Below are 70000 nucleotides of genomic sequence, written 5' to 3'. Positions count from 1 at the left end.
CTTACTTGCCCATCTATCTACCTACTTACTTGCCTACCTACCTACCTACCTATTTATGCTTTCGCCTACCTACCAATGCTTCTTCTTACAGTCATATCTACCTACCCTGCAAAGTACCTACCTGTACTTACTGTGTCCTTTCCTATGTTCATTGTTTTGCCCTCTCTCTCTCTCTCTCTCTCTCTCTCTCTCTCTCTCACGGCTGGGGAAGACGCCTAACATTTCAAGGTTAACTGTGTGTTGTGGGAATATCTGAAAGGAAGTTTATGGAGAGAGAGAGAGAGAGAGAGAGAGAGAGAGAGAGAGAGAGAGAGAGAGAGAGAGAGAGAGAGCGAGAGAGCATAAACAATGGATGAATAGGCCGACAAACAGATAATAGATAGATACAGATATACATACATACACAGATGGATGGATGGATAGATGAACGAATGGATGCATGGACAAAAAGATGAATGAATGGAAAGGCAGATGGATGGATGGATGGATGGATGGATGGGATGGGATGGGATGGGATGGATGGATGGATGGATGGATAGGATGGGATGGGATGGATGGATGGATGGATGGATGGATGGATGGATGGGATGGGATGGATGGATGGATAAATGCACGGACAGGTGGATGCACAAATGGACAGTTAGACAGGTGGATGGATGCACAGATGGCTGAATGGATGGATGGATGGAAAACACAAACAGACAGACAGATAAAGGGATGGATAGATGGATAACTGGATGGATGGACTAATAAATCACTTACTCACCAGAAACAGAGCTGCGAGGAGATGAAGAAAGTGGTCTGGGAAGGAAAGACGAATTGACTCTTTTCTTGTTTTAACTGTTATTCCTTCCTCCCTTCTTCTTCTCTCTTCTTTTTCTTCCACTCTTCTTCTTCTCTCTTCTTTTTCTTCCACGCTTCTTCTCTCTTCGTTCTCATCCTCTCTTCTTCTTCTCTCTTCCCGTCTTCTTCTTCTCTCTTCTTCCTCTTCCTCATTGTTCCGTAATTTCGTATCCCCTGCTCTTCTTGGCATTCTTTCTTCTCTTGTCTCTCCTTTCTTTGTCTTCACACTAATTAAGGTATATATTTTCCTTTCTTCTGTTGTCCTTTTTATCATTCCTATTCTTCTCTCATCGTTTTCTGCATCTTCTTCGCTTTCTGTTTTTACTTTTCCTTCTTTCATTGTTGTTCTCCCTTCTCTTCTCTCTCCTTTCATCGCCTCTACTGTACTTCCTGTAATTCTTTTCTTTCTCTCTTCATCATCGTCTTTTCTCGTCTTTCCCTCTTCTCCCTTTTCCTCATTTTCATTTTCTTCGTTTATTCCCATATGATCTTCCTTTTTCACAGTCTCCTCTTCTGTTAGTCTGTTTTCTTTATTTTCTTCTTTCCTTTCCTCCTCTATCTTATTTGCATTTTCCTCTTTTCCTTTCCCATTTCCTTCTGTTCTCTTTCTGTGTCTTATACCAAATTTTACATCTGCTCTTCTTCTTTGACTTATCATATCAGTTATTTGATCTGTTTCTTTAATTCCCCTTTCTTTTCTCTCGTTTTTCTCACTTCCTACGTCCCTCTTCTCTTCTCCTTTTTCTCCTTTTGTCAATTCCCGCATTCTTGACTTTATACTTCGTCCTTAATCATCGCTTATTTTCCTTTTCTTTCTTTCTTTTTTAAACTTTTACTTCTGATTCTCCTGTGTCTCTGTTTCTTTTTTGCTCCGTTTTATCATATTACTTTCTTCGCTCTATACCACTTTTGCCTCGAATTCTTCCGTCCTCCAATTCTTTTCTCCACGTTTTCTCTTTCCTACTTTATTTACCCTTCTCTCCTCTTTCCCTCCTTCCTCCTCTTTCTTCCCTTTGTTCTGCCCTCCTCTCTGTTTCCTCCTCCTCTTCTTCGTTCCCCTTATTTTTAGGGTTTCAGTGTCTGTTCCTTCCTGCTCTAATTGCCCTTCTCTCTATCCCTCTTTCTCCCTCCTTCTTCTTCTATCATCTCTTTGTTCTTCCCTCCTCCTCTCTGTACCCTTCCCCTTCTTTCCTTGTTCCACTTGTTATAATAGTTCCAGTGTCGGTCACATGCGGTCTAGAGGTCGTGAGATACTACTGGTGACGCTCGTGAGAACTAATCTGCGCCCTTGTTTCTGTGAGAGGCACTGGTTTCTATGACTGGCACTTGTTCTGTGGGCTTCTCAAGGACACAATATGGTCGAGGAATTTAAAACATAATTAATAAGACACTTTAGGAATGTGCTGAGCCGTTCTGATGGCTTCACTAAAGGACGTATGACGATTTGTATGTGTCAAAGAACGCAGTACTGTGGGCATCCTTATCTCTGTAATGGACTCTCTTTTCTGTGGTATCCCCTTCTTTCTATGGCACCTCTTTATTTCCGTGATCCTCATTTCTATGGCACCTCCTTCTTTCTGTAGCACACCTTTGATCTGTAAGAGCTCCTTGTTCCTGTGACAGACCCTTGTTTCTGCGGAGCGATCCTTGTTTCCAGGACTTTTTCAGGGACACTGCATGACCCTGGAGCAAAATACACTGTAGTAAGCATAGGGAGCCTTCAAGAGATGCTGGGCAATTTTGGACATTTTAAGCACTTTTGAATACCACAGGACATAATTTCATACTAACAGAAGGCGTCAGACACTAAGTTTTACAACACTAAATAAGTTGTACAACAGTTTAGGTCACTGTCAGAGGTGCCTGATAATTTGGGACACTTTAGAATAAGGTATATCGTATGTCATTTTCAGGTGTTGAACAAAGACACTCTGGATGGTGTGGGAAATTTTCAAATTATAGAAAACAAGGTCACACCCAAAAGGTACACAATGATGAAGGATACCGCGGGAAAACTGAATAAGGTAGAATTTATAAACAGTAAGACCACTGGACGCAAGACATATGTTCGAGTTCCTGGACACGTATTAGAGCCCTAGAACACGTGTTAGAGCGCCAAGACACGACAGAACAAGTGTCTGAGTTCTGTGACACGTGGCAAAACCCAACACATGTGGTGAATCCCGAGCACAAGACAGAACACGTAAGAACACCAACACACGTGGTATTCCGAGTCATGCATAAGGTATAGTATGGCACGTGTTATAAATCCCCACGACAAGTGTTTAAATCCCAACTTTTAAATCCCCAGAGCGCGTGTTTAAATCCCACAATACACGCCTAAACCCCCGAGACATGCTTTTAAATCCTCAGAACGAGTTAAATCCCACAACACGTGTTCAAATCCCCAGGACACATATTCAGATCCTCACAATATGTTTAAATCCCCACAAACACGTGTCTAAATCCCATAACACGTATCTAAATCCTCAGAACACGTTAAATTCCTACAGAACGTGTTTAAATCTCCAGAACTTATTAAATCCCGCAACACGTGTTTACATCACAAAGACACGACAGGACACGTTTACCAAGCCAGAGACCAAAACAAACTGACACAGACGCTAGCATGGGACGAGGGGGAAGAGGGAGGAGAGGGGAAGTAGAGAAGGAAGGGGGGGTAAAGAAGGGGGCCCGAGGGGTAGGGGAGGGGAGGGGTGCAGGGGGGTGAGAGGGGAGGGGAGGGGTGCAGGGGGGTGAGAGGGGAGAGTAATGAGTTGGAGGGAGGGGGGAAGGAGAGAGGTGAAAGGTGAGGGGAAGGAGGGGGTGTGATAATGAGTGGGGGGTAAGGGAGAGCTGGGGAAGGAGGAGATAAAGGGAGGGGGGTGGAAAGGAAGGGTGGGAAGGACGTGGGAAGGAGATTAGAGAGGAAGGGGTGGAGAGGGGGTGATTAGGATAGGGGAAAATATATGTGAGAAGTTACAGAGATTTACAGACTACACAGGGTTTACGATTCCTACTAGGTGGGGGAAGGGGGGGAAGGGGAAGCAATTAGGATAGAGGAAAATCTAAGAGGGAAAGAACATAGACATACAGACCACACTACTTTATGGTTCTCACTGGATGGGGAATGGGGGGAAGAGGGCACGATTAAGGTGGAGGTGGTATATTTAGGAAGTTACATAGATAGGAAAGCAGGAGGGAATGAGAATAATGGTGAATGGGGGAGACAGAAGAGAGGAGATAGGGAGAATAGGGGGAGATTAGAAAGAATGGGGAGGTGAATAGGGGAGAAAAGAGCAATAAAAGCAAATAGGAACACGGAGAGGAAAGGGAAGAGGAAATGAAGAGAAATGATGTAAAGAAAGGCTACGAAAGACGATGAATGAGATGGGTGTGAGTGATAGGGAGGGAAATTAAGAGGTGTGTGTGTGTGTGTGTGTGTGTGTGTGTGTGTGTGTGAAAGAGAGAGAGAGAGAGAGAGAGAGAGAGAGAGAGAGAGAGAGAGAGAGAGAGAGACTGAAGTGAAGGGGAAACTTGAGAAAATAAGTGTAGGTGGAGTAAAAGAGGGGAAAGGTTGCAGAAAGGAGGGGTGAGAGGTTAGGTCAGAAAGTGAGGGGTGGGGGTGGGAATGGGGTTGTGTTTTGAGGCGAGAGGTGAGGTGGGGAGAGGCGGGGTGAAGGGGTGTTGGGGTGTGAGATGGTGTTGAGAGGTTACAGAGAGAGAGAGAGCGAGAGAGAGAGAGAGCGAGAGAGAGAGAGAGAGAGAGAAAGAAAGAGAGAGGTAAGGGGGTGGGAAGCAGGGAGTTAACGAAGACCAAGGGATGAAAGAGTTACGGTGGAGGGGAGGGGGGTCAGGGAGAGATGAGGGCGGTGCCGGACTTGTAATGGGGGGGGGTGAGGGTCTAGGTCACGTTGGGCAAGGTCTTCCAAGGGGGGGGGAGTGAGAGGGGGAAGGAGAAGGGGTCAAAAAAGGAAGAGATGAAGGTACAAAGAGAAGGAAGATGTGATGGAGAGAGAGAGAGAGAGAGAGAGAGAGAGAGAGAGAGAGAGAGGAAAAAAAAAGGAAGAGATGGAGGTACAAAGAGAAGGAAGATGTGATGGAGAGAGAGAGAGAGAGAGAGAGAGAGAGAGAGAGAGAGAGAGAGAGAGAGAGAAAGAAAGAGAGAGAGCAAAAAAAAGGAAGAGATGGAGGTAAAAAGAAAAGAATAAGGCGAGAGAAATGTGAAGAAGAGGATGGGAGAGAGACAAAGAGAAAGAGAACTGGCAGAGGGGGCAAGGGGAGCGGAAATGGGGTCAAAAAAGGAAGGGGAAAAAACGATGAAGATGGGGAATGGAGAGGAAGGGGAAGAACATGGAAGAGTGAGGAAAGATGGGGAATGGGGAGAAAGGTGGAGGAGATGGAAGAGTGAGGAAAGATGGGGAATGGGGAGAAAGGTGAGGGAAATGGAAGAGTGAGGAAAGATGGGGAATGGAGAGAAAGAAAGGTGAAGGAGATGGAAGAGTGAGGAAAGATAGGGAATGGAGAGAAAGGTGGAGATGGAGGAGTGAGGAAAGATGGGGAATGGAGAGGAAGGGGACAGAGATGGGAGAGTGAGGAAAGATGGGGAATGGAGAGAAAGGTGAGGGTAATGGAAGGAAGAAGCAAGGAGATGAGGAATGGAGAGGAAGATGAGGGGGAAGATGGGAAACAGAAGGAGGAAGATGGTAAATGGAGAGGAAGGTGCAAGAGAAGATGAAGCAGGGAGGAATGAAGATGAGAGAGGAAGGTGAAGAAGATAGGAGGGATGAGGAGGAGGATGGGGAATGGAGAGGAATATGAAGAAGATGGCGCAGGAAGGAATGAAGATGGTGAATGGAGGGAGGAAGGTGAAGAAGATGGAAAGGAGGATGATGATGATGGGGAATGGAATGTAAGGGGAAGAAAATGGGAGAGAGGGGAGGCGGAGGTTGGGGAATGAAGAGAAGGATATGAAGATGATGGGAGAGGAAGCGAGGAGGAGGAGGAAAGGGAATAAAAAGGGGAAGGAGGAGGAGGAGGAGGTGAGGAAACATGAAAAAGAGGGGAAAGGGGTTAAAGAAAGAAAAAAAGATGAGGTCAAGGCAGGAAGGAGGGAACGAGGAGGTGAAGAGAGAGAGAGAGAGAGAGAGAGAGAGAGAGAGAGAGAGAGAGAGAGAGAGACAGAGACAGAGATAGATAGATAGATAGAGAGAGAGAGAGAGAGAGAGAGAGAGAAACACAAACTGTAGAGAATACACCTGAGCTCTCTCTCTCTCTCCATGATACAGACTCATAATCCTCGTGAGAAACTTGAGATCAGTTCCCTGTTTCTCATCTCCTCCCCCTCGTTTCTCCCCTCCTCCTTCTCCTCACTTTTTCTCCTTCCTACTTCTTGTTTCCTCCCTCCCCGTTGATATGATCATTCTCTCTCTCTCTCTCTCTCTCTCTCTCTCTCTTTAATATAGGGAATGATTAAAAACGGAAAAAAAATATGAATGGCTTTTCAGTAATTCATACAGTATACTTCCCTTCATAATAAAGGAATAGGTACCGAAAGATTTTTTTCTCTCGTTCCCACACCGACTCGTGTAGCCATCCATAAAGGAATGTGTAGTTTTTATCAGCAATTTCTATGCCTCCCTATACGACACAGGGGACAAAGGAATGTGTGTGTGTGTGTGTGTGTGTGTGTGTGTGTGTGTGTGTGTGTGTGTGTGTGACCTCGCGATGGCCACGGTCCGGGGTTTGATTCCAGCATTATGACTGCCTGACCTTTACCTACGCACACCTCTGTAAACACAACGACGCTTCACTACCCCCGCACTCACACACCCTCAGCCTCACTCTCACACCCTTGCCTCCCACACACACTACCTTCCACACTCACACCCTCACTCCTAACTTTCCGTCTGTTCTTATTCCCTTGCCACATTTCCTACCTTCCTCCTTCTCACTCACAGTCACTCTCTACCTTCCTTCCTGATTCTCACTCACCTGCCTCACTCACACTCGCACTCACCTCTCACATTGCCTACCTTCCTTCCTCACTAACCTTCAACTGCTTCACTACCCTCACTCTCACACTCATCCTCTGTCTTTCACTTCATTTTCACCCACCTTCCTTACTCAATCACTCAAAATCACCTACCTCACCCCCTTCCTTCTCATTCGCCTCTCACTACCTTCCTCCTTTTCACTCACATTCACCTGCCTCAATCACACTTACTATCCTCTTCAGTAACACTCATCTGCCTTACTCACACTCGCTTAACCACACACACGTCCTTCCTTTTTCACACTTAGCTGCTTCACTACCCTCACACACACACATATTCCCCTCCATCACTCCTCCCTCCCTTCCTCACTCTCACGCCCTCCCTCTCTGTCAGGGTCACGGTAGTTTAAATATTGCTACAATGGCAGAGTATGCGTAGAGATTTACTAGTCTGCATCCCTGAACAGTGTCGAAAACTAGAATGCATCTGGAAATGTTGGGTGGGAGAGAGACACGGGTTAGAGCCTGAATTCCATATATTCTCTGAAGTTTCGGGCCACACAGAACCCATCTTCTGAGCAACTGTGTTCTGTGTAGCTCGAAATGTTAGAGAGAAAAAAAAAATCAAGCTCTAACCTGTGTCTCTCTCCTACACAGCATTTCCACTTACCACAGAGCTTGAAGCCTATATCTGGCCCTCCCTCCCCCCCTAAAAAAAAAAAAAATCCTATATAAAACTGGGGTGAAGGTGTAAAGTTGTGCGGGTGTGATAGGCGTGAGAGAGATACGGGTTTGAGTCTGATTTTTTTTCCCCCCCAAACGTTTCTGGCTGCATAGAACCCATCTGGGTATGGGTTCTGAATATGGGTTCTGTGTAGCAAAAGTTAAAGAAAATAAAGACTTCAAGCTCTAACCTGTGTCCTTCTCTCACCCAAAATTACCACTTGTCGCAATGGATCGTCTACATTATGTGGGAGCGCAAGGGCGTCCAGAATTAAAAGGAAAAAAAAAAAGAAAAGAAAAAAAGAAGGGAGGCTTCCACTATGTAAACATCCTCGACCCCAAGGCTGAGAACGGAAGTGGGCGTAGGAGTAATCTCTTCACAATGGCTGTACCATTTTGTTATTTTTTTATTTATTTTAGTCTCTCTCTCTTTCTCTCCCCCCCCCCACACGGCATCTTTCTATTTGTTTATCTATCTGCAGTATCTATGTCTAACCTCTCAACACCACCTCACACCTCGAACACCTCTTCAGGTATAAAGTATTGCAGGGTATTTTGCTAATGGCTGTGCCTGAATAACAAAATTGCTTTGGAGTCGTATTCGTAGTAACGTCGGATATTTCGTAATACCTCCTTCGGAAGTGATTTATTCTGCTACTACACACCAGTATCCTCTTGAATGTTCATGCAAACCATGTCGATATTAAAACGATATAAATAAAATGCAAAGACTGCCAAGGAGGAATATGCAATATGAATCGCAAAGGAATAGGTGATACGGAGCCTCCCATGCAATTAGTATAATACGGGACTACAACAGTTGATTCGTAAAATAGTACAGATCAATACAAAATGTGGAGTTTCTTCTTTCATACGTATTTTTGCTGTTATTCGTAAATGATAGTCACGGTGCAAAGCTTAATTTCTCCCCTATCAAGACCACTGTAGAAGGCAATACTCTGTTCACTTTAACCAGGTGTAAAGCCACCTCTCCATCTCAAATGCTGAGCTATAACCAGAATATAATGCGAGTAACAAAGCAGTGCTAAAATATGCATGCCGTAGTACTATCTTATTCTGTGAGTGATACATGAAATAGGCTGTAAAAGAACGAAAATCTGAGCCAAATTAAATACAGTGTAGTTATCGTATTGAAGAGATTAAGTAAAAGCAAGACCCAGCTGTGTTTAAGTGCTCACATATACCGTACTGTACATTAGCAGCTGGCCACTGGTGCACCAAATTAAGAAATGCTTAAACCGCTTGAATCCCGTGACGTATTTTATTGCATTATTCTAGCAAATCTTCTGACGATTTTATTTATTACTGGGGAGATGTTATTGGTAAAACACTCACACGGGCGCGGCAACTCCACTTGTCTTCCTACATTCTCACATTCTAGAGAAAAGTAACTTTAGTTGTGCATGGAACTCGATAACTTTGTTGACTTTAAACTACAAGACGTATACAGAACAAATTTTTACCTGTTTTAGGGTATTTAAGGAAGCTGCCTGAACGACCGCGGCAGCTTGTTTGTTGATCCCACCAATCTAACCTAACTTAACGTAACTGAAAGTTCACCCTCAACATCCCCTATGATTTTAATCACTTAGGATTTCCATTATAACAAAAGATGTTAACCCCAAATTCCTATCAGACCAAAACTTCTCTAACCTATCCTAATCAATCTGTGAAAGACCCATTTGAAGTGGGAATTTAGGAGACCTGCCCCCGTGTGATAAAGCATTGATGATCTTTTTCATAGGGAAGGAGTCCGAAGAATCGTATTCTCTAATCCCCGGTCCCCCGGTCGAAAAAGCTCCTATAAACTGAATATAAGCGTACAGAAGTAACAACAGTGAGATTAAGAAATCGTCAGATGACTGAGCTGGATAATGAAGAGCAGGCCATAAATTAAAGAAAAGCTCTGACCTCGCTCGTGAATGTTTTTCTTCTCGTATTTCTTCGTTGTCTTCTCGCCACCTGAAGGATGTCATCTAAGCGCCAGAAGAGTTGTATACCACTCACTCCGTTTATCACAGCACCTACCTAACAAACTTTCCCTCCAAAAATAATCGCCTGGCAGCGTTCGAATGTAAACAAAAATGACTAATTATTGGTGCACCAACGGCTTTATTGCCTTTGACAATAATTTACTTTTCTTTAATTTTGTGACGTATGTTACTGGTTTATTCGTACCACCAAACCCATGTTACCCTGGTTAGCGGGAAACCTCATGAAAACAGTGGTAGTTTAAATGAGGCTGTGATAACATCACATTTCAAATATTTCATCACCCAATCCTTTATTGCCCCATTAAAGGCATAGGAATCCAGGATTAGGCTATTATGTCTATTTACGGGGAGTGACCAGTCGCCCAATTCCGAGGACTCTAATGTAATAAACCCCTTAACCCACTAGACTATATCACCGTCTGTCCACATGGATATATGGTTACCACCAATGATTTCCTGACTATAAAAAACCATATGGCTTGTCAGTGTAGTCACCTGATACTGCACTACATCGAGTGAGTGAGTAGTTAGCACCCCACCTACCTCCATCCATCAAGCCCTTCCAGTGAAAGGAAAAAAAATATTATTCTATCTATCTATTGCCTGTGGCCACAAACAAATCGCCTACGTTGTCACCCAATCCCCATCATTTCACTGCTCTGCTCGCAGCTCACACATCCCTCATATCATCCACTCCATCCCTCCATCTCATCCTCACCCTACCCCTCCCTCACTCTCATTAGTCTCTCACTCTCCATCCTCTCCACATGGCCATACCACCTCAATGTACTTCTAACACTTTCTATCACATTCACATTCACACATACTTAAAAAAAAAAAAAAAAAAAAAAAAAGGCACCTCTAGGAGATTCAAACCCATGCACACACAGCAATGGCACCACTCCGACTCCTGTGTTCTTTCACTAGACCACTAAGGTATTATTTCATTAGTGGATATTCTGGAAGTTGCCTCTAATGCAAATACAATACTCTAGTTGGCTTGTTCCTGCTTGACGGAACTGTGTTGCTCTTACAAAATAAGTAATAATTTGTGCTAGCATGAAATTCAGCAAGTCTTAGTTTTGAGGTTGGAAAGAATCTTTTTTTACTGGTCAAATTGACCCCTCATCCTGACTACACTTGGTCATCACCTTACGTTAAAGGGGTTGCAGATTTTAGAGATCAAATTTGCTTTTACCACCTTGCTAATTACATAACATCTTTCCAAGCTCTAATCTTTCAGGCTGAATTGAAAATCCCACTCCTGTAAAGGTTATAAAATCAAATAATAGTAAATCTATCAGGCTTAACTGAAAAGCCCACTCCCGTAAAGGTTATAAAATCAAATAATAATAAATTATTTTATTTACAAATGTTGGAAAAGTGCTGCAGAGAAGACCTTGAGGGGAACCAAACAAGGAGACAGTCAAAGGTTCCCCAACTGATCTTCCTTGGCAGGCAACAAAGTTGTAGGAAAAAGTAATAAATTCTGGTCATTTCTGCATCACTGCATTTTCTTGCTTTGCATTCAATCCTGGTTGCTGATTAATTCCATAATAGGTACAAATTTTCTACTTTAGCCTGTGACAAACTGTATGTATTATAGCAGCCACCTTGCATACAGATGGCAAGGGCAAGCAGCTTCATTATACATATCACTATATTATGCTATACCATTAAACCTTTGCTGTTTCTTAATACATGCTACTTTGCAGACCTAATACACTTCTCTCAATAAATCCCTGCTGTCTCTGCATATTATCCAATACGGTACACTTCTGGGAGGCTGAAGATAATTACAGAACTTAATGCCCTTCACCATGGCCCATACTCTTGTCAGTTAAGGAAGCTCCCTAACACCTCTTCTGAAGCAATTTATTTTGTCTATTACACCTTGCTGCCCTCTTTTATGTTACTTAAACACCAAGCTCTGCATGAATAACATACAAAACTATAGTACCCAACTGCATCCAAAATAAATCACTAAGGAAGAGGTGTTAGGGAGCTTCCTTAACCAGCAAGAAAGCAGGCCTATGATGTCTCTAACTTCTGCTCCTGCTATCTTCAAACAATTTTATTTGGCATAGAAGAGACTTTCTAGTAGTCATTTCAGCCTTCTGCAACCTTTCCACTAAAGAGGCCTCTCTTAAACATAATAAGTCTAGTTAAAGCAATAACAAAATGATGATGTCACTGTAGTGCTGGAATTAATAACTGTGCAGCATTTTTAATCAAAAGCTTTGAGAGACTGGAATTGGCACCTTGAGAGTATATGTAGAAAAGAGAAAAGTGATGGTAATCGAGAGAGAAGGAGTATCTTACTTCATTTTTATTATCATCCAGAACTCTTTTCCCACCTATGAAGGGGGTGAGGTAGAGTCCAGAGATTATGAAATCTGGCCGAAGGAGAAATTAACCTTCATCAAACCCAAAGGAAGAATAGAATCTTAGGCAAAAAAAATCAATTTTCACAGCATTTCTTCCTACCTTCCACCATGACTGACTCGTAAAAATTGTAATATTACACGATTCAGTTACAGGCAGTCCTCATTACAGGTCCAATATGCATTCCAAAATCTACTACATATGTTCTGGTCATGTCTTACAGATCAAAATGGGTACCTGATCAGCAGAGCTATCTCTCTGTATCAAAGGTAATAATGTGGAAGATATCTGGAGTACGGGGTGGAAAGTTCATGTGGATATTGTGTTGATGTAATGTTTGAGAATAAGGTCATAAGGGAACCTTGACTGGCTGTGAACATGTTAGAATACTATGAAAGGACATTCTACAATACCCTAATCAATGTCAGCCATCATATGAGACTGAACTCGGTCACAAGGATTGCTAGATGTGAATACCACTGGTCCAAATGCTGGAAGATCTAATTAAAGTCAGTATTATGGTAATGGAATTTCAAAACGTAATTTTCTGTCAAAATGATGACTTATAATGAGGACCTGCTATATTAATCAAATCAAGGTCTTTGTCTTTTGTTCCTGCTCCCCCTAAAATGGGAGGATGAAATATTTCTGACTCAACAACAGTCTGTCATTCCTTAAACTGTACTCAACTTAGATTTTTTTTTTTTTTTCAAAGGGTCTTAATGTGTCACCTCAATATTTACAAACACTGGCACTCCCACTTCACTTGGCAGGTCACATGATTTCCACCAAATACTGATATATGTATATATAGTATAACTGGAACATATTTATGTTTGGCTGGCAGAATCCATCACATAAAAATCAGATATGACAAGCAGATTCTATCAGCCAAACATTTACATAAAACAGGAGTGGAATTAAATGCCTGCCAACTTACAATTATACAAGAAATTTATGAAATTATGAAATTGAGCTATACAAAACAAAATACAAGAATGTATCCTGAATAAGCATACAAGGCAAAAATTACAATCTGATTCCATAAAGCCTCAAATTTTACATAATTCATTACTACGGTATGCTTCCCACCTCCATCATCAATTATGTGAATGAGGAACAATGCTATATTTTAAAAGAGTGCAGCAAAAGGAGAATGGCCATGAAACAAGAGTGTAGTGTTATGTCTGACTCACAACAATTTTTTTTACTGCTGTGCACTCTGTAACAGATTAATTTACTGCAATATTTGGTAGATTTTTGTTCCCTAGATAACACCACTGAAAGCCAATGGTATCCAAATGGTAAACATATCCAAATGTACAAATCACAGTAGGATTACAGATAAATTACCAGTATTTTACACTGTGGTGGTTTGGACATGTGGAGAGAATGGAGAATGAAAGACTAACTAAGAGGGTGTATGTAGGTGAGGTGGAGGGAGGGAGAGGGAGGGGTAGACCGAGGATGAGGTGGAAGGATGGAATTGAGAGGTATACGAGGGAGGGGGGAGTGAGTTGGGGGGAGGGTAGTCAAATGGTGGGTGACAGAGCGACTTGGAGGCGTTTTGTCTGCGGCCACCCTTTGCGGGATTAGGGCGTCAGGCTAAACTGTAGACAGATGGATAGATTAGCATTATTCATAACCAGTGTCATATTAATTTCATGGGATTCTGAATGTGCTGCACTATCAGTGTAGCTCAGGAGAGGCCATACTTGTGTGTTATACATCACAGTTTCACTATACATTTCACTTCATCTCCATTCATCCAGATGAGCTATGATAAGAAATAAATATTTTAGTCAATGTGACTTGAGCTGATCTAACGAACTGAATGGTATATTTAGCAACTGTATCACACTAAGCCGGAATCTTATTTTTTTTTAATAGCATTAAGTTTGGTTGGTAATATCAGAGCATCATACACTTACTGAACTGCTGGTGGGAGATTATCTTGAATGCTGTTGTTATTGGGTTTACCTGTGAGTTCCCACGGCCATTAACTACTAAAATCTGATGATGTATTTTAAATTATTCATGCTACCCTTGAACAACTTTATTTAACTGCAGGGGTTAATGAATGCTAATTCTAACCCTCCAAGTCTGAAAACTCTCCTATGGCGAATAAAGTTCTCCACAGATAGTATCAATAAATTAGAAAACACACCCTCTGACTGAATGGATTAACCCACTCAGCCTGAAAATATCTATTTCATTTTATTCCTACCATTTCCTGATAACTTTATTCACTTTAAAGACTGATTTCTTGAACTGGGGGGGTTAGACACAGCCTTAGTCAATTACTTTTGTAAAAGAGGCCTTTCCTAAGTTGAATAAAAACTATATTGGTTAGATGCATAAACTAAACAGAGTGTCATCCAGATTCACATAGGTAATTCTTCCAATCTGATGATATGTTTTATAGTTTTATTCATACTACCTCCCAACAATTATATAAAGATTTAGAGAGACTTTTCATATTGGAGAGATTAGATGTGGCCTTCTCAGTATGAGAAGGCTTTCCTACAATGAATAAAATTGCCTGAAGGTGGCAAGAATAAAGGAGAAAAATACATCATTGGATGGAAGGGGCTAAGACAATCACACGGTGTCGTGGTTACCTGTCCTTAACGTCGCCGGAGGAAAGATGATGCCCAAGAACTAGTGAAGGATCGTGTTTGCCTTTCCTCCTCCACCCTCTGACTCAGCTCCTGCTCTTGCTCCTGGGCCTTGCGCTGGTTCTCACGGAAGGCAGCCAGGGGGTTGTCAAAGGTGCGGTAGTAGTCTATAACCTCACGTACATCAGAAACCTCAGACTCTGCAATGGCTACAAAAATGATCATAAATGAATGAACTCTTTCAAGTACAGTATTAATCAAACACATCACACACACAAGAAACTTCATATTCAGCAATGGGTGCAAAAAACTGTAAACTGCTTACGGTAACCCCTTCAGACCCAAGACATCCTGCTTGTCTGGGATGCGTGAATAATATAAAGCAATCAATTTCAAAAGTACCAGCCGTATGGAATATACAATGTAAATATACAGCTACTCACTGCGTAACATGAAGCCAAGTTCCATTAGTGACTGATCATTCATGTTTCCATCCCATCGCTTCACCTTGAGGTGGTTACGAGGGGACGACACAGCATCACTATCCCAGTCAACACAAATCACCTGAAAACATGATTATATCAAGTACAATAAAATCTCCAATATGATGTGCAACAATGCTACCTTCACACTCCATTAATTTTACAGAATTTTCCACATGTGCAGTACTGCACAATTACATGGGTAATACTGAAACTGGCTACTATACTCAGCTTAAGCTTAATGTATATTCTGAACTGCCTGGCAAAGTACACACCTTAGATTATCTATAATCACTGAATCCTTTATCTACAGTAACGCTGTAATAATACACCATATGACCTGTTGACTTTAACTGCCCAAATCTGCAATACCGTACATTATCAAGTTTCTACTCTTCTCAAAATGGGCCTAATGGAGCATGTCAGCTAAAAAAACACAACCAACTAAATCCACATTTCCTCTCATTTCCACTGCCCTGTATCCTTCAAGAAACTCCTCCAACAGGGGATGACAGTGAAAGACCCTCCAGGATGGAGATCTTGTTCCCACATATCATTCTACTTCTTTCAGTCACATCTCCCTAACCAAAGGAATGTTTCAATCTCTTCATCCACATCTCACACAGTCATCCTCTTTCAATAGTACCCTCAGTGTCAACTTCAGCTATGAGGTAGACAGCTTCCCCTGCCCACCCACCCTCCCTTATGTCACTGATGATTCAGTCTGGATTTGGTGGCCCAACCTCAAGCCCTTATGCCTCACAGGGACTAATACAGAATTGATTGTTACCATCTCACTTTCCTAACCATCTACATTCATCTTTAAAAATAAAAGTACTAATACCTGGTGATCTCGCTCTCTCTTTTTTTTTGTCCAACTCTGGGCATAGACTCCACAGCCTGCTCTCAAGCCCAGTAGTCCTCCTACATACCATACACCTCTCTACATGTCACCACTTCAGCGCCAACACCCACCATCCATATTGAATACATGCTAGAGCTGTCTCATACAGGATTGGTTCTTACCTAATTGTTCTTACCTAATTGTATCTTTACAGGAATGAGTCAAGCTCGTACTGTCCCGTGTCTTAAACCATATTTATCGTACATATCCTAAAATTTGTGAATTGTTTTGGCACACACTATTTCATTCGGTAGTGCATTCCATTGATCAATTGCTCTGTTTGGGAAACTGAATTTCCTTACGTCTTTATCAACTCTCTTCTTTTGCAGTTTTTTGCAGTGTCCTCTTGCTGATGCTTCTCCATATGTTAAGTAATCATTTATGTCTATTTTCTCCTTTCCTGATATGCACTTATATAGCATTATCATGTCACCTCTTTTCCTTCTCTCCTGTAAAGTTGGTAGATTCAGTTTATTTAGTCTTTCTTCGTAGCTTAGGTCCCTTAAGCTTGGTATCCATCTTGTAGCGGCCCTTTGAACTTTTTCAATCTTGTCTATATGCTTTTTGAGATGAGGACTCCAGACTACTGATGCATATTCCAGGGTTGGTCTAATGAATGATGTTATTATCCTTCTTAGCATGTCTTCATTTATGTATGTGAATGCTATTCTCATATTTGCAAGCAGTGTATACATGTTCCGTACCTTCTCGCTGATGTGGTCAGCCGGAGATAGTCTGTTATTGATAATCACACCTAGGTCTTTCTCTCTTTCTGATGTGTATAGGGTTTTATTTCCTAACTTATAATCCCAATCAGGTCTTTTTCCACTTTTACCAAACTTGATTACATGACACTTGTCCACATTGAATTCCATTTGCCATGTACTACTGCAGGTATTTTTATGACGGTGTCTGGCAATAGATAGATAGATAGATAGATAGATTTTTATGACATGTCAGCGGGTCTTCTGGTAAATGGGTAAAGTCTGATTTAATGAAATTCAAATCCTTAAACTGTTCCCTGCCCCAGCAGGGATTTGAACCTGGGTCTGGTAGGATTGCAGGCCACCTCTCTACCGACTGAGCCACCGCCTCCTCCAAGGCATTCCAACCTTGGTGTGGTACATGAGGGCTGATATCCAAGGGGTAGTTATGATCTACTGCTCATATAATGACATACGGAACAAAGAGACTGGTTACCCTCATCTTATATGTTAGGAATGAGTATTCTAGCCCCAGGCCCCTAAGCCTCTGATGGGGCTTTTGTGAACTGGCTGGGGGCTAAAGAGGACAGGCTCATACAGAGAGAAATAGATATACCGTATATATATATATATGGTACAATAAATGCATTACACAATTAACTCACTTTACTCAAATCGCGATTCAAGCAGCTAAGATCCTTGATGTGCTTTCCATTGACATAGCGTGTGGAATCCTTGAACAGACGATACCAAACATAGCCATTGGGGTCCAGATGGTCGATCAGGGGGAAGGCTGTCTGCAGGAAAACAGGAAGTGGTTCTGTACTATGATGGCTAAGCCTGCTATACCTCTCCTAACCTCTTTCAGCTCAGTTCATGGTCAAGTGTGGTCAGACTGAAGGGTTGATTTGACATACTCAAAATATAATACAATTTAGTCCTACAGGTTGAAATATCAACTGTGATTGTTTCTTACCTCTTCAACCCACCTTAACTGAATATGAGCTGAGGTTTGGGAGTTGGGGGGGGGGGAGAAAAAAAAAAAAAAATGGGGGTTCACAAGCCTACACAATACTTAACATATATCTGTACTATAACACAACTGTATTAAATTCTGATGGCTTTGTCTTACTTCATGTATATTAAGGATTAATTTACATCTGAAAACACTATAACTTACAAATCCTCCTTCATTGGTATATATGACAATCTCAAACAGTGGTGGAGCACAGTGATGAAGCAGGAATTCCACACCTGGCCGCTTCTTGAATCTCCACCCTGTCTCGTACTGTGGACAAATAGTACCATAAAGAAAAATCATTATATGCCACTTTTTTTTTTTTTTTTAAACATTACTTTCTTCTACTTCATAGTAAATAAGAGAAAAAGAGCCTGTTCAAGTCCTACTGCAGCCTATAAAGTTGATATCCCAGTTTTCCATTATACATAGTACAGTATTTATTGATTGGAAAAAGTTGTGATACTATGAAACACATCAACTATGATGCCTTAAATACTTCATTAAGATTTTTTTTTTTTCTCCTAGGCTAAGAGAGGATTTTTAGATTGAAGGGGGTTTGATATAGCCTTTGTTTATACCTTCACTACTAGGATGCACTTGTAAATTTAATAAGACTATCTTGATGGAAAAAAAAAAATCCTGTTTAGATGGTTAAAATATCTATCTATCTATCTATCTATTGCCAGACGCCTCAATCCCGTTTGGGGTGGCCACAAACAAATTGCCTCCAAGTCGCCCTGTCCCCTGCCATTTCACTGCCCTGCTCCCAACTCACATCCCCCTCGCTCATATACCTCTCCACCCCATCCCTCCATCTCATCCTCAGCCTCCCCCTCCCTCTTCCCCCCTCCACCTCACTCACATACACTCTCTTCGTCAGTCTTTCACCCTCCATCCTCTCCACATGGCCAAACCACCTCAGTGTGTTCCTCATAACGCTTCCTATCACATCCACATCAAAACCACAACGCTCCTTTATATCCTCATTCGTCAGCCTGTCTCTCCATGTGACTCCACAGGCTCCTCTTAAATAACTCATTGAAATGGTTAAAATATGCACTGTATTAATCCACATTCAAATTTCACTCCTGCTACTGCCAGATGATTTAACTCAAGAAACCTGTCTTACTGAAGTGGTTTATAAAGACTATGTTACAGTTTATGTAATCCTTCCAGTTCAAAAGTTTCTTCTAACTCCTAGGGTGAATAAAATAATCCAGAGATAACATGATAATAATCAAAACATATCCTCAGGCTACTGGGGCTATACTCTTTTCACTTTAATCTGTGCCTTGCCACAGCAAGGCACTGTCAACTACGAGGGAATGTCGGTTCACTGCATGGGATGATCCTGCAGGGGTGGTTGCTTGCCTGTGGTTGATGGGTCTGCTTAGCCAGACAGACTGGGGTTGATCCACAACAACAACTTTACCCTGGCTCTGATGTGTCATTCTTCCAACCTGAATTCTCAGCTGTTACACAAGATTAATTATCTATCTATCTGTCCATTGCTATACGCCTTAATCCCGTAAGGGGTGGCCACAAACAAATCGCCTCCATATCACTCTGTCCTCCGCCATTTCACTGCCCTGTTCCCAGCTCACACTCCCTTCTCTCATATACTTCTCCACTTCATCCCTCCATCTCAACCTTGGATGAGATGAAGAAACGTTGCTATAACGAAAAATGCTGAACAGTGTTAGCACTGTCTGATTTTGCCCCTGAGTAATTTGAAATAACCTACAAGTGGACTAAAGTCACTGTAAAGTTAAAAAGAATGAAATATAGTACAGTAGTAAGAAAGAGGGAGGTGTGAACTAGAGGGCGGACAGCCTGGCAGTGGCAAACACAGTGACTTGGAGGCACTTTGTTTGTAGCCACTCCCTTCATGAGTAAGGCATTTTGCTATAAAAAGACATTCCGACAGGGGAGAAAAAAAAAAAAAAAAAAAAAAAGGCAGACACACAGACAGACAAAATAAGGATGTACGAACCGTCCATTCAGGGTGCACCAGGACATCCCTCAGTTCCAGTACTAAGGTGTATGGGGGCTGAATGTATGGCTCCTGCAAGGGTTCTGGCAACAGCTTCTCTCTTGATGGCTCCTGGATCATTTTGTTCATGTCGCTCATTCCCTGTACTGTGCGGTACAGGTACTGCTGTACAATGCCCAGGTCAGAGTACTCATCACGTACAGGGTTGCCGTGTAGGTCCAAGGTAGGTGACCCTGAAGCCAAGATGAATCAAATACTATATCCAGGTATGTCAGACAATATGGGAATTGCTCATTACAAGCTGCCTTTCTTGACTTCCTTTTTTACTATTCTGTAATATTGACTATTAAACTGCACTGCTACCAATGAAATTTATTTGCTAGCTTTCCTCAATTCAAAGCACCAATCATATGAAAAACTTTTATTTCACAACTCATCCTTAATTCATCAAAAAGTCTTGTCTATACCGAAAAACCTGCTGGCTGATGTCATTCTTATTTCTAATGGAGTCTGTTCTTTCGTTCCATACTCCTAACCATGGCATTTGATTATGAGGATTGCTATTTACAGGAATCATACACCCAAAATATCTGAAAATGGAAGTCCATTGTGGTGGAACTTTTCTTTTATACTGGTCATAAAAACAATTATACCTAGTGTTTGTGTTAAGGCCCTTGAGTTGGATGTGGTCCATGTAGGTTTTGAGCCAAGGAATGGTTGGAATAGACTGTTCATATATAATACCATTGAGAGGTAAGCAACTTCATACTAATGCCTCGCTTATCTAGCCTATCACAGACTGAGTACCATAACCTTTTGCTGCGCCATTTTGCTCCTAAAGGAGACAAAACAAGATGAGGCAATAGAGATATACAATTGTGCATTTCCTCTCACCCAACCAAGATCCCTAATTTCTTTTGGCTAAGTTAATAGCCAGGTGAAAGGTAAATAGACTAGGCTAGCTCAATTTAATTCACCAAGGAGCTCACTTCAACTGTCAAGTAATCACTACATGGTCTGTATATAGTCATTGGTCTTCAAATTGTAGGAGTGGCCAGTTCCGTCAGATTAAAATGTTAACTCTGGTCTACACTCACCCCACGTCCACACCAGAAAACCACCCATGCCCGTGATCATAACGCCAAACGCTATGAAAGAGTACTTAAGTGTCCTGTATGTTTTCTCTTTCTCTTTTCTACGCTTCTCACCACTCTGTTCACTTTGTTCCTCATCCTCTGCCCTTTTATCCTTCGAGTCTGCCTGAACTTTGGCTGATAATAATTCGTCCGCCAAGCCCAGTCCCGGTGATTTGTCGGGTCCCAGATTTTTCGTTGAGTATTTGTACGTGGCTAACCATTTTGTCCCACTAGTTGCTTTCAATATGTTTCTACACTGTTTATAGGTTATACTAGAGAATGTCCTTTGTAAAACACAAGCGTCTGTGATAGAAAACAGCGATTTCCTAAGTAATCTCGTGCACAGGAATGAAGCCATGTTGAGACTGCCGCATGTAAACAACAAACAAGTGAATGACGTGTTGCACAAAGAAGTATAGGGACAACCGTCGTGTGATGGCACTGATATACCAAGCTGTTCCACTGCCCATTTATACAATCGACCCTAACATCCCGCCCACCCCTATCCCACGAAAGGAAGATGGTGTACTAGAGGAAGCGAAACGTCAGCCTTCAGTCCACCGGGTTCACGTTCCATTTGGCTCATATTAGACGAGTTTAGCTACTGTTACAAAGAAGTCCCTGTATAGTATCTTGATTCTCTTCAGCAGAATAAAAATCGTTTGGAAAAAAAAAAAAAAAAAAATGGGAGGCGTTAAGGTGACTGTCCTTTTCTTCACACCATTAAGATGCGCAAAATATAAATCATCTGATAATTGTTATAGTGCTTCCATGTTAACTTGGTTCTGATATTCCTTTTGCGGCTTATTTCACACGTCATACTGTACAGTACCTCAGTGGCAGAGACGACGGTCCCAGTTACATCCTGTCCATAGCACTTCTACGTGAACAGCGTCTTATATTTTTAGTTACCAGCTCGGTATTTATGAAGATGGCAATTTTAGACCAAGTCTGTGTAGAATGATCACAGTATCCTTCAACCCTTACCAAGGTTTATTATCCCTCGCTCTTAGTAACATGCAATATACTTCACGCCAAGAATCCTAGGTCTATAATAGTTTCCCTCAGCTCTAACCCAGATGAGCCTGGTTCTGCAACTACTACTATTACAGCTACAAGACCCTGCACTCATAGGGATACATGTCTTCTCAGTGTCCACTCTTAAGAAAATATGAGGTGGGACACTTGTAGACAGAACAACAAGCGCAGTTTTAGGAGAGGGAGAGTGTAGATGTTACTCATTTTAGGATGTACTGTATAACATAGAATGTATTTAAAAAAAGTATGCTACCTTTATGGATCTGGAGAAAGCTTATGACAGTAGGCAGATGAGGAATGTGGAAGGTGCAGATAATATATTATGGAGTTGATGGGGATTTTGTTGAATGTCAGAATGTGCTCAACAGCAGGGTCTAAATTGGTTAAGGTCATGCATGTGGATGCAAGAGCAGCAGTGCATGTGGAAAAAGAGCTTATGTGGCTTTTTTATTCCATTGCTGGAGTGAAATGCATTGTTTGAGAGAGAGAGAGAGAGAGAGAGAGAGAGAGAGAGAGAGAGAGAGAGAGAATTATAGAAGAAATTCTGCAATAGGTAGGGCAGTGGATATTGGAGTCTTTAGTGAGAGAGGGCAGGGTTGGAATTTGCCCGTACTATAGTACTCATCTGCTCAAAATACTGTTACGTGAAAATGAGTGGGAGTTGCAAGGCTGGTGTGAGAGTCTGAAAGCACCTACCACACACAAAATTTAAAATAACTGCAGCAAGGTGTTTGAGAGAGTGAAACCAAGGAATGCAATGTGAAGTTGAATGATCAGGAAATGGAGAACATGAGTGCCTTTAAATAGTTTGATGAGCATGGAAGTTAAGAGGATAAATTGTAAGAAAGGAAAGTTGCAGGTACACCAAGGGCAATGACAAGGACCTGGAAACAGCATGGAAATAAGGAAGTCATCATCATCATCATCATCATCCGGACCTCCTTTCCCATCCCAGGGCAGGGTGAGGAGTAGCAATGTCCAGACAGCCCAGATTTGCCCAATCCAATGGGCCACACTTCCATTCACATGGCCATGCAAATCTGCCCATTTGGCTGGGGCCCTGAGAAGGGATTGGACCCTCCGAGGCTCTCTGAAACGACTTCCATGATTAGGTAATTTTGGACAGGGGAATCTGGGGGACACTTAACCCTGCCAGAAACCCCCATTATACGGTTACTACCCACTGTAGCAAATGGTTTCCTGGGTACAGGAAACCATTTGGCTTGTCACTCAGTGTAAAGCTCATATGGCATCACTCTACATTGAGTGGATGATGGGTGCCCCCATTCACCACGACAATCTCACATTAATGTATAAAAGTTAAGCTTGGCTTTTGTTGGAAGGATGCAATCAAGAGTGAGGATCTGAAAGGGGCATGTAGAATTACATGGATAGACAGACAGACTGACAAATGACGAATTTCAAAGTGTTTTTTGGAGTTATGAACAAAATGGAATGTGTTAGAATTATCCTGAGATGGTTTGGCCATGTGAATATGGAAAAATGATAGTTTAGTTAGGAGTAGCTTGTACTGTACTTGCAATCACAGGCTCATCTGGAACATAAACCCAATAGAACTACAGGCCAAAGTTTCTCTCATCCTGCAATCTACCATCCTCCTTCTGGGTGACAGGGAGGGAACAGAGGGACATTTCCATAACTACGCAACAGATCCACCTTCATATCAGTGCCACTACATGAAGGCATCCCTCTCCAGCAACAGTAATATCATTCGGCAGTAGGTTACCCAGAATAAACTCTGATGGAAACCAGAATAAAACCTTCAGTGTTGCAGCCATCCTTTAAGGATTCACTGAGATTTTAACTCCTGAAATCAAGTTTTGAACATCAGCTGAATAAAATTTGGGAGGTAACTAGAGACCCAATGCTCCAATAGGGGTACTGATCAGAAAAATTCTCTTAGATGAATAAAACCTGCCGGGAGATGGTAAAACAAAATGTTATAACATCTCACTCATCTTTTTGAAGTTCCTGTTCACTTATGAAAAATATTATCTTTTCTACACAACTTACCTACATAAATAATTACCAGCCTCTAAAATGCACTGAACACATTAAACATTATATCTTGAGGATAATCAAGTATTACAGCAAACAGTTTGCTTTATTTCCTAGTTTTGTAAGTTTTGCTATGGTCAATATGACCAAAATACGGTTATCTTCCTTTACTGAATAATCTACAAGTTGGTCCAGACTCGGGTCTAGTGGGACACCATGTAACAGCTTCGCTCACTGCCTGGCTGAACAGACAGCACACTGGTGTCAGCTTAATTCTTAAAAAGTGAGCATATCTGCACATGCACACTATTATGATACTACTTAAAAATTTGTTCCACCTCAAATCATTTACACAATTGATACTTATATTACAACTACAGTTCTACACAGATCATACAAAAGAGGTCAGGTTTCACATTATGACAGTAATAAGTGTCTTGTTCCTGACAATAATAATTGCTGTAATGTACTATCATATATTCTGGTACCGTCTCAAGCATGGTAGCCATTCCAGTATGGTTTGAGAGGTCAGCCATGTCTCAGTCAATATCTGGTGGCCAATCACCTGTCATTCACATTTAATTTACTCCTCACTACCAGTACTTTGCTACCAATATGTCCTGTCACCACTGTCATCACGTCAGAGAAATGCCACTTGGGATAATTTTCCGTCAGTGAAGTTCCCAGCGGAATGCTAGAGAATTTCTTCAATGTCCATGTGTTTACCAACAGAAGCAGGCCATCTGGCTGAAGCCATTCTGACCATGGCACACGAAAACTTCCCAAAAATGTGCAGCGTAACATTCCTGCTCCTCTGACTGTATGGTTCTAGACAGTGTGTGAGGTAACAGAGGCTGCCTTTGCATCATCTTCTGTTTTAGACTTCTTGTTGGCATCTGAAGCAGCATCATCATGGGTCTGAGCACGGGAGGTAGCCACACGCCACTCTAGTGAGTTGTACAGCAGGTCCACATCTTTAGGGCTCCCCTGTAGACACAAAATACTGTATTATTAAATATGAATACTGCACCTCTCCAACTCTGATCTAGTTATTTATATACCTACAGCCAGTCAAGTTAATCCTGGAAGGGGTGGCCACAAACAAATTACCTCCATGTCCCCCTGTCCTCTGCCATCTGGCTACCTTCCCTTCAACTCACACAACTATCATTTTCCTCTCCGTCTCATCTTCAATTTCCCGCTTTACCTCATCTTTCCACCTTAACTCTGCTGCCTCTATAAATGAACTGTATGGCATACATTACAATTACACTGCAACATGTTGCAGTTGGCATTTCAACCCCTACAACATGAATACCAAATTGTGGTTGTATGAAATTCAATGAGCCTTTGTTATGAGGTAGAAATTAGTCTTCTTTGTTACTTAAGTTAATTCTACAATCTGACTACACCTAGCCTATAACTAAGCCAAAAGAGGTAGGCTGATCTTCGTCAATTTAAAATAAACATGCTATGGACGGCATATGCACATACATACCATTGCAAGGAATATCTTTGGTTGTCCATCAGCGTCAAGGGCTGTGAATCTGACACTCTTGCTGCTAGCTCGCTCCACAGACATCTCAGCCCATACCTGAAACACAACACATCATTTAACCTTTTCTGCCCATGTCATCTTTTTCATTTTATTTGGCTCTCTCTTGAATTTTGTTTTTCTCTTGGAAGGAGCAGTTTGCGGGCTCGTGGCCTTTGGTTCCTTCTTCTGGGGGGGGGGGGGGACTCCTGACAATATTACTCAGCTTAAACCATCAGTATTACAGTAAAACCTTGACATAACGGACTTCAATAGACCGGAATTCGCTTTTATTGGAATCGAGGAGCTACCGGACTAAATTCCTATATACTGTACTGTATCGGAAAAAATCCGATAAAGCCAGAAGCAGTCTGGACTGCCTGACCACTTCAGCTTTGTTCACAACAATATGATAAATGAAAGACATGTTTATCAATGTACAGTACAGTATTATTATATATATTATACCATTTGATTATTGTAGTGATGGTATAATACTGTACAGTACAGTACTGCAGTGCTAGTGAAAACAGTTTAAAAACCATTGGTGAGATCCAGACTAATGTCTGTTATATCGGAAAAAGTCCGGATTAGGAGGGGGACGTCCGGATGTTGCTTTTATTGGAATTTCACTTTTTTGGGAATGGCTTTGGCCCCAATTAGTCCGTTATAGTGAGGTCTTACTGTAAGTCTTTTTATTTCATTCTAGCCATCTCCAATATTAAACAGCTTATAGAAGACTTTCAAATTAAAAATACAGCCTTATTTCTTCACATCTTGAGATCCCTCCTAAGTTAAATAAAGCTGTCTGGGTAGAACAAATAAACTATGGAAAGATGTCATCACACTGATGGGAATAAGATAGAATTTTTGAATGGGGGGGGGGTTCAAAAGCCTTACCATAATAAACCCAATCAAGGCTAAAGGCCTTTCATAAGCTGAAAAATTTTGTGTGGTAGCAGCTAGGATGAAATATAAAGGATGTCAAAAAGATTCAAGGAGTTAAAAATGTGGCCCCCCAAGATGCTTATTTCCATAATGTGACGAACACTCTCAAGAGGGCTCCTGGTCATGAAAGCTATAATTATTTGCCGGTAAGCTAAGTAAGCACTGCTCGAAGACCTCCCAATCAGCAGCATCATAAATCCTACAAATGCTGCTTCACAAGTGGGTCCAGAGTTTCATTAGAGCAACAGAACAAGTTATTGAGATATGATAATGGCTGGAGCAGCCCTTGAAATATTACAGAACAAGTGGAATAATTAGTTGTAAGAAAAAGGTCAAGTATGATGGCACTCCTACACAGTCTGGAATAGGTATATGGGTCTGTGCAAGCTGCACATATCCTGAAGGGGAGATAATATGTAGGCTTGTTCACCAGGTGGATCAGTAAATGAAAAGGAGGATCAAAGAGCTGTGGTGAACATTATAATATAGAACACAGATTTCTGAGTAAGAAGAAATAACAAGACATACCTTTGTATTCAGCATGACAGTAAGGGTGCCTTGTGTGCGTATGACAAGCCGTGAACGTATTTCTTGACCAGCATCCCAATCATTAAGACGCAGGATTCCACGCCCCCGCTCCTGCCACCACCCACTCACCCAAGCATACAGTTTGCAGTTCATCTGGAATGTAGAGAGGGTTTATAGCCTGAGGGTAATGTTGGTAAAGGTAGATCTTATGTGGTACGGAAGGAGAGGGTGGTACAATGCTATATACTGGTGATAAGAGAAGGAATAGAAGTGTTTCATAAAGAGAGGCACATTAAGATCACGTAGCTTAGAGACAGTTCTGTCATCTCTTGTTCTGGTGTTCCCAGGAGGGAACAAGGCACTTGAGATGAATAATGATGATGATCAGACAGAAGTGAGGAGAGAGGGAGGGGCAGAGATGAGAACAAGTGGAGAAAGGGGGGAGGAAGGTAGAGAGGGTAAGTGGGGTACAAAGAGACTACAAGGGAGAGGCAGTGGTGAGGTTGAAAAGTTGTTTTGAACTTTAAAAATAAGCACATTCTGTGCTTTTAGTCTCTAAATCATACCACAAGTAAAGTAGTGCATCACCTTCACATTAAGTGAGAAGTAACCATTATCCTTATGCTGCTTCACATTTCAGCTAATCTCTACAGCTTCTTAATGCTGAAAGTTCTCTAGGAAACTTAAGGAATTATTCATTATCATCACCACCCGAACCTCCTTTCCCACCCTAGGACGGGGTGAGGAGTAGCAGTGTCCAGACAGGCAAAGTTTGCCCAATTCAATGGGCCACACTTCCATTCACTCATCATTCAAGCCCAATTATTATTTGATAATTCTATCTGGCACTTACATGTAGTTTAGCTCCTACTCTAACTTGGTTAAGCTGTCAGTCCACAGAAAATATTAGTTGTACCATACCCATTGTCAATATGTAACTCCTTATGAAGAAGCATGGTGTCACTTGATTTGATCTGATTATGGTATATGACTTTATTTAAATGAGTGAAACTTCCTTCCATATTCACAATGATAAGTTTCTCTTTCAAATGATCACTTTCTAAATATGATTACATTCCATTTTTTCTTACTGACTGACTCTAACACCCTAAATGAGAGAGGTCTTTTCTAAGCTGAATAAAACTGTCTGGCACCTGGCCAAATAATTAAAAATTAAAGAAGTTTATGGAGACTGTTTCAAATCATCACCATCATGATTTTGGATCACTCCAAATAATTTATATATTGGAATATCACTCCTCTAGAGCACTGAATAAATGTTGTGCACTGACCTGCAAGACATTGGATTCATTCTCTTCCCCTGTGATTACTTCCACCTCGTCAAACTTCCGCTTCTGACTCTTTTCCTTCTCTGCAATCTCTCGGGAAGACTCTTCCAGGCTCTGTCCACCTCGCCAACCATCCCTGTCTTGTGTCTGTTGCAAAATTCAACAGTTCTTGTTTGTAAAAAAAATTATTATGGTTGAATATCACATTAATAAAGTAGTCCCTAACCATCTGTGGGTGTTAAGGGAGACAAACACCAGAATAGTAAACCCTGTGAAAATATCAATCTATCTAAAAGAGCCTAAAAATCCCTATGTAGTGCCCCCAAACATCACCAGATGCTACAAGCTATTTGTTTTAAATGTATTTTCAGATTATTTATTAGAAAGAAAGATGAAATCATCCCAAAATACACCTAAAACAAGTGTCTTTTGATATGGTTTACTAACCTGTGAATAAATGAAACTGGCAATCAAGAATCTGTGAATAGTAGGAGACAACTGTATGCAACAGAAAACAAACTGCTAAATAAATTATGTGATTTGCAAAAGATGTGGAGTGAGGAAGTCTATTAATAATGGGGCAAAATGTAAAGGTGGGGGTGTATGTTATGCAGTGCTTTACCTCAGTTCTAACCTCTGTAACTTATACCCCTGTGCCTCTAGGAGATTATTCTCCCATCACCCTGGGACATGTACAAGATACAGGTACTGGAGAGGGATGTATTCACATGGTGACATAAATATAAGTAGATAGTTCCACTGCCTGGTTATACAAATGTCCCTCAGCTTCCTCTCTTTTCTCCTGAAGGAGGGTGGTGGACTGCAGGAGAGCAATTTCAGTCTGCAGTCCAACAGATTCACATCCAGAATAGCCCGGGGTTGCAAATAAAAATACTACTTCAAGAGATACGGCCAAATACCTCAATTCAGCTCTTGGTGATCAAACTCAAGCATGTGGTACAAAACTATGCCCTTTTTACTCCAATTTGGAATAAAACTACCACCTCTGTATCTTGAATGTTGAGGTGTAATCCTAGAGTAACAGTAGAATATGGTGCCAGTAAAAAAGAACTATAATTTAAATGAATGTTGAGTCACAGCATATTATTTTTCTGACACTGAACTACATACAACAGGCTACACACACACACACACACACACACACACACACACACACACACACACACAAATCTAGGCCAAGTTAAGGTTAGAGGGCATACATCTATATCCTTCAACTTTGCTCAAACCAACCTGTGTGATGCCAGAAGCTGCATCAGTGAAGAGATTGCCAGTGTGAGGTTGCCCATTGGTGGTGGCTGATGCTCCTATGGATCCTCCCTCTGTCCACTGGAAAAATATATATATATATATATATACCTGTATATGTAAAACCATATTCCTTATAATCATCATCATCCCTGTCTCCTTTTCATACCTATGGCTGAGTTGGGAAGGATCTAGAAAAAAGGAATGAGAAAAATATGAAAGAAGGAGAACTATCCCTGGCAGACCCAGTGACTAAATAAATAAACATGTGCAAACATGGGTGAGGCAGTGGAAAGAGGTGGTTTGTGGTACCAATGGATGTGGGTTTGATTCCTGGCTGAGACAGGGAACAGTTTAAGAATCTGAATTTCATAACACCATACTTTACTGACCTACTAGAAGACCTGCCGACACATTGTAAAAGTACCCTCACTAACCCTCGCATGTATTCAATATGGATGGTGAGTGTTAGCACCAAGGTGGTGGCCTGTCAAGGTATGCATTTTGTATGAGGACAGCTGGTCCTACGGCAATGGACTTTGCCTATGCCCAGAGTCAAGGGGGGATCAAAGCTGCATACCCAATCAAGCAAACATTCATATGCAAAAAATACTTCAGCAATATATGTGCATGATCCATTTATCTAAATACATTCATTTATATACAGCAGACAGAAACCTAAACAGAAACAAATATTGTAGACAGACAGACAGACAAAGCACAAGATGAAATGCTCCATACCCTAGAAACCTCAGATGCAGCTTCCGAGAAGAGATTACCAGTAGGCTTCTCCCCGTTAGTTGTCTCTGAAGGGTCAGATGAGGATGACGACACACCCCATCCACCACCAGTGCTGCTGCCACTGCTGCCACCACCAGCCTGATAATGATGATGATAATAACAATACAGTATACACCTTATTTTGACATGTACTCTTGTGACACCTTTCAGGAGACAAGATCTTATTACAAAAACATAATGCAGTTACCGTATATACAATGTGAGAAATGCATGACCATAAACAATTTAAGCTCGGAAATGTAATTCTGAGTACCGGATGTCTTAGCTGCTGTACCAGTGCTGATGGCTGGAATGATGAAAACAATGGTATGGAGGCCGGAATAAAGGAGGCTTACTGTATATATTATGATACAAAGTCTACTAAATCTGCACCAGTATGATATAAAGGGTGGCCCATGTATAAAATACTTCTCATCCACTCTGCTGGACTATTTTTCCTGTGTAGCAGGGTCTGAGTAATCAGCATTACAAACGTCTACCTTCTAGTATTTATTCATATCCTACTCCTATTGCCACACACACACATCAGCAGACTGACCCATCCCCATAACACATAAGATACTGGCAAGTGAGTTTCTAGTAGTGCATTATTTATGGGGCACCCAGTATAACAACAGATCATTTGGGTCAAGAAATAATATAACTACTAACTGTGCATAGTAACTCTGAGCTTTATTATGTTTCCACCAAGCCTATCCTGTAATTCAATTTCTCTTCTACCCTAATGTAATACTAGTCAGAGGGTTCAAGAGTAATTGTTTACAAACACAATGCAATAATCCATCCATCCATATATCACCCAATCCTATGTTGTACCATGAGAAGCATTGGAGCCTGGGGCTAAGCTGTGGTAGGTCTCCATATTATAATTGCAAATCATACTAGATAGATAGATAAATAAATAGATAGAGAGACAGATAGAAGCAGGAAGTCAAATGATGAGAAGATGTTTAGCACTGCTCGATTCTCGCAGACACAACACCTTCTCATCATTTGACTTCCTGCTTCTATCTGTCTCTCTATCTATTTATTTATCTATCTATCTAATATGATTTGCAATTATAATATGGAGACCTACCACAAAGCAAGTTGGTCCTGACATTTAAGATGAAAGTGACCAGCTTCACTCATCCCTGAGTGGCATTACGTGAGCAATAAACCCCTACCACCCCTTGGATATAAACCTGCAGCGCCTCAATCCGTTTGGAGTGCCTTAATTGCCCACTAAACCACGAAGTGCCATAATTTGGTTAAATATGGATCAATCCATCCATCCTACGTTGCCCCATGAGGAGCGTAGGAGCCCAGGGCTAGGCAAGTTGGTCCTGACATTTAAGATGACAGTGAATATTAAGATGAGAGTGAATACATATACAAATAACCTGCACACTTACAGTAATTTTTGACTGTAGGTTGTGGCCAAAGATGAAGCTGTTCCTGGCTATAGTAGGGCTGGAAGAACTGGGGAAGAAGTAAAAGAAAATTATAGCACTTTATTTCTATATACCATATACAGTATCTGAAAAGGGAAGTCGTCACCATCATCATCATCATCATCATCATTCTAGCCCTCAATCACATCAAAAGACTGGGTGAGGTCAGACCCATAGAAAAAGAAAGCAATCAAGTGGAAGAACTATCAAAAGCAAATCCAGTGAAATGGGCTTATAAAATCATTCACCTATCTTTCAAGCCTTCAGAATATGGTTAGAGATAAAAGGACAGAAGACTGAGAAAATAAAAAATAAATGGACAGACCTGGGCTACTGTAGCTAGATAAATAAACAGACAGATAGGCAGACAAACAAACAGACTGAGAGACTGATAAATATAGATACCTGTCATTGCCATTGCCAAGTGGAAGGAAGAGGTTACCGCTGGTATTTGCCTTGTTGCTGGCTGCTTTAGTGTCTGACTGTGAGGATGACGGCGGCGTGTGACTTTCTGACTGGTTTTTATCTTCCCTGCTGGCCGTGGTGGAGGGAAGGCGTTGTTCAGTGGTGGTCTTGTCTGGTTCGCTGCTCCCACTCTCAGCATCACTTTTGCTCTCAGATTCTCTAATACCTGTAATAAACTACATATCAGGAAAATGCACAAAGCTACGTACAGTAGTAGTAGTAGTAATGCAGTTCTTGTGGCCCAAGTTCATTGGTAACATGAACTTGGTCAACTGCTGGCTGGTTGCCCTTCTCTAACAGTCCACCATCCAACTCTTGGGAGACAGAGAAGAAGTTGAGGGAGTATTTGTATAATTAGGTGGCTTAGCCATCCAGCAATACTGGTGCCACAATGTGAAGGCATCCCTCTCCTGTACAATAATGACAAGCAGAAACAAAGGTTTAACTATAACACAAGTAGGACAATAAAAAAATCAGAACCCAAACGAATACATTAAAAACGCAAACACAGAGGCTTTTCTGCAAGACAAGTGATTTTAAATTAAAACTTTCAGAACATTAAAAAAATTAATATTAAGAATGAATTTGACGAAAAACTGTGTACTTTATTCATGCTAGTTCCAGATGATATCAGTCAACCTAAGATAGACTTTTTTGGACTGGCAGGGTTAGATACAGTATTCACTAGCCCCGTAATTATTGGGCTGCACTCTTAACATGAACCGTCTGACAGTAGCAACAATGAAATCATAATACCACTCTCTGGATGAACGGATTAAAAAAGTCCAATGCACGCAAAACTCTCAATAAAGGATGTCCTGTCTTACCTAGTACTTCTAGCTAATGGGTTTCCAGAGGATTATATAACTGATAGCTTGAGTCTGAATCCTGTCTTGGTGGGTTGAGGTGAAGATAAAACATTCAAAACAAAAAAATCGGTTACTACCCAATATACTAATTTAACTGAAGGATATATCTCCCTGTATACTTCATTCTTACTGTAGGATGTCTTAGTCAATATTTCACTCTTACTGAAGCATGCCTTAATTCAAGCAAAGGGGTTTCCAGACAATTACAGATCTGACAGCCTGAGTTTAAATTCTGTCTTGGGGGTGACATGAAGATGATAAATTATTCAGAACATAAAAAAGGTTCTCTACATCCCGCTCTTACTTAAATTTATTACTTTATATTGTACTCTAACTGATGCATATGCCTTACTTCTGGCAAAGGGATTTCCAGAGGATGACAGAACTGATGGCTTGAGTTTAAATTCCGTTTTGGTGGGCTGTGGTGGAGACGATGCTGTGATTGTGAGTGCTGGTGGTGGGAAGAAACTTCCTGGCGCTCTCACTGGCCCACCCAGCCGCCCAGCTGCTAATGCTGACGGCCGCAATACTCCACCACCAGTGCTGCTACTGCTGCTTACTTTCATACCAACTGCTGACAAAAATAAACATACAGGTACAGTATTTACAATATTTGGAAACTTCTAATTATCATTATCATCATCTACCTGCGTTGCCCCATGAGAAGCATAGAAACCCAGGGCTAGGCAAGTTGCTCCTGACACTGAAGATGTGACTGGCCTCACTCATCCCTGAGTGGCACAAGGTAAGCAATAAGCCCTACCCACCCCTCGGATATAAACCCGCACAGGCTCAATCCAATTGGAGGGCTAAATCACCAAGCGCCAAAGTTTGGTTATATAGATTCCACCCAGTGTAGTAAATGGTTTAACCTCTTAACAGGAGGGCGATGTTACATGACATCCGTGTGCGAGGAGGTGGGTGTCGTTACGTGACATCCAGCCATTTTCTGTCCAAATTTATTGATGAAATTGGGCAATATGGCATCCTTGTCACCTACTGTCCTGCCCACTACCCACCCAAGTCTTGAAATAAGTAAAATAGAGTATAAGTACTTAAGTTGTAGTTATAATTGTTCAAGCAAAACAGAAGATAGGTACATATGTTTTATTGTTATAAATGTTCAAGTAAAACAGAAAACAGATACATAAGATTTTTAAGACACTGAACTGTGTAAAAAATGCATAAATGATGAATTTAGTGTTCAATGGTGAAGAAATAGAAAATAAGCGAAGAGTACACAAGCCTCACCCCAGGCGTGCCTGGTGATAAGTTGCCTGCTCATGCTCCTCGCTCGCTCCTCCCCTCCTCCTCCCACAGCCAGCAGAGACAAATTACCAAGTAACACCTCTTACCTTCGTTTTTCATTCATTTTCATCTATTTATGCATGTTTAAGCTTATTCCATGATACTTTATTTTTCCAAAAATATGCCACCCCACAAGGTCGTATAATGATAAGTCACCCTCCCATAAGGGGTTAATGGTGTACAGGAAGGCATTTGGCTTGTTACTCAATGTAGAGTCACCCGAGAACAGAAGGAAGAGGAAAGAATGAAGGAAAAAAAAAAAGAAGGATGAGAGGAAAGGGCAATCACCCAAGAGTATTGTAATTATACAAATAAAAAATACCATTCTCATAAGCATCCACACTTACACACTTCATATTACCTAACGGTAAGAACAAAATCATCCGATGGCCTGAATAAAACACCCAAGTGTCCCTGCATGAGCAAAAAGGTTAACACTGTCAGTTCAATGACATTTTATTCTAGCTATCTCTGGACAGTTTTATTTAACTCTGAGAAGTCTAAAATGGAAGGGGTTAGGCACAGCACTCACTGATCCTTCACTGCTAGAGATCAATCCTATATTGATCATAACTGTCTGGTGGTAGCATGATTAAGAGTACATAATTGGACTGCCATCCATACAGCTGATTTGACATTTCCTTCAATTTACATTAGTAGCTGAGGCATTAACGAGGAGGCTACATGTGGTGGTGCTGTGCACCATGGGTGGAGCAGCTATGGCATCCACCTGGAAACCAAATCTTCCCATATTTCCCTGCATCTCACCATAGGATGGACCCTGGTCCAACCCTGGAGAGGAACCATCTACCACAAAGGAGCACTGGATGCCTACACACTGTATGTACCTGTAGGATGGCCCCATGCAAGCAGTTGCTTACCTGTGGTCAGCAGGTCTTCTCAGCTGGACAAACAAACATAAAGCAACAAGAACAACAAACTTGGCAGTTGTGGGGTAAACATGCCATTCTGGACAGTTACTCCAAAATGCATGCAACTAGATGCAGTCTTTTCCTTACCTTGGTATATCTACCACTAGGAATTATATGATGCATATTTGTGGAACAACATATGATGAGAGCTGATTATCTGGACACCATGTATGTTGTTCGAAGTTTACTAGTTGGTGGGTTGGATTCCCCTCCCCCCCAAATGCATGCATATTGGAGATGTTGTGTCCAAAATGGTGAATTTACAGTACCCCATGAAAAATGTCTGATATCATGGGCATCATCCCTGGATATTCTGGAACTCCTCATTTATAACGATAACTGCCTGTACCTGTGTCTGAGGCGGGGCTGAGTCGGGGCGGGGCAAGGATGGGGCGCTGCTCTGACTCGCTGGACCAAGTGCCCTGAGGGGCAGCCCGGGCAAAGGGGTTCCCCATGCCAGTGCTAGACAGGCTCGCACCACCCACACCTCCACCACTGCGGTTGCTGCTGCTGCTGCTGCTACTGCTGCCACCTTCACTGCCACTCACACCAACATCACCTGCACAGTAGGTTATACACATCACATGCACAGTGCATTATACACAACTGCACTGTACATTATATGCATCATCTGCACTGTACATTATCACCTGCGCTGTACATTATAAACATCACCTGCATAGTACATTATGTACCTAACCTACACAACACATTATAAATTAATCATATAATAGAGCTCATACACACAAAACTGACAAAGAGGATGTCAAGTAACTAATTTCTGACTTGCACTTATGAAATAGATTGTAGTCATTAGATGTGCTCAGCCTACATCCTACGTTACAGAGGACAGTCAGCAATTGTATTAAAAGATCAAGCATGTTCTAATACATTATCAACATGTTTCAGAAATTAATGTAGAAATATCTCCTTTCCCGAGAACAGGTTTGTGTCTTCAGTATGTAATTCCTTGTTATGTCACCTTTTCTGATATTCCTTTTTGCTGCAAGTTCAACATGAACGTCAGAAAGATGATACAAGTTCCAATTCAGCATATAAAGCTGATCTGCCAGTTCCCTGAATTTACAGTACCAACTGGAATGAAAAAGATGTGAAATCTTGAAATATACTGCTGAATTACAATGATGACTTGGTGTATAAAAGTCACCTGCATAGTACCATATACAGTAAAAGTCCTGTAATCTGAACGGCAGGGGACTGGGGGTCTTTCGGACTACTGTTTTATTCGGACTACTGGGAGGGACCTCTGAAAACATTAGAAACATGTACATGATCATTAAAAATTTAAAATTATATGTTTTACTCACCAGAAATGCAAAGAACTGTAAATGAATAGTTAAAGGCGGGTATATCCATCAAGTCCATGCCTGATAAATCCTTAAAGCCCAAAAAATCAGAAAAAAGCTCAAAAAAATTGAAAAACTTTGCCTTGAAAAATTAAAAATATTGGGATATTCGGATTATTGGCGTTCAGACTGGAGGACTTTTACTGTATTATAAACTTACAATACTGTCTATATAAAAACAGGTACATGTAATCTTGGGGGGGGAATGTGATTTGCCTATGTCAAAAATCCATCTTGTAAACATGTGAATACGCTACAAGACATTTAATAATATGTATTATTAAATGTAAAAAAGAATAATAATAAATAATAATAATAATACAGTAATATGTATACTTATGCATATCAAAAACTCAAGTCATAAATAAATGCGAATCACCAACAGTCCATTAAATTTTACCATAACTACTGTATACAGTACATGCCTACCTCACACAAACACAGCTCACAAGACACTGCACCTGAGTGAGCATGAGAGCAGTTTGGATTGCTATGCATGGTGGGGGGTAAGAGAAATGGGACACCAGAGGAGGAGGAAAGGACAGAGAGGATGATAATGAAGTGGAGCAGACTAGAGAGGAAGAAGGGGGGTGGGGAAAATATGGAGATGGGGAATGGGAGAAGAATTAGGAAGGGAGAGGCAGAAGAAGAAAGCACAGGGGAGTGGGGGGTAGGGGAGGTAAGGCGAGGGGGAATTAAGAGGGGGATGACTGAAACAGTAGGGCAAAGGAAAAGAAAGCTAAGATAGGTGTGGGGACAAAGAGAAAACTGGGCAAAATACAAATAAAATGATAAGGTGAGGAGAAAGCCAGAGAATGGAGACTGGGACGAGGGGAGAGGAGGTAGGCAAGTTACTAATCTACAAACAGGTTGTGAGACACCAAGATGTGCAAGATTATCACAGTATACCTTTTATTCTCTCTCTGCTTATATAATTCCTTCCCATTTCACATCCTTATCTAACATACTGTAGTTACTTTTCTAATTTTCCTCCATCTGTAGATTAGTCACCCTTCCCTTTTCTCCCAACCATAAACCGTTTCATAAACGCCCAAGTCCATTTAATTATTAAAGATCATTACATTACATTTTCTATTGCTACCACATAACGCACTAACTTGAAAGCCCAGTCTTCCAACTCATCTGTCAAATGATGGGAGGAGGAGGAAGACCATGGCTGGCTGTGCACTGTTTACCCACAGCCATAGGTAAATATGACACTCTTTGGAACCACTCTAATACTCCTGGTAGCTTTAACCATTCAAATCCAAGTGACACCCTTCTTAGTTTACTCTTGTGGCTACCGGACTATTCTATTCAATTTCAGAAAGGTCTCTTGTATAGAAGGGATCTATTAAGACCACATCTAACAAATCCAATCCAATAAGAATATCCTCCTCATGACTATAATCAAGAGGAGACGACAAGAAAAAAAAATAAGGCATTTCTGTGTTCATTAAGTCAACTACTGTAAGGTATTGCTCCATATGAGGTTTTCAACATTTATGAAAGTAAGGAATCCCCACAACTGTGCAAAATCCTCTTTGTCTTGGACAGTTAGTCTCCTGCTTAAGTGAGGGATATGGTTAAGAAACCATACAAAATGGACTTGGCAAAAACTGCAAAAAATTACTGTAAGTTAATGTCAAAAAGAAACTCCAGCATCCCTCACATCCTTGCATGCTTGAGAGAGAGAGAGAGAAGCACATCTAAACCATGATGTCAGCATCTCTAGCACTGATCATGAGACTGAGGAGAATACCAGAGGATGGAAAAAAAAGCCATGATAGTGTTAGAATCTGCTTCCTGTGACTAACAAGAAGAATTAGCTGCAACATCTTACCTCGGTTCACAAAATAATAATAAAAATAATAATAATAATAATAAAATAAAATAAAAAATATCTAAACTGACAGAACAGCATCCCTAGCACTGACCATGTGGTTGTGAGGTTGGAACACTGGAGGGTGGAGCAGAAGCAGCATCAACATTTGACTCCGCCTCCCCTGATTCCACCTCCTTACTGGCCTCCCCACCACTTGTATCCTGTGCAGAAAACAAAAGCAAATAGGTTATTAATGTTATTACTGTTCTGCACCTGATGGGATAATTACAATCCAGACAACAACATGGGTGGGTGGGTTGGTGAGTCTGTGGTTAAATGAATGGATGGATGGATGGATGGATGGAAGGATGAATATCTGTCCATCTATTGCCAGGCACCCATAAACCGTAAAGAGTGGTCACAAACAGACTGCCTCCATGTCACACTGTCCCCCATCAGTTCTCTGCCCAGCTCCAAGCTCACACTCCCTCTCTCTCATATACTTCTCAACTCCATCCCTCCATCTCATCCTTGGCCTCCCCTTCCCTCTCTCCCCTTCCACACCACTCACATACACTCTCCTTGTCAGACTCTCACTCTCCATCCTCTTCACATGGCCAAACCATCTCAGTGTGTTTCTCCTAACACTTCCTATCACATCCACATCCACACCACAACACTCTTTTACTTCCTCATTTGTCAGTCTGTCTTTCCATGTGACTCCACATGCTCCTCTCAGATAACTCATTCCTACTGCTCTCACTCTTGACTTGTGTCCCTCCAACAAGGTCCAAGCTTCACTTCCATACTACAGTAAGTTGCAACTGAATGACATTTAATGAGCCTTAGTTATCAGGTAGGAATGAATTTGCTTGGTTACTGATCAATCAACACTTTAATCTGATTACATCTGGCCATTAACTTGGTTTAAAGGGGTTACCGGTAGGGATTTTTGTCAGGTTTGAACACACATGCTATACCCACCTTGTGTTTACTGGAGTCCATGGTGGGGTGGGTTGTGGTACCTGCAATGACAAAGCGAAGATAACAACATGCATGTATTGTTATGGCAAGCTTGCCAAACCTTACATGGGGAATCAACTCAATTACTGTAGGCTATACACATTCAAGCTGTTTTAGGGGTCCTAAAGAGTTTCAGATCTGCACACAAGGGAACACTATTTCTATTACAGAACTGAGCTGTCCTTATCAACTGTGGATTTTTTATTTTTACTCTAGTTCAACTTTTTTCCATACAGTTTTTCTGATGGGTTTTGGATGAACATAAACCCCAATAAAGACCCGTAGAAACCTCCCTCTTTATTCTCAGAGAAAATGCCACAGAACACATGGTAAATACTGTGAATCTGTTATGTTTTCGTTTCGTTTTTAAAGGCTCCAACATGCTTGCATGCGTTGGTCTTGGTCACCTAATGGCGGCTCTCCATGCTGCACGATCCATTGCAGCCTCCCTGTTCAGTCCCTTAACCCTGAGGTCACACTTAATGACCACATCCCATGTCTTTCTTGGCCTACCCCTCGTACCCCCACCCCCAATATTAACACTTCTCACCTTCCTCACCCAATTATCATCCCCCATGTATAAAAAAAAAAAAAACATAAAGTGAGAAGCGCATGTGGAAACTGTATTGTAGTGGTGGAGTAAGTGAGTCAGAGAGTCTGCATATACCATCCAGGAAGTTGAAGTAAAACAAAATGCAAACCACAATGTTATTATATTGCTTGATGAAACTGCAGGAGCTCCTACATACTGAAATTACAATTACAGCTACAGTAAATGTTTCTTCAGTAAACTATAACATGATTATTATTGTGACAAATTTAAGAACTTGCAGAAATGCATAATTACATGCATTAAGACACCTAATATTCAACCTCATCAGTTTAACCTACAAATTGTGACAAGTGGCAACCTGCCATGTCAGACTTCAGGTTGATTCAGCTCCATGGTCAATCTGTCACTAGTTGTTCATCCCTCCTAACCTAACCTACAGTAATGACAACCTAACCTTACAAGACAGCCTAACTTAATATAACCTACGGTACTTTAATCTAATAAAACCTACTTTAACCTACCGAGAATCATTTGGGGAAGAATGGTTCTCAAGTCCAAATTGACCTACTGCCCCTGTAGGATGGTCCTGCCAATATCAACAAACCTAACTTGGTGCTCTTAGTAACATAAATGCTGTTAACACAGAATTTAGGTGTCACAAATGAATTACTGTATACAATTTTGAAAGATAACACCTGTCATAAAGTTTTCATCAACAGTTAATGGACACTCTCCTGCAACTTGTGCCATTGTTTTCCCATGACTACAATGACAGCTATCACAAGACAAATTTAGTCAATTTAGCCTAAAAGACTTTTTGAAACTGAGTGATTATATACATGTATCTTCCATTAACTCTCCATCAGTATGGAGCTTTCCTAAGCTGGTCAAATCTTGTTGGGGTATCAAGACAAAATCTATCTATCTATTGCCAGATGCCATAACCCCATAAAGGGTGGTTATTGGACTTTGAGTTGTTTTAGGATTTAGGGGGAGGGGCATTAGCCCTCAACCAACCCACTTGTTGACACGTATGGTTTGGTTATATGGTTACCACCCAGCGTTGTAAATGGTTTCTTGGCTTACAGGAGACCATTTGGCCTGTCACTCAATGTAAAGCCACCTGTAAAGGAAAGAAAAGCAATAATAAGTGACAGGAATGATGGGAGAAATAGGAAGAGAGGAGGGCAGGCACTGAAAGAATGATAAAGGCTAAGAAAGATGTACGCAGCATTATATCAAGTGAGTGGATGATGGTCGCCACCACCTACCACTGATGAGATATCAATTAATACTGGTACTTAGTGTTCCAGTAACATGCGTACAATGACAGCCATGACTGCGCTGATTTCAAATCCTAGCTGTATTCTGGTGAAAGAGTTAGAGCCCTCTGACTGATTGTAAATTCGAAAGTCGAGCACTGACTGGTTCTGTCCAGTTCTACAGAAGGCCACTAGAGAGGCAGCAGCAAGGGGTAAGCACACACAAATTGGCATATCAACTATAACTTCTTTATTCTTCATTTGCAACAGAAGTTGTTTCCAAATGTTCTGATGCACCAGTAAATATACAGCACTTTAAAATCCTTGAAATCCAGTTCCGGCTTCTGCTAAATACCGGTATTATCCAAGATATCACTATACTGACAGAATTAACCTTTTACAACAAGAATACCAAAAAGTAATAAAATCACCTACAGAAAACAGCAATATATTAAAAATGAAGTATTTAAAGTACAATAAAGGTATTACTGGAGGCCTTCTAATCCCCTCCCTTCAAGACGTCTTCCTCGTGGTGCATTAAACTGTTCTGTAATAGCATGCAGAAAAAAAAAAAACTGTTACCGGTAGGCTATCTACAAAATACCAGTCAAGCTAGTATTACCCAGTACATTCTAGGGCACCGGGGCCACACCACTGAGTAGTGTTTGGCAGGGGGGCTCAAGGAATGATACAGTATTAGAACAAGAAATGAAGACTGCTGGTTGGTAAATACTAGGCAGCTCCTCTAACAGTGACCTGACTACCACCTTACAATGCAAAGATATTAAAGATATTACAGAAGGCTCTCCCCCACCCACCATGGTCCACCACCTCAGCTCCCCACCCATCTTTTTTCTGCAAGACTGGTAGAAGGCATTTAATAATACAAACAATAAAAATTTAATTACTTCAAGTCACCTGGCAGGTAGAGCCATAAGCTGATTTGACTTATGTAACAGAAGGTTTAGCTACATGCACTGCGAGAGCACATTGTTACTGAGCGGCAGTATGGAGAATGACTGGGTTATACTGGGAAAGTGAATTTGCACAAACTTACTATGTAATACCCAAGATTTACCTTACTTCGCATCACAACCCACATGGCAGACACATTCTTACTTACTCCACCTTCAGTGACAGCCAAATATAATCCCCGTGCTTTTAGGTGAATCCCTTTTGTCCAGTTCCTTTGCACAGCTTGTCAAGACTTCCTGTTAATCATTGGCTCTTATATTGCTGCATCAACATGCACTCACTAATTGCAAAAGAAGGTATCACTTGATGAACCCATTCTGCTCTAAAAGTGCAAATTTCAATGAAAACTCCAGAAACAAAAGGTTTGACTATTATTGACAAACCCAGTCACACTCGGACGTCTGCACCGTAGTACTCTTCGTTCAGACTTAATGATCAAAACATATTATTAGGAAGACTCTGATACCCAGAAAAGTTATTTATAATCCAATAAGCATGGCAGACCTAAGTAAAATGAACTAATACCGTCCTAGGGCTGCTAAATAATTTAAAATAGTAAATCTCACCTATCCGCGAATCCGCCATTTCTTTACGCGGATGTGACGTCATTTAAAAACAACTTTGCGATTGAGATGTCTCTCTATAAGATCAAAAACTAAATTGCTAAAGGTCAGATGATTTATTCCTTCATTTTGAAATATCAAAATCATGGGTTTATAATCACGCTAAAATTATATTGCACTGAATCGCAATGCCGCCTCTTTTGAAATATTACACAATTTTGTCACTGGAATAGGTGCGAATGAATGTGTGTGTGGATAAGTAAATTGGGAGTGTGTCGTCCTGTCTCGGCTACCTCCCTTTTCTTGGGGGAAGCAGCGTAGGTATATAGATAGTATAGGTGGGTGCAGCAAAAGGTGAGGGAAGGAAGGGAAGGGGAACTATAGGGTCCTCCCCTTTCTTAGAGAATAAGCTAATGATTTTCCTGTTTTGCTTTCTTGACTGGTTAACACTAGATATTTTTTTCAATTAATCTAGATACTGTTACAGTGCTCTCCACACCACGCCATAACCCCTGCCACATCATACCACAACCCCTGCCACACCACATAACATCCCAACCCCTACCAAGGATGATAGATTCCTACCACGTCACACCACACCCCAACCACCCCAACCCCTACCACATCACACCACACCCCAACACCAACCACATCACATCACACCCCACCCCAACCCCAACCACATCACACCACACCCCAACCCCAATCACACCACATCCCAATCACCGCCAATCCACACCACACCCCAACATTGCACCACACCACACTGCTTCACTTCTCTTGACATTATTTCCTAGTTTGAGACAAGGCTGCAACCATTTCTCTCTCTCTCTCTCTCTCTCTCTCTCTCTCTCTCTCTCTCTCTCTCTCTCAGCATCAGAGGCTGTAGCTTAGAATACAATCTTATGGACAAAATTTATCATTATCCCTAGGCTATACCTTATGTATTTTGTTGTTGATTTGTTCTTTTTTAAGCATTTGTTTCTTATACAAAGAGTACTTTCTTTTCGTATTATGGTTTTCCTTAGATAATGTGTACTAGGCAGGCACTTGAGAAATCTGCCTATGTGTTTCTCGCTGTTTTTTTATGGTTCCCGTCTCACACGAAGACAGTAAGAGTGAGTTCCTGTTTACTTATGGAAATTTCTTACAATGAGCATGGGAAAAGTTTTAGGAAGTAACGGTATTAAGGCTGTCATGATAACGATGATGATTGTGATGAAAAATTACTTAAATAGCGTCTTAAGCGTCCCAGTTTCTTGAAATGTTTCCGCCGAGCATGTGACAAATTGTGGAGTAACAAATGTTAACACTTCAGCTTATGTTTTCCTGATTGCATATGGTGAAAGTTACGATGAAGAACGTTGTGTTCGGATGCACAGAAATATTTCTAGCTGCCGTAGTTAAAACGAGGAGGTTGTAACTTGCTCGTAAGTAAATATGATGAACGCTACAGCTTATGCTGTATTATTGAGACGGAGTAGATTTTGAGAGACGAAATTCACAAATCAGCATGTGTGTGTGTTTCTGGGGAGGCTAGGTGAAAAATATTCATAAATCATTTGAATAATTTTATTAACAAGTGAAAAAATGCCCGAAATATAAACACAAATGTCTCATTGATTATGCAGCTTATGAAAGTTGTTTATGCTGGCAGTCGTTACTTTTTTTCATCAAATTGTTGATTTATAATCTCCAGCTCATATATGTTGTTTACATTAATAGGAAAAAACTTCAGTAATGAAGTCTGAAGCATCCCGTTGCTGTTATTACTGACATAATTATTTTGTTTCAGAAAGATCCGACATCTTAAGATTGTCCATTGGTAAGTAAGGGAATCAATCCCAGCGACGAGTTCGTCCCATATCCCTTCTTGTTGTTTACATCGAGTCGTGTGGGTTGTGTCGGCAAGCTAGTCTTTTTCACAAAATCCTCACCATGTTTAAGATTATGCCTGCCGCCCCCGAGCCCCGCCGAATTGAGCGAGGAGGTATCAGGGGTGCTATCATGAATTTTTATAATGACCCGTTCAAGTGGTAAGAAGTAAAATGTGTAGTTCTTAGTTTTAACTGTCGAACAAACGTTTGCCAACAATTTTTAATGCATTCCCTCAGTATATGGCTCTATATTCCATGTCAGTGTCATAGCCCTCTTTATACCTATTTGTAGACAATGTACATGTGCACCGTGATATGAAAAATATCAGTGTTTAATGGCTTTACCGGAATTTAGGGGATAGACTTGAGTCAAAAGCAAAGTCATGAGCGCACATCCGCAGAGTCTAGATTTCCAGATTTCGGTATGAATAAACACGAACAGGCACTTGTAGAATAGTTACTTTGTTACTGAATATTTAGTGCTGTGGATATGAGGCAGTCGGGGGAATTGGAGTACTTTGGTTTAACATCCAGTGACATCTGCCCTTTCTCTAGGTAGCCAAATGGAAAATGCTTCTTTTTGTCAGTTATAACATTTAATGATTACTTATTTGATCACTGCTTCATCCTGTGTATATTTTTGAGGCAGTTATAAGTAATCTGGAGCAACACTGCCTTTATGTATTAGGTTTGGATGGGTTTACATAAATATCAACCAGTATATTCTAGGAAGGAGCAGTGCTGAATCTTATTTAAAAAAAAAAAATCTAATATAACAACCAGTCCTAACACACAGAGGCAGAGTTGTTCTTGATAATTACCCAGCATTTAAATAGTTGTTTGGAATATTGCATCCATTTTTCAGTTCCATTAAGCAACTTAAATATATCATGTACATGTTGTTCCCACAGTGGAAATAAAGAGGTTTGGTTTTCAGGTCGCTGGTGAAGAGCATCCTCTTCTTCATTGCTGGAGTGAAGACAGCCAATGACTTTGATGGATTCGATGTCTTAAACCCGAGCCCTCAGTAAGTTATTTTTAATTTGATAATGTTTATACATCCCTGTAGAGTACTTAGTGTATAATGCTTGTCTATATTTTGCCGTCAGCCTGCTTCACCCCGAGGTTAGTTTGTAGTGGAGTACTGTTTATGAGCCTTGCTCTGTGTACCATTTATGGTTTAAAAGTTAGTGTTTCTTGTTGGCATGTCATTCTTGTTTACTTGATGTTTTTTTTTTTTTTTTCTGGTTTACATGGTCTGCTCCAGCATTGTATGTAGGCATAGAACACTGAATATGAACTAATGAACAAACATCCCATATTTTGATCTTTGTTATGACTTTGTATTGTAACTCCTTCAACCAATGGCTTTTCATTCATGTTCTTACCAAGCAGTTTTAATGACTTAGAGAGAACCTTTAGCTGTGAAGGATGAAAGGCGTATTTAACCCTTCCAGTCTGAAATATCTCCGTTACACAGAATAAAATACTCTTGTGGTTACTGGAATAAGATGCAAAAGTATGTCGTTGGACTGAAGAGCTTTAATAATTCTTATGTAATAGTAAGTTCCCAGTGCTTTAATGCATAGGACTAAAGCACTATTCTTTTCTTTTCCACAGATGAGCTGATGTCAGAAAATTGTTCATTCATAAGTTGTTTTTGTAAATGTATATCCCTTGTATCAGTACTGCCTTAAGTACTGGATGAAATTTCTAATACAGTATCTGTTATTGCAATATGGTTTTCATGTAATCACATTAAAAGCTGTTATGTTTTTGTTGTATCAGTCAGTGCCACTATAAAATGTAATATTTTTATTTAACAGATATACTGATAGTAATATCAGTATTGTATTTTTAGTTTTATATCCCAGTCTAGAACATAAGGAAATTCATTCAACCACCAGCTGCAGTTGGAGTCACAGAGAATTGGAGTGGAGAGGTATATGAGAGAGGAGGGTGTGAGCTGGGAGCAGGACAGTGAAATGGCATTGGACAGGGTGACATGGAGGCAATTTATTTGTGGCCACCCTTTATGGGATTGAGGCATTTCTGGCAATAGATAGATAGATATATACGGTATACAGGTATACTCCAAGATACGATACCCGTAGATGTGATACCCCAGCATAGCAACGGGGGTAGAAATACCACCATACCCTGCCTAATGATGGCCGAATTCCAGTTTAATGATGGGTTTTGATTTTTTAAAATTGATTTTGATGATATTTTAGACTTAAATTTTGTGTTTAGGTTGATTTATAAACTGCTTTTAGACTTAGATTAATGTGTTTTAGCCATAGATGGGGTGAACATTGTCATTTTGGGGTACAGTTTACCGAGTTTGATTTTTTCAAGATTTGTATTTGACAATTTTCAGATTTTATTTTTGGATGAGTTATAAACTGCTTTTAGGCTTAGTTTAGCATGTTTTAAAGGTATTTGGGGGTTTAGGTGAGCTAGAAACTTATTTTTGGACTCATTTGGGTAGGTTTAGGACTTGGTTGGGGGAGGGAAACCCAAGGCTCAAAAATGCATCCCCATACTGTACTTGTTATATCTACCCCGAGATATTATACCCTGCCTAGCGATGGGTTTTTAGTTAACCAATTGCATCATTAAACTGGGGTATATATATATATATAGGTAGGTCAATTTGATGTTGTGGGTGGGCAGAAAAGTGTTTTCAAAAATCAAAGTAATTTCATCAACCCCTGTATGATGTATATATTGAATGGGACAAGGGTTGGTGAGAGGATGGATTTCATTTGTTGTTGCATATGGCAAAGTAGTGCCATCTGAATATGACCTAATGTTTTTAATTTGGTTAGATGAAGTTGGTATAATTTTTTAAAGCACATTTCTGACAATCTGCAACATCAAATCAGTCAACACAGCAAAAATGTGCAGGCAAAAAGAAGAAACCTACCCCCCCCCCCAAAAGGAGCCTGTTAAATACTGTACTGTACATATTGACCCTTTATTGGGCAGTGCTTCATTATTTTACTGTGGACGAAATAGCAAAAAATATAATTAAAAAGTTTACTTACTGGCTAACAAGGACTTGCTGTACGAAAGCTGCACTCGGTACAGCATCACAGAATCAATTTTTCAGTTATATAAGAACTACAGGATATATGTAATTGTTTAACGTACACTAATGATTAGTTGTAACACAGGTATAATGAACTGATCACAACCACTCTAATAACATACAGTTACTTAACACTTCAAGTAAGAAATTATCCTAAGAGTTTTAAACTACTGATATACAATATGTGCAGGGTGGTGGTGTCATAGAACTTCAAGGATCCCTGTACTTATGGTCAATGATGTTCCATGTTTAGAAATTATGATGTAAATAACAATGAAAACAGTTGTTTCAGTGTCATCTATAACAACTGACATACTCTCTAAACTTCTAAATGCTGCTATGTCCTTGTTTCCTTAAAAAAAAAAAAAAAAAAAAAAAAAAAAAAAATGCATTTATCACTGATAAAGTACAGGCTGTATTCAGTATACTGCTTAAACACTGACAAGCAAAAAGTTAGCATTTTACAAATATCAGGTTGTATTTAGTGTCCTGTTCATGCAGCCGTAATAAGATGTAACCAGTATCATGGAAGTGTGTTTTCAGTGACAAAGAAAGATATACCGACAAGTAAATACTACAGAGAAAACTTGAAAAACAGATACAGTACTGTACAAGGTATGTATGATTAAGATCAGGTCAACTACATATGATTTAGGCAACAACTTCATGGTGCATGTTACGCAAGTAAAGCCACAAATAAATACCAGTACCGGTACTAATGGCTGATGCAGGTGAAGATTAATCTTCAGCATCATGAACTGCTTATCCAGATATAGTAAAATTTTTGTGAAACAGTCGTCAGTTCAAACTTCTTTAGCTTTACTATTATTATGCAGTGAAAGGAGGGGTAAATGAATATTCACATTCCATAACATTCAGTAATTTACGAGGCAGCTACCACTACTGTTTATTCTATATGCACAGTCATAACGTACTGTAAGAGGGATGTGTTCCAGTAGTGCAGTATTAAAAAAAAATATATAACATTATAGGGTGACCCAAAATGAATGCAGCCCATAAAAGTGTGTCAAAGTGTGTCATTTATACAACTGATAAGAGATTTGCTTTATTTGTACAATCATGTTAAGCTGAGTTGATAACAAAACAGTACTGAAAGTTTAGATTTTGCAGTTCATATGGTCTGTTTTATTATGACCTTTCCAAAATGTGTTCCAAATGGTCACCTTGACTTCGCAGGCACTCCTGATTGCAAAATTGTCAATTATGCTGACACACTCCTCTCTTGGAATAGCTCAGATATTGGCCGTGATTTCTGTTTTCAGGTCTCTGATTGTCTGGAGGTAGTTTTCATAAACATGATCCTTCAGATAACCCCACAGATAGAAATCTGGGGGATTCAGGTCAGGTGAGTGTGGGGCCCACTCAGGTCACACCTCCTAACCAGTTGATCCCTGAATCATTGCTGCAGCCACATCAACGATTGGTTTGAAGCGTGTGGGGTGGCCCCATTCTTCTGGAACCATTGCTTCCCACGCGTGACGTCCCTACGTCTTCCTAGTGTTATGAGTTGCACTCATTTTGGGTCACCATGTAATACTGTACTGTGGACTGGGGAAAATGGCAAATCAGCTTTATAGGTAACAATGGAACTTTAATAGGCACACATTCAATTATTTTATATTCATCTAGTAGCAAAAAGAATGTCAGAGAAGGTGCTGACAAAAACTCACTGTATTTTGCTTATCTAGAGAACAGAAGACTAATGTAATGTAATGTAGATGGTGATGCCAGTTTATTGTTCCTCATGGATCTGAAATTTCCATCCTTTGTTATGATTAAAAAAAAAAAAAAAAAAAAAAAAAAAAAGTACATTTCTGTTTTTCTCTCATAATGGTTACCAAAAAAAGTGATTGGTTTACAACATACTGTACTTGTATTTGAATTGCTTTAAACATATCAACATGTGGAGCACAGCTTATTCCCAGACAGGGCAGAGAGTGGACAGACTGAGTACAGTATAGGTTATGCAGACAGAATGCTGCAAGTAGGATGACCTGCTGGTGGTTATTAGATGTGATGTGCCTCATTCCACTCCACCTCGCCTTGCACTCAGACAATCTGCAAAGTACGAGGTTATGGTATGGTGCATGTACTGGTAACTATTAAGTATCTGCACTGTAAAAAAATATCTATCTATCTATAGCCCGACGCCCTAATCCCGCAAAGGGTGGCCGCAGACAAAACGCCTCCAAGTCACTCTGTCACCCACCATTTGACTCCCCTCCCCCCAACTCACCCCCCCCTCCCTCATATACCTCTCAACTCCATCCCTCCACCTCATCCTCGGTCTACCCCTCCCTCTCCCTCCCCCCACCCCACCTACATACACCCTCTTAGTCAGTCTTTCATTCTCCATCCTCTCCACATGTCCAAACCACCTCAGTGTATTTCTCCTAATCTTTTCAACCACATCCACATCTACCCCACAACGTTCCTTCACTTCTTCATTCGTCAACCTGTCCCTCCATGTCACTCCACATGCTCCTCTCAAGTAACTCATTTCCACTGCTCTCACTCTTGACTTGTTCCCCTCTTGCAAGGTCCACGCCTCGCTTCCATACGTCAGGGTAGGGATCACAATACCATCATGCAGTGACTTCTTAACTTCCATACTCACCTCCCTATTTCTCATCACTGCTTTCAGTGTGCCAACAACCTTCCTTCCCTGCTGTACCCTTTCACGTACTTCATCCCCCAAAGTTCCATCCTTACTCATCACACTACCCAAGTACTTGAATGCACTCACATTCTCCATATCCTCACCATCCAACCTCACTGCACACTCTGTGACTTCATTCCTCTCAAACACCATAACTTTACTTTTGTTTACATTAACTTTCAGCTTCCTCCTCCTACACACTGTCCCAAATTCATTCACCAAACCTTGCAACTCCCATTCATCTTCACTCAACAATACTGTATCATCAGCAAACAGCAACACCGGAAGCTTCCAAATCTCACCCTCATTCATTAAGGCCACCCCCACATCCACTGCCCTACCTTGTACCTCCTTTACGACCCCATCCATATATATATTAAACAGCCAAGGAGACATTACACACCCCTGTTTCAGTCCCACATTGAGATCAAAGAACTCACTCAGCTCACCATCCACTCGCACCGTAGCCCTAGCTCCCTCGTACATACTCTTCACAGCACTCAACAATTTCCCCTCCACTCCATATATTCTTAATACCTTCCACATACCTTTCCTATCTATTCTGTCATAAGCTTTCTCCAAGTCCATGAAGGCAGCGTACACTTTCCTTCCCTTCTCTAGATACTTCTCCACTAAACATCTTAGAACAAATATCTGATCTACACACCCTTTTCCCTTCCTAAATCCCCTTGTTCTTCTCCAACTAGCTTATATGTCATATGCCTATACATATCAATGAGTATTATACCATATATTTTACCAGTCACACTAAGAAGGAAAATATCCCTATGGTTACCACATACTTCTCTCCCCTTTTCCTTTGTACAGAGGAACAATTATACCTGATTTCCAGTCCTCTGGAACCCTTCCTCTTCCCCAAGCCAATCTACAAAACTTCCATATCCACTCCACAACAATCTCACCCCCATACCTAAGCATTTCACCACACACTCCATCAATTCCTGGGGCCTTTCCCAGCTTAATCTTCTTCATCGCTTCCACTACTTCCGACCTACTGATCTCTTCCTCCCTCCTCTCATCTCTTCTTCTCCAGCCATTCCCCAACCACTTATACTCACACTGCTCTCACTCTCTACATTCAACAAATCCTCAAAGTGCTCCTTCCATCTCCTCAATTTCTCTCTCTTCTCCACCAACAATCTATCATTCCTATCTTTCACTCCCCTACTATTTCCCCTTTCACACTGCCTTACTTTCTTTACCTCCTTCCAAAACAATTTCTTACTCTCCCTCCATTTCACACTCAGATTCCTCCCAAACTCTTCATCCACTTTCTTCTTACTCTCCTTCACCAGTCTCTTAACCTCCCTTCTCCTGCTCACATATACTTCTCTTCTCTCTCTCATCTTCTCCCTACCTCTACTCGCCAACCATTCACCATATGCCTTCTTCTTTGTTCCACAGCTCGCTTTCACCTCATCATTCCACCATGCTGTCCCTTGCACACCCTTGCATCTCCTCCTCACTCCACAAACCGCCTCACACGCTGTGCTTATCTCTTCCGTGAATATCTTACATACGTCTTCCACCCCTTCCATCTGCTCTAGCTCATACCTTCCCAATCTTTCTTCCACTATGCTCTTATACTCTGTCCTCTTCTCACTATCTTGCAATTTCTCCACTCTTCTCACAGGAGCTGCTTCCTCCTGTCTTCCCCTTCGCCTCCTCAACCACTTTCTTTTGCAGCTCTACCTTGGCCATCACTAAGTGATGGTCCGAGACTCCATTCCCCACCCTCTCCACACCCTTGCATCCAACACTTGTCTTCTCATTCGCTCATCCACACACACGTAGTCTATCATTGCCTTTCGTTCAACAAGTTCACCATCCATCCTCCTCATTACTCTCCATGTATACCGGTGGATCATCTTATGACGAAAGTAGGTGTTGGCTATTGCCAACCCCTTACCAGCACAGATGTCCACCAAAGCACTACCATTCCCATCTACTTCCGCTGGCACACCCCACTGACCAACCACTCCATCCACTCGTACATTCCCGACTTTGCCATTCATGTCTCCAATCAACAGCACTCTCTCGCTCCTCTCAAACTTGTCCATACATGCTTCTACTCTCGCCCAAAACTCATCTTTCACTCTTGCCACTCGATCCTCTGTTGGAGCATATACACATACAATCGCCCATGCTTGTATACCTACTTTCATCCTCACCCATACAATCCTTGCACCCACTGTTCCATACTCTCTATATTCTCCTTCCACTTCTTGCTTATCATCAGACATACTCCCTCTCTTGCCCTCATTCATTCTCACTGACTCCCCGCACATATACCTACACCGTATTCCCATTCTCTCATCCTTTCACCTTTCCATTTAGTTTCAGTCAATCCACATATATCCACTTTTGCATCCTCAAGCACCTGGACAATCTCTCTCTTTCACTTCATCATTCACTCCTCTCACATTCCACGTTCCTACTCTCAGAATGTCCTTTGTCCGTTCCTTAGTCATCAACGTATGGTCCGTCCGGGTCCGAGGCGCTTTATTTGCTTTTTTAGTTAGTTCTTTTTACGGGGTGGGGCACTAACCCACCACCAACCCTTTTAGTCGCCTCGTACGACAAGCAGGGATACTGGGGGAGTATTCTTGAAACCCCCCTACCCCCAGGGGGGGTACTGCAACACAGTTTACTGGTACTGTTGTAGTACTGCACCCTGTTCTGGGTTTCATGGCAAGTTGCTGCATTAGTTTGATGTATTGAATATCACAGTCTGTCAGGCTAAAACCTGTAGATATTGTTTGTACAATGTGTGCTTCTTTTGGTGTTCAGATAGTAAATGATGATTAAGTCCAATGGTTTCCTGTAAGCCAGGAAACCATTTACAGTGCTGGGTGGTAACCATATAACCCACCCATATGTGCTCCCTATGTGTCAAGTGGGTTGGCAGAGGGTTAGTGCCTCTCCCTATAAAACAACTAAAAGATAAACGACCACCTCTTACAGGAGTATGGCATCTGGCTGTAGATAGAGGTTCTAATTATTCATATAGGATGGGCAGTAAATTTGACATATAGTGTATAAAACTTAAGTTAAATGACACTAAGTTAGTACAGTACTGTAGTGATATGTATAGACCAGTCAGATTAATGATCTTTCCCTACATATGGGTTGAAACTCCTTGAGATGACCTAAGTTTTTCTGTCAGGTAATGTTATCAGGCTATCAGTCATCTACCTTTAAGTATACTGGACTGTGGTATCCTGTCCTTAGATCCCCTACACTTAAGGAGGGTACAGTAATATGGATTTCGCAATTTGTTTTAACTCTTGTGATCGGGACAACTTGTTTTTATTCCAGCTAATGTTAAATTATTTCATTCAGCTGAGAGTTAGTCATAGGAGCCTAGGGGTGATAATACTGTCATCATTAACCCTCTCAGTGTTGGGACAGTTCCGTTATTCTGTTCCAGATAATTTAATTAGCAGAGAGTGAATCATAGGAATCAGAGTTAAATGTGACTACCTGTGACTGTGTGGCGGGTTAGTAGTACATGTCACGTCGAGACTCTGGGAGTGCAGGCCTTGCTGGTGGGGCTGGTCTGTTGAAAGGGTATGGAAATGAGTTACAAAAATGTAACTGATACGAGGTGCACATCTTAGCTCTGTAAGCCATCATCAGTCTGTTTGTTCACATGAAGCACTGTACCGTATAGTAAAGAATTTGGACAACTGTCACATTTCTGCCCAAGGTATATTTTTGGATATTTGGGGCCAACCATCACCTGATAATATTACTGGTCTTCACTAGGGGGAGATGAGGTAGACCAAGAAGGTGGATGAATATGGTTAAGAAATATGTAGGAAAGTGAGGTATGGAAATTAATAAGGTTAGGGAAGTGAAGGGACTGAGTTGGTTGGAGGAATTACAGTTGGAGGGGCAGATGACAAGCATTTGGATCCCCTTCTTTTTAACCTGATAGTTGATAGAATGGCCACCTAATGGATAATGAAGTGTATCTAAAGAAAAGCGCCAAAAGTAAATATGAAGATGGTTAGACCTGTGAGATAAAGCTAGGACTCTGTGGCCTTGATTGGAGACAGTGAGTGTCTGGCCTGTTTCACTGGGCATCTTGCTGATAGTTCTCCTCTTATCATACTTTCTTTTCCCTTGTTTCCTGGATCCCACCTTATTCCATCCTAAGGTAAGAACAAGAGGTCAATATAATAGAAAATGTCAAAATGATGATGATGACGTGTTTTATGAATTCGGGATTCTAAGCCACCTTTTTTTGAGGTAATGGGAAGGTGTATTTGCATCGTGATGACAAGACAGTACAATACAGAGTATTTGGTACCCTGATTTTTAATGCTGTTGATTGAATGTTGTAAAATATTGCTCACTTAGCACAGTAGTCACTGTGTGGCAAGGTGGCATGGTGATGATATAGGTTTGTGGTCACCCCTTCTTGAACAAAGACATCTGGCTATAGATAGACAGAAAGTCACTGGTAGAAGCGAAGGTGGAGTTTGTCTATCTACCTATCTATCTATCTATTGCCAGATGCCCTAATCCCGTACGGGGTGGCCACAAACAAATTGCCTCCACATCGACTTGTACCCCGCCATTTCACTGCCCTGCTCCCAACTCACACACCCCTCTCTCATATGTGTACTGTATTACAGAATTCAGTTGTCCAGTATTCCAGTACAGTGTACCCCAAGCTCCTCCTTTGTAACCAAAATTAGCCATCACCACCACCACCCTGACTCACCTCCTGTGATTGCCTGGGTAGTCATCGTATAGCAGGTCACTGGCATATGTATATTTCCCAACTTGACCAACCCTGTGCAAAGCAATGGCAAATGTAGTAAGCATACAGTATTATAATGTCATCCTCTGACTGGATGCATGCCAAGCCAATAAGCACTTGATATGTTTGATTAGTAACTTGTTAACACACTGCATAAGCTTATTAACAAAGCAAAGCAATAAAAATAAATAAATAAATAAATAAGGCCCATACCTTTTCCCATTCAGTTACAGCACTTGCAGACCGCAAGTTAAGAGTAGGCAAAGCTTCAAGTACTGTATAGTGTTTTGACTACAGTAGTGTAGATGCAATACTGTATTCTGCAAAATTTGTGTTATTCAGTACAGCAAGCATTACCACAGCTGTAGTTATTGTAATGTTGGGCTGTTTCATGCTTAGTGTACAGTACAACAATTCCTCATTATATATAACTTTTTTATTTATTTTTTTTGCTCTTTAAAGTCCATTGCTACCTATAAAAAGTGATTCGTCAATTTCCTCAATTTATGCTAGCCATTTTATAAGAAAATTGTAATATTTTGAAACACATCCCCAACATACAATGAGGACTCATTGCAGTTTATTTATTTTGCTTCTGAGTTCATCCCATAGACCAACCCATAGCAGGTAATTAGCCAGTAACATTTGATTGGAAATCTTGTAAGTTAGCCCTAGCCAAGATATTCATAACAATTAACAAGCACAACTCTCAGTTTTTAAGCACCTTACCTGTCGAAGATGCAGGCTGACTTTTTTTTTTTTTTTTTTTTTTTTTTTTTTTTTTGAAATACAGTACTTGTATATTACAGGAAAGCAGGGAGTGGTGAGAATAGAGTTAGGAAGGTTGAGAGGATTAAGTACAGTATTGATAAAACACTGTCTCATGGAGAAAACCACCGAAGTGGAGGAGGTTGGGTAAGAAAGAAAAGGTAAAACAAAGATTAGTTATGTGACCAAAGAACACAGGACGAGGGAGAGGGCTCTTGATGTTTGATAGTACCAAAGTACTGATATATGTGAAATAACTCTGAAATCATTTTATTTTATCTATGACAGTTCAGTTAATATATCCTGAGAGCTAAGATTTTGTTATTGCACCTTCCTGATCCCCTTTTCTCTCTTCAGTAATAAGCTTCATCATTTTCATTAAAGAAAAGTTATAGAAGGTGATAGAAAACATTAGGAGAATTACACTGAGGTGGTTTGGCCATGTGGAGAGGATGAAGAGTGAGAGACTAATAGGGAGAGTGTATGTAAGCTGAGGTGCACCCAAGAGCGGGCCCACCAGGCTCTGGTGCCCCCCCTTAGCTGTCTGGGTCCTTTAAAAATTTATGTACTGTATATTTATTTTGATAACAGCAATACATGAAAAACTGGCAAGTACAAACAAAGAGTAACACATGAGCCAGCAGCTCCCTGACTCTAAACCTGCATGTGACCTCCCCATAATTATCGGATTACCTGACCTCACCTCACTATGGCCCCCCCCCCCCTTAGAAAATTCCTGGGTGCACCCCTGTATGTGAGTGGGGCATAGGGGGGGAGGGGGAGGGGAAGACCAAGGATGAGATGGAGGGATGGAGTGAAGAGGTATATGACAGAGGGGGATGTGAGCAGGGGGGAGGGCAGTGAAATGGTGGGGTACAGGGTGACATAGAGGCGATTCGTTTGTGGTCACCCGTTACGGGATTAAGGTGTCTGGCAATAGACAGATAGATAGATTCTCATTAAAAATGTCTTAGTTCTCAGTTGCAGAATATGACAGTTAACTTTATCTTACTCATAATAAAAGTTTTCTGGGTTCTTGGTTGAATAATTTGATAATGTGGTAACTTTCCTTCGATGAAATGTAGTCCAAGTTGTGTGAAATCTTAGGTACAGTATTAAATTGCTGTATAATTAGATTGAGAGAGAGACAGAAAAAGCACAAGTTAGTGCATTGTTAATTCAGGTTTTAGAATGTAGAATTACAGTGCACAGTGTTTTAGACCCCCAGTGTTGGTGTCTGACTTACCCTCACATACTTCCAGCTGATACCATCTATCTTATCTCTGAGTCCTTTAGCCTGCCAAATGAAGGATCAGTTTGTAGTGATGGGTGTTTGTTGAATGTCATTGTGATGAGATGTAATTTTTAAGTGTGTGTTTGTGTGTGTGTGTGTGTGTAATCAATAGTTGCATTAATGTGTATGATTATTATATGAATACTTGGCCTTCAGGACTGTACTGTATATAGAAAAGTTAGCACTTTTTTATTTTTCCAAAGTCAGGGACTTTTATGCTTATCAAGTGTTATGGATGAAAAATAAACCCACCACACCATGAGCCAGAGAGTCAAGGCAGCAGTTTTTATTTAGGCCCCAAATTTATACTTATAATCAGTGAAAGTTTAGTATCAATTGATTAAATTTCTGGTATATACTTTCCATGCTAAAAGACAGTACAGATAGATACAGTTAAAAAACAACTCTAGTATTGTATATGGTGGTTGGGGCATTTGTGATTGACAGCCTGGTGGGGAGAGAAGAAAGTAACCTTTCTCAAGCCATAAATCCAGTATTTAATAGGCACTAGGATCATGGCAGATGTTTTCTTTGTCATTCTTTTCTTCCAGTTTGGTCTCTCTAACTGACTAGAACATTTTTCCAGTCAAGTGGGATATCCTCCCAATTAAACAAGTGCATCTCATTTCCACACTCAATAGGCAAGTTCATGCACTGTACATGTATGGCAAAATCTCAATATGTAGGACTAACTTAGGTATACTCTCTACTGAGTTACAAGTGTACAGAAACTCTCTGTAGGGGAAGAGAAACTTGGATAAAGCATAATAAAAATTTGACTTGAGTATGCATGGTTGTGTCATGTAGCTATTAGATAGCTTATCTTACTGTTATCAAAAGATAACACATTCTAATTCATCCCTGTATTAGTATAGTAATTTCAGTACCACTGATTTCTGAATTTATGTGGAACACAGACATTTTGTTTTTTCAGGTGTAATTGATAAAGAGGCCAAATGAGGTGATAGTTTAAAATTGTTGTCTTCCATTCCAGCAAGGGTAGTTAATTTCATATCTAATACAACTCCATGGTAATACTGCCCACATAACAGTGTGTGTAGACTGGCTTCAATAGCTCTTTGTTAGTGTCTTGGCACCTTATAGCACTTTGATAGACTCAGTTTTTGTATGAACTTTTGTGTTATATTCAGTACAGTACTGTTTATATCCTTATGCTATATTGTATTGGTGTAAATTTGGTAAGGATGATTTGATCATGCTAACTGCAGTGTAATGGTAAAGAATCAGAGATAAAAGGAAATGCTGTATGTGGATTAAAGAAACATAGCAAGACATGGTGAACTAGAGATGGAAAATGAAGGCATAACACACTTACCATGCAATAGTTCCTCATAGATACCATATTAACAAGAGTAGTACAGAATCTTTAACCCCTTCAAAATGATGATACACAGGGTGTCTTATGAGATTTTTTAGAAACTTCAGAATACTATTGTAGGATTAAATTTGAGTAAAAAATGCTATTCTTCTCGAATGTGGGTCCAGTCCTTGATCATGGTGGAGCTGCAGTTACTGATGATCTTATGGGCAAAAATATTCACCTTTATAATTCACCAGCAAAAGCCTCAGTACCTATAACTGTGTACTGGCTTAGAATTGGACCCTTATTGATGTAGCTTTTTTTTTTTTTTTTAACTCAAAATTAGCTCTAACATCCTGAAGTTTCACAGAAATCACATGGAACACTACATTTTTCAAAAATTTGCTCTGGATAATTCCAGACAATTTCATATAGTATAGGAGAGGCCAGTTAGAATGAATGCTTCTGAAACATCTCCATCAGACATTTTTTTATGATGATGCCATTTTTGTTTAATTCTGGCAACTGCTAAGATCATTTTATTGCACCAAGGAAAGGCATCTCAGAAAGGAGATGTTAGGAACAATCTCCATTAGCCCTATCATTATGATCATTATGACTATTATTATTATTATTATTATTATCATCTATCTATCTATTGCCAGACGCCTCAATCCCGTTTGGGGTGGCCACAAACAAATCACCTCCAAGTCGCCCTGTCCCCCGCCATTTCACTGCCCTGCTCCCAACTCACACCCCCCTCTCATATACCTCTCCACCCCATCCCTCCATCTCATCCTCGGCCTCCCCCTCCCTCTTCCCCCCTCCACCTCACTCACATACACTCTCTTCGTCAGTCTTTCACCCTCCATCCTCTCCACATGGCCAAACCACCTCAGTGTGTTCCTCATAACGCTTCCTATCACATCCACATCAACACCACAATGCTCCTTTATATCCTCATTCGTCAGCCTGTCTCTCCATGTGACTCCACAGGCTCCTCTTAAATAACTCATTTCCACTGCTCTCACTCTTGACTTGTGTCCTTCCAACAACGTCCAAACTTCACTTCCGTACGTTAGAGTTGGTATCACAATACTGTCATGTAGTAACTTTTTCACTTCCATGCTCACTTCCCTGTTTCTTATCACTGCTTTCAAAGAACCAGCAATTTTTTTTCCCTGCTGTACCCTTTCAAGCACTTCACCCTCCAAACCTCCATCCTTACTCATCACACTACCCAAGTACTTAAACGTACTAAAACGTACTCACATTATTATTATTATTATTATTATTATTATTATTATTATGCTGCATTCTAGCTAATGCAAGATTTTTTTTTTCCAACTCGAGAGATTTCATGGGCTGAAGGGATTAAGATATATGGTATTTAGCTAGTCTCAGCATAAAACAGGTAATGCAAGAACTGGGCTATCCAAGAGAATAAGTAATGCCCAGATAATAGGGGCTCCTAGAAAATAATACGTGATTTGAGACGGTAATGCCCAGGTGAATACTGTCCAAATAATAGGTGATCTGTGAGTTATGTATGGTAGTTTGTCTGAGTGAGCACATACCTGTCCATGCGGTAGTTGTCTCGTGGAGGGGGTCGGCCGTAGTTAGTCTGCCTCGGGTACCCCTGGGTTGGGGGTGGGTCCCGGCTGCCACAAACATGACAAGCTTGTAACTCCACATCTACACCTTTTATAATTATATTTATATAGTACAGTAGTTGTTTCGCTATAGACTGCAGATAAATTAATGCCTTTTCTTCACTCTAAGTTACTTGAAATTCATTATAAATTTGTTTTGAGGTCTGAAATTATTAGTTTGTGTGTGTGTGTGTGTGTGTGTGTGTGTGTGTGTGTGTGTGTGTGTGTGTTTTCATCCTTCAGCATGACAAAGTATTTTATGTTTTATTCTCACAACCATCATATGATTTGCTTTGGTTAAGTGAATGCCATGTAGTGAAGTAACTGAAGTAGCTGTATGAAACCCTTCCTGTTTGACTATAATGTTCTGAGGTAAATAATATTGTCTGGAGATTGCAAGATTACAATAAGGAATGTCATTGGGCTAAAGTGGTCAACCACTCATTAATGAGACAGAAACATGTCTAACTTAAAAAGAGCATCTTTCCTGCACATATCTTAAGTGATGGATGACAGTGAGTCCTCCCAAGACATAAAGCCATAGCATACCTTCTTGGTAATTCTTCATACTGGTGTGGTTCGGGGACAGCATCAGCGACAGCATTTACTGCAGCAGCACCAGCAGACTGTAGCAGCTTTATCTTTGTTTGCACACTGTGGGAGGTGACCATGGGTTACAATTGTGCTTTGATATTGCTAAAAGAAAGTAGCAGAAATTAACAACAGTTCTGAAATGAACTGATTTATAAAGCATAAATGGCTACCATTCTTTCCATACTCACCCACCTGACAAGAGTAATCATCATCATCATCAACATCCACTCCCATTTTCCCCCTTAAAAACAAGAGTGTAGGGGCCCAGGGCTAGACTACAGTACTTAGTCCTGACAGTTAAGGCAATGGTGACCAGTTTCACCTGCCCCAGGGTGGTATTATGTGACCAATGAACCACAACTTCCCTCAGATGGGATCCATACAGGCTCCATCAGGCTGGAGTGCCTTACTCTACAAAACCACCCAGCGTCATTTGATTATGTGGTTACCACCAAGCAAAAGGAATGGTTTTCTGGGATACAGGAAACCATTTGGCCTGTCATTCAGTGTAGTCACCTGGAGAGAGAGAGAGAGAGAGAGAGAGAGAGAGAGAGAGAGAGAAAGTTAAACAGGAAACAGGTAATCTTTAGATCAAGTATCAGAGGAAAGACAGCTGGCTGGGGAAAAAGAAAAAGTGAAAGACAGGTGCATGAAGAAGTAATAATGGTACTCCATCAATCATCTTATCTTCTATTCCCCCATCAGGAGCATAGTGACCCTCGGCTGTGGTACTTAGTTCAGACATTAAAGGTGAGTAACCAGTCACTCATCCCTGAATGGTATTATGTGAACAATAAATCCCAGCCACCCCTTCATTGTAAACCCTTATGATGGGCCACAGTTCTTTGGAGTTCATTAATCCACCAGGCATCCATTTGACTGGATGTTTACCACACAGTGTAGTAAATGGTTTCCTGGGTTACTAGAATCCATTTCTTTTGTCATTTGTAAGTACTACATAAAGTGAGTGGATTGTAATAAGTAAATGATATGCCTACTTGATGAGGGTGACGGCATTGTAGATGCTGACAATTGTCAGTAGGAGACACACACCACCAAGGACGCCAGCTACGATGTACAGTTGTGTCTGGGTGTCAATCTCCTCCTGTAACACATGTAAAGTTACAGTACTACACACACACACACACACACACACACACACACACACGCACAAAGACAGAGCATGCGTAAGCACACAGACTATCAGTTATGCGGCACAACTTTGGATATCAGTCTACAGTATTTGCCAGTCTGTTTTCATCTGATGGAATACAGCCACTCCCACAACTCAAATGCTAAGTTGTGGTTGCATGGGATTTGATGAGAGGTCCCTGGTTACTGTACTCCTTTTACTCTAACTTGGCCTAAAATTGCCATCTCTCCGTCATGAGCGGTGAGCTGCAGCAACAGGTCAACAGTAGATTAAGCTCCTGATCACGAAGTGCCATGAAAAATGTGTAGAACCATAGCATTGTCTTATTCTGCCATTAAGCTAGTTGATATACAAAAGAACGAAGATCTTGGCCAAATTAAAGTGAAAAAACTATAGTCTGAGTTTATTTTCCAGTCAACTGAGGTGAAAGGGATTACGGATATTTTGGCGGATGGAAACAAACTTATTACATGCTTCTTACCTATCAATATAAGCCTAGACAGTGATGCTTCCAGGTGATACTTATGTTCTTACCCTCATCTCTATATCCTTGTCTTATTTGCATAGTCTAGTCAACACTTATAGGAGCTGCCAACTTGGATCAGCTGTCCTTCTGAAGCTATCCTTTCTTATGGTCTTTTTCTATGTTCTTAAGTATCATCATCAGTTATCTTCAGGCTATCAGGAAGGGGCATGGTGGCAGGTGTGAGGCTTGGGGGATTCACCTTCCTTGTAAGTACGTTTCTATCTATCTGTTCTGTCTGTCTCTGTCTGTCTGTCTCTCCCTCTCTCTCCCTCCCTCCCTCTCTCTCTCTCTCTCTCTCTCTCTCTCTCTCTCTCTCTCTCTCTCTCTCTCTCTCTCTCTCTCTAGTCTATATTTCTCTATCTATCTGTCTGTCTGTCTGTTTGTGTGTCTAAATATCCGTCTATATCAGTATATTTAAATGCCCATCTATCTATCTGTAGCCAGACTTCTTAATCATGGAAGAGGTGGCCACAATCACATCGTCTTCATGCCACCCTTTCTTCCACCATCAGTCCTCCCGTCAACTTAATTCAAATACTTCTCCATTCACATAACCTCTTTCCACCCACGACATTATTAAGAAATTAGAGATCACTTAAGCATTCAGAAATATCACGCCACAAGAATAGCATAAGAAAGAGTGGAGTGGTAAGGGATGCAACGTTATTAAATATGGATAAGAAAAGCCGCCGCCATCACTTCTGTAGCGATCAAAAGGGATGGATCGTGTGCCTGGATTTGAAGGGGTCCGTGCGTTATAATTTTCTTTCTTATTGTCTTTCACAGGCCTTGGATCTCAGTACTTGCCAGGATTACAGTTATTGTATGTAGTAGTAGTAGTAGAAGCAGTAGTAGTAGTAGTTGTGGTAGTAGCTGTGGTAGTAGTTGTAATAGCAGTAGTAGTAGTAGCTGCAATCAAAAGCTCATCTGAACGTGAATCCAATGGTCTGTAAAAGGGAGAAGGGAAGGAGACAGACATATATATATATATATATATATATATATATATATATATATATATATATATATAGAGAGAGAGAGAGAGAGAGAGAGAGAGAGAGAGAGAGAGAGGTGTAGGTGGAATAATAATTGTCCCTTCATTCTAGATGGTGCCTTTAACCACTAGAAAACACACACACACACACACACACACACACACACACACACACACACACACAGTTATATGCCTTTGCATGAAGAAACAGAAATAAGGATAAAGAAGTGGTTTAATACAGAATGTAAAAAAACAAAAGAGAAAAGAGATTTGCTGTGTAATAGATACAGAAGACACAACAGTGAGAGGGCATATAGCCTAACAACTATAAACAGGCAAGAAATGATTATATAATGATAAGGATAGAAGCTCAAAGACAGTTTGAGAAAGACATTAAATATAAATGGAGTGATCAACCGAAGCCATTTTACAGCCACATTCGAAACAAAACTAAAGATAAAATACAGTACATCATGGATGAGGGGATAATCTACGTCCACTAAGAAGATATTTGTGATACTTGACAAAAAAAATAATCCAGTAAGTTTTTACAGAAGAAAGTAGAATTGAGAGAGATGATAAGGAACATGCATGCCCACGCACATTAACAGATATACGAATATCGGAGCAGGAGGTCCAGGAAGAGTTGAGCAAATTAGACAAAGGAAAAGCAAATGGTCCCGACGAAATATCAGGTTGGGTGCTACATGAATGTACAGAAGAGTTAAGCAGACTAATATTGATATTCAAGGAGACCTTAATTCAAGGTAAACTACCTGATATTTGGAAGAAAGCAAACATTGTTCCCATGTTCAAGAAAGGAAATAGAACGAATCCACTCAACTACCTACCAGTATCTCTGACCAGTGTCGTAAATATGGTACTAGAAAAACTGATAAAATGTGGGTAAACCATCTGGAAAAAAGCAATATGATAACAGAAAAACAGTTCGGTTTTAGAAAAGGGAAATCATATGTCAGTAATCTATTAAGCTACTATGACAGAGTTGTGGAAACACTACAGAAGAGAGAAGGATGGGTAGACGGAACAGTATCTACTTAGATTTTGAGAAAGCATTTCACAGAGTACCGACTTTTATGGAAACTGTACCATCAAGAAGGAATCCAAGGTAATCTGTAATGTTAGACCCAGGATTTTCTCAGAAAAGGGGGAATGAGAACAGTACTTATAGGGGAAATTACTCATCATGGAGAGAAGTAACTAACGGAGTTCCACCACGGACAGCAACATTGGGAAGGGAAGCTATCTAAACATGTTAGCTGATGATGCAAAAATACAAAGGAGAATTACAAACGCAGATTTTTGCAGAGGAATTAAATAAGCTTCATGAATGGAGCATAGGTTGGCAAATGGAATTCAGTGTGTCCAAATGTCTTGCAATAAAGTTTGGTAAAAGTGGAAAAAGATCAGACTGGGATTACAAACTAGGAAGTTCAACTCTAGACACGTCAGAAAAGGAGGACCTATGAGTGATAATAAATAATAGACTATTTCCGGATGATCACATCAGTGAGAAAGTACGGAACATGTACGAATATACACTGCTTGCTAATATGAGAATAGCATTCACGTATATAAAAGAAGACATGCTGAGAAAAATAATATCATTCATCAGACCAACCCTGGAGTATGCATCAGTGGTCTGGAATCCACATCTCATAAAACACATAGATAAGACTGAAAAGGTTCAAAGGGCCGCTACAAGATGGGTACCAAGAATAAAGGATCTAATCTATGAAGAAAGACTAGAGAAACTGAACCTACCAACAGTACACGAGAGATGGAAAAAAGGAGACATGATTAAGCTATAAATGCATCTCAGGGAAAGAGAAAATAGACATAAATGAACATGTAACCTATGGGGAAGCATCAGCAAGAGGACATCGCAAAAAACTGCATAAAAAGAAAGGTGATAAAGACGTAAGGAAATTCAGTTTCCCAAATAGGGTAACTGATCAGTGGAATGCACTAAGGAATGAAATAGTGTGTGCCAAAACCATGCACAAATTTAAGGATATGTATGATAAAAATGGTTTAATACACGGGACAGTGCGAGCATAACTGATTTACAAAATCCACTACAAGAAGCTACGAAGATACTACAGACTCATTACCGTAAAGATACAATTAGGTAAGAAAAGTTAGGTAAGAACATACACACACACACACACACACACACACACACACACACACACACACACACAATACATCCATCATCCAGTTCCCTATCAGGAGAGTATTGGAGCCTGGAACTAAGGCTACTCAGTCCCTACATTTAAGGCAAAGGTCACCAGCCTCCCTAATCCCTGAGTAGCGTTGTGTGGGCAAAAAAATTAAATAACTCTTCGAATATATGAGTAGTTGGACCCCCTAAGGCCACTAGCTATTTTAACTCGTCACTGAGCCCCATACCATCTCTTCCTTAGCTATTTGTTTTTGGATACGGCTAGTCAGTATCTTTTTGTACGTTATTTATGCAGAGTATGGCGATATTTGAAGGATTTATGTAACGCAGAAGAGGACAGTAAGGTGTAACAAACAAAATAAATCGTTTAGGATAAGGTGTTAGGGAGCTTCCTCAGTCGACAAGAGTATAGGCCTAGGAAACCTTGAGAGGTGTATCTAATAAAAAAAAAAAAAAAAGCCAAACTCTTACTCCTGTGGGGGTGACAACGATTTTACTGTGGAGAGGGACGCCTTCACGTGGTGGCAATGATATGACTTGGCGGTGGAGCTGCCCGGTTATACAAACGTCCCTCAGTCCCCTCCCTATCCCCTGAAGGAGGATAGTGGACTGCAAAAGAGGGGCAACTTCGGCCTGCAGTGCATTGGGTTCACATTCAAACGAGCCTAAGGTTACAACTACTACTACTACTACTACTACTACTACTATTACTGCTACTACTACTACTACTACTACTACTACTATACCCATGTTCGAACAAAACAATCTATCCCGAGCTGAATAAAGTCGTCATGGAGACAAAAAAAAAAAAAAAAAAAAAAAATTAAAACAATATAGAAATGAGCCTGGTATATATATATGCAATCAGTAATTGTAAAGGCAGTACATGATTAAAGCTTGATATGGGTTGAATGGGCAGTGTTTTTTTTAGATAACCCTGAGATAAGAGGTGGCAACAATGGTAGGTAACACAGGGGAGGAGGATTTAGAGAGGGGGCAGTGTCCCTCTCTCTCTCTCTCTCTCTCTCTCTCTCTGCTATTATTTTCGTTACATCCTTTCCTTAGCACTTCTTTATGACTAGCACCATGTTCGTGGTTAATGTATTGTTGCAACTCGGCCCTCAAGATGGAGATGTGGCAATTTTAGGCCAAGCCAGATAAGGAGTATAGATGCTAGTAAGAGGTTAATTAGGCCCGAAATTATACAAGAACAGAGCCATGACAGAGGTTCCTTTATCTTGAATCATAACGTCCTATATATGCAACAAATATTATCTAGGTTATTCGTTATCTACTCTGACTTCAGCAGACATATGCAAGGCTGATAAATGTGGCTAGAATTCCACAAGCAAATCACACGATAACGCCTGCTTGTACCGTGCATGTTTCAGGAGATGAGTAACTCCTTGAACATAGTGAATTTTTATGTATTTTTAAACCATTCAATACTTTCAGTTTGATGTCTTAATTCTTTTTTTTTTAATCAATATATTTTTTTCAACTAGGGCAGGATCTATTTTTGAAAACTATGGAAGGATCTATTATTATTATTATTATTATTATTATTATTTTGATCTAGGGCAAGTTTTTTTTTTTCAACTAGGGTATGCAATCTAGCTGTGACAGGGTAAATAAAAGCTACATATATATCGTATTCTTTTGTTAATCTCTTGTTACGAGTTCAAGATGGAGAGATGGCAGTTTTAGGCCAAGTTAGAGTGATAGGAGTACAGTGCCATTAGCATTGCCATAGTCCAAAAATTTCTAACATTTATCTATCTACAGCCAGACGCCTTAATCTCTCAAGGGGTGGTCACAAACAAATCGTCTCCCTATTGCCCTGTCCCCTACCATGTCGCTACCCACTTCCCAACTTATACCCCCCTCGCTCATATACCTCTACTCCATCCCTTCATCTCATCCTCGGTCTCCCCTTCCCTCTACCCCCCTCCACCACACTCACATACACTCTCCTCGTTAGTCTCTCACTCTCCATCCTCTAAAACTATTGACAAACGATATTATTCGACTACAACTGAACATATGCAAGCCTGAGTTCGAACAGAAGGGAATGAATGAACCAGGAACTTCTCTGATTCATGTCTCCATCTCAGTCCCACGGGTAAAGAGGCTTCCTAAGACCTCCTTCTAAGCGATTTATTTTGGGATATGGGTGGTTAATAGCGTTGTGTATGTTATTTACGCAGAGTATGGCTAAATTAGAAGGATTTACATACCACAGTAGGTCAGCAGGGTATAAAAAGCAAAATAACTCGCTTAGAAAAAGGTGTTAGGGACGTACGTAACCTGATTTACGAGTTCGTTTCAGTCTTGCCACCACCTCACAGTATTAATCGAATTTGAAGGAACTTTTGAACTAGGGGTTACGTACTCACTAATTGCACACACACACACACACACACACACACACACACACACACACACACACACACACACACACACACACACACACACAGAACTCCTTCCCACGCCAGCACGCAGTTGGTGTGGACGGATCCTTAGAAATATTGAACCAAGCTCTGCTATAGTTACCTCATTATGTTTTGGCCTACGACTGAAATTGGTTTATCGGTGGGAATAATTACCAAAAAATATCCTGTAGATCGATCAAGCAATGTCTATCTATAACCAGACGCCTCGATCCCAAAAGGGGTGGCCACAAACAAATCGCCTCCTTGTCGCCTCGTCCCGTGCCATTTCGTTGCATTGCCCCCCAACTCACGCCTCCCACTCTCATATACCTCTCCACCCAAGCAATGTAGATGCACTAGATGATGTTATAAAGGTGTTAACTCCAAGTCCCATAGTATCACATCTCGTCGTCTCAACATACACTAACATCACATAGTCTTCTCCACTCTAATGAACGTCGCCTTAACTCACTCATGCTAAGATAATTTTCCTCGTAGTTAAGATTTGTTTTTGAAGGCTGAACTAGAAAAAAAAATAATTATATATACTTTCCTTGTCCTTCACGTAAGAACAAATTTTTAGTTGCAAGAGAAAAGATAGTTTGTAAATCAACCTCCTGGCCTTATGTATGTATGAATGTATGTACTGTAATGAGCCTGCGCGCCCCTAAGATCGGTGGGCAAGTTTATCGTACAAATTCAAGCCCCGAAAGGAGGATGGTCGACTCTAGAAGGGAAACTTAGGCCTGCAGTCTACTGGGTTCACGTTGCAGTTGAGCCAGGGACCACAACAAGAAGAGAAAGTTATGATTTGTAACTCCTGAAAGGCAAATGATCCGTAAGGCTGAGCAGCGCCATTTTCTTACGATGAAGTAGCCCACCCCCACCCTTACGCAGTGCTTCAAAGTTGGGGATAGGTGTAGAGGGGTTGTGGAGTGTGGGATAAGTTCATGAGGAAATTATGCTGTAGGTTTGTAAAAGAATTTGTAAATCTGTAAATGACATCGAGGAAAAGCACCTACCGTGGGATTTCCCATGGTTACTTACCGCCCTAGCGCATCCTATTAGCGCGGCAAAAATCAGATACTTCAACATGGCGTCGGTAAGTATCCTTTCACTTCACCGTTAGCGCTCTCAAACTTCCTTATATTTCAGATCGAGGTTTCTTCACAAGCTCTCAAGATGACTACTACCTCCCTTCTGCTACTGAGAACTCAAAATGGCGGCCGTCATACCCGTTATTAGATAAAAACTCAGCTACGATTCTGATAAACAAGAGTGGACGAAATCATACTCTATGTACAGTCTTCGGAAGCGTTAAATTGGTGGTGCAGGTGAGTATATTTGGGAGGACGAAAGGAGATAAGTAGAGCAGTGATAATGGTGGCTGATAAAGGCGATAACAATGGATAAGCTCACATCCCCCCTGCCGATATTACCACACTCTGAACATGGACAGTGCAAGCTGCCAGCAAAGTTGACTCATGTTTACGTATTGACACAACTGAGGTATTCACAGATTTCCCATTATTTTGTGAATCATATTGCTTACTCTCATTTATTTATTTATTTATTTATTTTATTTATACATTTACTAGATCCTTTACAATAGGTGCCGCAGCCGTGGATGGAGAGGAGGGATGGGGAAGAGGGAGGATATGCTTAGAAAGGCCAGATAACTCCTTACTAACTTCATCATGAAAAATATACTACTTATACTAATACATTACAGTAATTTCAACATGATGATACTGTGTGCAAATAAATAAATAAATAAATAAGGGTTACTATGTGTCATAT

The 70000-nt window shown here is 40.7% G+C and overlaps 3 protein-coding genes across 5 annotated transcripts; 1 reads left to right on the top strand and 2 right to left on the bottom strand.

The window, feature by feature from the left end:
* Window positions 1–14510: 14510 nt before the first annotated feature.
* LOC145405463 (mitochondrial import inner membrane translocase subunit TIM50-C-like) lies at window positions 14511–21177 on the bottom strand. The gene is made up of 6 exons (XM_080276808.1): window positions 20781–21177; window positions 19684–19916; window positions 17850–17957; window positions 17335–17466; window positions 15023–15143; window positions 14511–14788 (listed from the first exon to the last, which is right to left on the bottom strand). Exons 1-6 carry the CDS (start codon window positions 21175–21177, stop codon window positions 14589–14591), a joined length of 1191 nt encoding a protein of 396 aa, XP_080132934.1. The 3' UTR covers window positions 14511–14588.
* Window positions 21178–23993: 2816 nt separating this feature from the next.
* On the bottom strand, window positions 23994–42660 carry RanBP3 (ran-binding protein 3). 3 transcript variants are annotated; one of them, XM_080276965.1, is made up of 13 exons: window positions 42638–42660; window positions 39426–39466; window positions 38554–38662; window positions 35599–35808; window positions 33362–33583; window positions 32081–32306; window positions 31637–31703; window positions 30183–30320; window positions 29427–29522; window positions 28179–28322; window positions 26887–27039; window positions 25375–25470; window positions 23994–24863 (listed from the first exon to the last, which is right to left on the bottom strand). In XM_080276965.1, the coding sequence occupies exons 2-13, from the start codon at window positions 39444–39446 to the stop codon at window positions 24705–24707; spliced, it is 1641 nt and encodes a 546-aa protein (XP_080133091.1). In that variant the 5' UTR covers window positions 39447–39466; window positions 42638–42660; the 3' UTR covers window positions 23994–24704. The 3 variants fall into 3 exon arrangements, with proteins under 3 accessions (XP_080133091.1, XP_080133090.1, XP_080133092.1); XM_080276964.1 differs by having other exon boundaries at window positions 42403–42652; XM_080276966.1 differs by having other exon boundaries at window positions 33362–33580; window positions 42403–42652.
* Window positions 42661–44685: 2025 nt separating this feature from the next.
* On the top strand, window positions 44686–46548 carry LOC145405514 (uncharacterized). Its single transcript, XM_080276859.1, has 3 exons — window positions 44686–44853; window positions 45632–45721; window positions 46315–46548. Exons 1-3 carry the CDS (start codon window positions 44756–44758, stop codon window positions 46316–46318), a joined length of 192 nt encoding a protein of 63 aa, XP_080132985.1. The 5' UTR covers window positions 44686–44755; the 3' UTR covers window positions 46319–46548.
* Window positions 46549–70000: the final 23452 nt, after the last annotated feature.

This window comes from Coenobita brevimanus, chromosome 67 (genome assembly GCF_032717465.1).
Source record: "Coenobita brevimanus isolate Jiangsu-jjx chromosome 67, ASM3271746v2, whole genome shotgun sequence".
NCBI lineage: Eukaryota > Metazoa > Arthropoda > Malacostraca > Decapoda > Coenobitidae > Coenobita > Coenobita brevimanus.
Note: the sequence above shows the minus strand (reverse complement) of the source record. Positions and strands in the feature narration are given on the sequence as shown.

Bases quoted from the DNA above. Each gene is read 5' to 3' on its own strand.
- LOC145405514 (XM_080276859.1), top strand. From the start codon at position 44,756: ATGTTTAAGATTATGCCTGCCGCCCCCGAGCCCCGCCGAATTGAGCGA. The intron at 44,854-45,631 runs GTAAGAAGTAAA...TTTGGTTTTCAG, and splicing joins TATAATGACCCGTTCAAGTG to GTCGCTGGTGAAGAGCATCC.
- RanBP3 (XM_080276965.1), bottom strand. From the start codon at position 39,446: ATGGACTCCAGTAAACACAAG. The intron at 28,323-29,426 runs GTTGGTTTGAGC...ATTTTGCAACAG, and splicing joins CAGCTTCTGGCATCACACAG to ACACAAGACAGGGATGGTTG. The intron at 24,864-25,374 runs GTATGTATGTGC...TTGTGTCTACAG, and splicing joins CAAAGATATTCCTTGCAATG to GGGAGCCCTAAAGATGTGGA.
- LOC145405463 (XM_080276808.1), bottom strand. From the start codon at position 21,177: ATGGCTTCATTCCTGTGCACGAGATTACTTAGGAAATCGCTGTTTTCT. The intron at 19,917-20,780 runs GTGAGTGTAGAC...TCTTGGCTTCAG, and splicing joins TTTTCTGGTGTGGACGTGGG to GGTCACCTACCTTGGACCTA. The intron at 17,958-19,683 runs GTTCGTACATCC...ATTTGTCCACAG, and splicing joins TGGTGCACCCTGAATGGACG to TACGAGACAGGGTGGAGATT.